Here is a 72,089-nt window from a genome sequence, read left to right as displayed (position 1 = left end):
AACTCAATGGGAAGATCTTTTACCGATTAACATAATATTTAAACTAGTACTTCCACCCGTGTGCGAGGCACGGTTTAAATATTTTTTAAATAAAAAATTTTATTTTACATATATTTATAATTTACAAATTTTACTTATAGTTAGATTACTATTGTATAGATAAAATGTCATTGTTATTAATACATAAAAAAATTTATTTAACTATTTTTTTTTTTAAATTATAAAATAATTTGTGCATTTCTAATTTATTAATAATTGGTGTAAGTTTTAACCAAAATTAACATGTTAAATAATTGTATCAATATTTGACTTTTTCCCACTTATAAAAATATTTGTAAATTATTTCCGTTTATAAAAATAATTGTATCATTAGTTGACTTTTCCCGTTTATAAAAATATTTATAACTTATTACAGTTTATAATAATAATTGTATCAATAGTGAATTTTTTAATGTTTATAAAAATATTTGTAACATATTTTCGTTTATATAAATGAATTAATTAATTAATATTTTAAATGTCTCCCATAAAATTAAATATAAGTATCATCAATTAAATAATAATTAAAACTATAGTATAAATCTTTAAATTATATAAAAGAGTTTAATAAATAATATATTGATATTGGAAAAACTTGTAGAAGAAGGAAATCAAAAGATAAACAAACATCAAATTTATTTGGAGGACGGCGGGTCGCGCAATGTTATTATAAATAGTAAAATAATTATGTTAAAATAATGATTAAAAAATATAGATAAAAATATACTATTAAAAATAATAAATACAAATATGTCAATTCGTACTTGTGATCTAAATATATATATTAATTGTATAATGTAGAATTATTTTATTAATTTTTAAAGAAAAACTGTGTTAATTCTATAAAATTAGATATAGAAATTAAGTGGTCTCGGCCCCTTGTATTATCTATTTTAGTAGAAAAAATAAATTAAATAATAATTATGGAAGAAGAGATTATAAACTAATATATTATTTAAAGGTAAATCATATTAATTATTGAATGATATATTACAAAATAATATATAAAATATATTATTTTCTATTTATAGTAAATATACTATAAATATTAAATTTGAGGTAAAAAATAATTTCAATTACTATACTTAAAAAATAGGTAGCTATGAAAATTTTAAGAGCATAATTAAGAAAAAGTTCCAGGAAATCATGTTATTCTATATATAAAACATATACTTATAATAAATCTATACAATTATGAAAATATATAATTATTGATTTTATTTTATTAATTAAATCATATAATATTTATAAAATAAATATTAAAGTTATTAGCATTATTATCAAATATTGAATATTAGGATTTCGAAGGCAAGTTTGACAGTCTTGAGAAGTTAAAAAACAGCATGTGTGCAAATTAAATTGCAACCATAGAGTAGGAAATACTCCTTCTAATTATTTATGAACTACTCTAATTATTTTTCTCTTCTCTTTAGCCTTCTCTTTCTCCATCTTTTTTGGTTACAATCACTACGTAAAGTAAAACCCATTTGAAAAAAATTACTAAAAACCCTAAAATTAAACAAAATTCATTAACGACAATTTTGGGCTGCAAATTGCCATGGAAATGTACGAAATACCCTTTCTAATTATTCTGCTCCTTCTCTATACCCTTCTCTTTCTCCATCTTTTTCGATTACAATCAATACCTAACATAAAACCTATAATTAAATAAAATTCATTTCTGAACTGCTTTGCTTTTGTTTTTGTTCCTGAAACCTAAAGTTTTGTCTTCAACAAACTTCTGCTTCGACATTAAACCATATAAAGAAGTGGAATTCATGATCAAGTTAGGAGATGAATGAGTAATAGGAACCGAAGATTTATAGGAGGACTGAATGAGAATCATGAATAATTTAACTTCCAGAAGCTAATATGATTTCTCCATCCCTTCACATGCGCGAGGTGTGGGTGTGAGATGTTTGCAACTTCCAGAAGCTAATATGATTTCTCCATCCCTCATGACCCCTCCTCCCTTTCACATGCGTGAGGTGTGGATGTGAGATCTTGCTCTTTTTTATTTATATGTTTATTAGTATTATAAGATGCAAAGTATCTTTTGTTAAAAAAAAAAAAAGAAAGATGCAAAGTATCTAATTTTATTAGTATTATAAGATGTAAAGTATTTGATTAATAATTAATGAAGATTTGAATAATGTTTCACCAATTGTCCAAAATAATAATAAAATTATAAAGTTAATATATATTATTAATTATTAATTATTAACTTTCTTATTATTATAGTAGATTCATAAATATAAAAATTTTAATTATATTAAATGATTAAATTAATTAAAATAATTGATAAATATTATTAATTTGAATAATTGAGCCAAGAGAGAAATAAATAGTTCACATAAAAATCCAAATGACTTTTCATTTTTCAATGTGATTTGCATAATTTAAAAAAAAAAAATTGCGAAGAAAAAATGCAAAAAAACTGTGTGGTCACAATATATCATCTCTAAAGTATTTTAAAAATAAATAGTAAATTAATAAGGATTGATATTAATAGAAACATTACTTAATATAGTAATAATTAAAAATAACACCTAGTCTAATATGTTGACATTTGGCAAACTTGCCAAAATACTAATTTTTCTTTTTTCTATTATATGATATGATGATATAGTGATGATTATCCTTAAAAGAAAATTCATGAGAGAGTGATGATATGGAGCAAAGATCTTCTCAATATCTCAAAAGAAATGTAGATGTCCATTACTATAGTTTTAATGTATAAATATATAATTAATGTCACAACTTTTAGAAATACGTGCAAATATATCTTTTATTTACACTAAAACTATAGTAATGGACACCTCCATTTCTTTTGAGAAATGAAGAGGATCCTTACTCGATGATATGATATGATGATACAGTGATGATTAGACATTAAAAGAAAATTTCCTTATATTGCATAAATCAAAATAGAAGAAAGCATGAGAGAGTGACAAGTGGCAAACTTGCCAAAGTACTCATCTTACTTTTTTCTCAGGTTGACATGTGGCTAGGGTTGCCATCATGACAACCTTGCATTTATATATAAGATATGATTTGAAGAATTAATTTAGGAAAAGCTAACATTTGTCTCAAAGACACAAATCAATAAGTGATTTATAGAAATGTTTTTTTGAAACACGTGTATTTAATATGTTTAAACTTTAAATATGATTTTATTATATTTAATTATATTTAATTTTTTTTAATTATAGTATATTTAACATGTGCCCTATCATGTTAGCATGATCCATTAATTTATACAGTTGCACATTGCAAGAAGCTAGTTTATTAAAAAAAATATTAGTATATTTTTACAAAAACTATTATGTTTTTAGTAAATTTAATTAATTACTTTTATCTATACTCATGACGCAACTGCTCAAGTACTCTTTGTTAAGAAAATAGAAATTAAAAGAAACCTTGTATTTAAACCAATCTTTTAAAAATCGGACCGAACCGGACGATTAGATTGATTAGATCGGGAACTGGTTGAGTTATCGGACTAGTCTAATTGCTGGACCAGATATGCTATTGAATCGGTGAGAACTAGTCAAAACCGGAAAAAACGGTGAACCGGCAGTTTTAAAAAACCGGTGATTCAAATGCATACTCTTTTTTCTCTCGCACAAAACGACGTCATTTTCATTTTTTTTATAAAAAATATAATTCAAACATAATTAAGCTTTATTTCAACCTTATTTGGAATAACTTTTCCCCTGTTTGCAATTAGACTTGGTTTTAAATTTATTTAAATTTATATTTTGTATTATTTTGTTGTGAGTGATGATTATATTTAGAATTTGAATGTAAAAAATAAACATGTGATATTATGATATTTTAAAATTGTAAAATTTTAGGTGTTATGATATTTTTTAGAGACTAAGTCCTCTGATTCCACCAATTTAATAAATATATAGTATTGCAATAGACACCGATTTATTCAACCGAATTATCCGATTTAATCCAATTTAATCATGTGGTTCGACTAGTGACCCAGTACTCTCACCGGTTTGATGACCGGTCCGATTTTTAAAACATTCGTTTAAACAATAAATAAAGGAAAATGTAAATTGGACATTCTTTAAGACATTAAAAAAATAATTTAAAAAAAGTGTATTTAATGTATTAAAAACAGAAATAATTAAATTTTTCAACTATAATATATATTAAAAGAATTCCAAAATTTGACATATTATTAAAATTTTGCCACATCATTAATATATTGTCATATCACTTTAAAGTCTGAATTGGCAATCTCACTTAGAAATCTCTAACCACTACTATTCTTAATTTCTTCTTGCATTTTCATTACACAACCATAACATATAGTATTCGTTAATCATATTTAACACCCCATATTTTTTTAATTTTAATTTAATCAAAAATTAAATTATTATTTAAAATTATTTAGTATTTTCGTTGAACTAATTGGAGGAATTATGGAATATCGGTCTTTGGGCCAAGTATGATATTTAGTAATGAGGGGGTGTTAAGTTGTTGAGCCCATTACTAAATTATGTTATGTTTTCATAAAACAAGGAAATAAGAGGAAATTGAAAAATATAGGAGGAAAACCTAAGAGAGAGAGAGAAGAAGAACTCATGGACAAAACTCATTTTCGTATTCATAGGGCAGCCCTCACAAAATGAGTCATAACTTTCTGCTCGTAGCTCCAAATCAGGTAACTCTTGAAGATTCAGATTCTACACAAAATTTCCTTTGATTTGATATATTAATTCGTATCAGGAAAATTCTTGATGAGGTAGATAAGCAAGTTTGAAGATTGGAGATTCTTGCTGAATTTGAAGAAAAAGGGCTTACGGGTTTGATGGAGAAGAAGGGGAAAATTCCAGATTTTTGGCTAAGGTAAGGAGGACTCTTCCGGTTAATTTATATTATGTGATTATAGGCAATAGAATATATTGTTATATGATTCGATTCAATTGAGTATATTGGGATTGGAATTGTTAGGTTAGGAATGTTATAATTGATGAAATTGCATGAATTGTTGGTTAATAATGTGTTGTATTGATGTATGATGATGTATGACGATGTAATTGATGATTATATGTCTGTAATTGGTGTTTGGAATCGATTTTAGGTTGACCATAAAACTTATTCAAGTACTTCTCTATCTCATTGTCAACTTCTCAGAGAAATCATAGTAGTACTTCCTCCGGCCTTATGTCTTCTAAATTGTTATGCCTAAAATATAATGTCAACAAATTTATGGACATTTAATGTTTGTATTTCAAAATTATCCTTACTTTAATTATCTCTCTTACATGAAATTAATAAACTTAAATGCATTCTACTGTCTTTTTTAATAACCGTAAAATACGTTTTTTTACTTATAAATCAGATGTGGGGAGATTAAATTTATACCTTTGATAAGCTAAGGATTTTGCGTCAATAATAAAGAAAAGTGAGGGCGCTCATCGCACTGGTCACTTAAGAGGTGGCGCCTCGCCACCGCATATGCATGAATCTATGTTTCCAATCCTCATAAGAGTCCGCATATGATTTCAGCAAATGTCTAGCTGGCCGGGAACACAAAGTTATCCTTCCATATTAGGGAGAATTTATGTGCTAAAGAAAGAGAAGAAAACCCAAACAGTGAGGGGGAAGGTTACAATAGATTATCTGGAGAGCCCTAAGGATACTCCATACGTTGGGAGTGATCTGGTAAAGAGTGACACTAACATTCGTAAAAAAATTTAAGAACCCTCAACTTGTGGATGAAGGACAAGTAAAACTACAAAAATAAGGAGCACATGGCTCGTCAGCAGTGTTCATTTTGGCTCTCTCAAGTTCTGAACAAGGTTCCAGGATCACGTCCTTTTCGCGCTCTATACTGGAAAATCTAATACCCTGACACAACATACTAATCATGTCAGAATTAGAGTATAAGAACACAATGTCTCGAACATAAACACACTTGATTTTATTCATAGCTATTAGCTTCCTGCGAAGGGAGGAGGTGGAGATATATAAGCGTGTATGTCCTTAGGGAAGAAATGAATATCATAACCATTTTCTATTCCTTCTCAAAAGATTTCATAAGGCTATATATTTTTAGTGAGGAAGTATAAATGAAGATTCCAAAAGAAAAAGAAAGATAAAAATATTTCATAGGAAATGTGTGAAATTCTTTCGTATAAGTCCAATAGCACAAGCAATGTATCTACTTAATAAAGTAATTATTGCAATGAGTGGAAAAGGTCTCACGCATTGAGGACACATGTAAGAAAAAGAGTTTGATTGGTTTCCCCCATAAAAACCATCATGAGTTGCATTAAATTCTACCCACCCTCCTCTTCCATTAAGGATTCAAGCTTTCATAATTGACGTACGTTTTGATGTCTCTAGGATCAATCAAGTTAGGCTTGACATCTCCCACTAACGCCTTGGCTACCTAAGAGACATCTGGAAAATAGGTGATGAGTCACCTCCAACTAAGGGGTTCACTTCCAATTAAAGGAGTCATCTTCAGCCTAGGGACTAACCCTAAGCAAAGGTACTTACCTCTCAGTAAAGGAGTCGCCTTCAGCTGAGGGTCGTGCCCCCTGAAGAGGGACTCATCCCCAACTGAGATACTCGCCACTGACCACAAAGCTCAACTTAAGGGAAGTTCGAAAATACTTCTCGCTTTACAGATCCTCGATTTTGAGGAACTGTGTAATGATACATTTGTGAGAGCCCCAAATAAGGACGATACACAGGTCTCCGCCTCATGAAATATCACATGAACTACCCTGTATTACCACAATAAACACCACAAAACAGGATTTTTCACCACCATAAGCAAGTCATAATCACTTTTAACTACAAAGGCCTCTGGTTATCCTTACACGCATAAAGATACCACACACTCTTGTACTTTTTTACAAGTGTGTGTGTGTGTGTGTGTATATATATATATATATATATATATATATATATATATATATATATATATATGTGTGTGTGTGTGTGTGTGTGTGTGTGTGTGTGTGTGAGAGAGAGAGAGAGTTTCTGTGGTGAAGTTGTAAACATAACAGTTTTGAAAAACTCATTTGGGGACCGATCTAGTGTTATATGAGGATGTGCAATTCTTATTCTTTCGATTAATGTAACGGTGAGCTTATTACTTTTATTTTATTTATAATAAATTTTTTATTAATCATCATCTTCAACCTTTAGCCGGGTCCTTCAACCCAGTTTCAAACCTGCAATAGTCATTATGACTTTGACTTAAACCTTGCCAAGATAAGTGTGTTCATCATCTTCAATTGCATCTCATGAACAAAAAAAATCCAAAAAATCACCAAATTAACGAATCAAATCACAAATTATGTACCGTTATAACCGGAATTTCACCATGATTTCAAATATGTATTCAAAATTGCAAAACAAATTGTGAATTTGACATATCGAAGCAAAAAAATGGCGTGAAACTCGAACACAAATATTCTCGGTCCAACTTGGTTAAGAGGTTTTATGAAAACTAATTATAGAATTGTGCTCCTGGTGAAATTCCGCTTCTAATGATATATTCACTTGCTTAAAACAATTAAGAATCATGATTTTGTCATTTTTATGTTCTTGAGTTTATGTGAGTTCTTAACAAAAAAAATCACCAAATCAATGAATTAATGCACAAGTTATATACCGCTGAAACTGGAATTTCACCGCGGTTCCAAGATTTTATGAAAAAGTAATTATAAAATCGTGCTCGTGGTGAAATTTCACTTCTAATTAGGGGTGACAATTGGATCCATTAAGCTAAAATCCATCAAATTCATCCACCACATAAAAAATAAGGTAATGGATGGATTAAATCCATCCACTTATATACATGGATGGATCCAATCCATCCAACACATTTTGATAATCTAATAGATTATTTTTATTTTATACTTTAAATTCATTAAATTATTGTTTAAAACATAATAAAAATAGTTTTTAAAAAAATAATAAAATTTGAAAATACAAAAAATTGAGTTTTTTTTCGAAAAAACGAAAAAATCGAGTTTTTTCGGGAATACAAAAAAATTGAGTTTTTTCTGAAAAACGAAAAAAGTCGAGTTTTTTTCTTCAGAAAAACGAAAAAGTCGAGTATTTTTGGAAAAAGGAAAAAATCGAGTTTTTTTTCGGAAAAACGAAAAAAGTCGATTTTTTTCGGGAAAACGAAAAGTCGAGTTTTTTTTTTGGAAAAATGAAAAAGCGAGGTTTTTTGAAAAAAGAAAAAATCGAGTTTTTTCAGAAAAACGAAAAAGTCGAGTTTTATCCGGAAAAAAGAAAAAGCGAGGTTTTTCAAAAAAAAAATGAAAAAAAATCGAGTTTTTTCAGAAAAACGAAAAAGTCGACTTTTTTCTGAAAAATGAAAAAATCGAGTTTTTCGAAAAAAACGAAGAATCTAGGTTTTTTGAAAAAACAATTTTTTCCGGAAAAACAAAATAATCAAGGTTTTTAGGAAAAACCCAAATGTCGAGTGTTTTTTCTTCAGGAAAACAAAATATCGAGTTTTTTTGGGAAAAATGCCAAGTCGAGTTTTTTTTTTCTTCAGAAAAACGAAAAATCGAGTTTTATCGAAAAAAAAGAAAAGATCGACTTTTTTTTCTAGAAAAACAAAAATTCGAGTTTTTTCGGGAAAACGAAAAAATATTTTAGAATATTTAATTTTTTTTATGAAATTTAAAAAATATTTTAGAATTTTTTTATTATTTTTTGGATAGATATCCATCCATTAGAAATATGTTAATGGATGAATTGTATGAATTTTATTCTTTAATTGATGAATTGAATTTTCATTAAGAGAGTTTAGTTGATTGATAATGAATTAAAGGATTGGTTTGGTCCATCCATTAATCATTTGCTTGGAATAACTAATAATAAGAATTTTGCCATTTGTGTGTTCTTGAATTCATAAAAGTTTATCTAAATTTTGATGTAAAAGATGAATATTAAATATTTTGATTTATGAGTTACATACTCCCTCCGACTCATAATAAGTGTCTCATTTGTACTTTTTCTTTGTCTCAAAATAAATGTCTCTTTAGAATACCAATGCAACATTTATTATTTTTTCCACTACAATACCCATATATATTAACTTTCATGTTTTTCAACAACCCACTACGTATAATAAATAAGGGTACTTTAGTAAATGATAATAACTTTTTCATTAAAATCAACATATATAATCATTTTTTTAAAAACCGCGTAAAGCTCAAATAAGACACTTATTATGAGACGGAGGGAGTAGAAGATACACAAAGGGTCATGCTAACATGTGCCCTAAGGGCACATGTTAAGAATACTATAATTAGAAAAGGTTAAATAGAATTAAATGTAATAAAGTCATATTTAAAGTTTTGAAGCATTGAATGCACATGTTTCAATAAAATATTTCTATAAATAGTCTATTAACTTGTGCCCTTGGGGCACATGTTAGCTTTTCCCTTACTCAAAATAGCATACATATTACTCAAAATAGTATAAATATACTCAGAACAATGAATATATTACTCAAAATAGTTAAAATTCAATATTATCCATAATGGTGTAAATATTACTCAGAATAGTGTACTAATTACTCACAATTAATAATTACTCTTAATTAATAGATGTGTACAAATAATACATATATTATTCATGAATTATAATATTATTACTCATTTCAGACTTATACACCGTGCATAAGAATATACCTTATGCACATCAGCACAACCCCACAATAAGAATGTATACCATATAATATAATCTCATGTGACATTAACTAATTAAACGCGGGAAGATTTTAAGTCAAACGCTACTACTATTTTCTGATTCATCAAATTTATGATTTTACCAAAAAAAGTTAAATTAGGGACTTCACGTTAAAATAAAATTCATAAAATTTGTACATTATTCAGAATTAAAATAAAATTCATAAAATCTGCCGATAATAAAAAGCAATTAAAATTGAAAACAGCTAGAAATGAAAACAACAAGAAACTGACGTGAGACCACCAACAGTGAAAACAACGATAAAACATTTGAAAAGCAAATCGCCAACAACAAAGGAAACTAAAAATAAAACTTCAATAGACATAAAACTTCTTCGGTCTTCAGATGCCAGGAACTGTAGGCATGCACCTGATAGTAGTGACTCGATTTTCTGCCATAGCTGTCCGGTGAAGTTTCACCAATTCTCGTACTGTTGTACTATCCGCCTTTGAAATGCACTCACAAAAGTGAGCATATCCAATGTCTCCTCCTTTTTCCAGCTCTAACACAACAGCAAATAGAGTTGGAAATCTCGAAACATCAAGATAGAAAAGTTCAGAAACTAAACACATATGATTGAAATATTGAGGATAAGTGTAAGATGCAATAGCTTTAATGAGCTCTTCCAAATTTTCCACCTCTGCAACAACCCGTAAGTCGGAAAAGACTGGGGATTTAGTCTTAACTAGCCTCTCATTCATGACAGTGAAAACGCGCATATCTCCTGACCAAGATAAAACATAGCTCAAGTAATGACACAGACTACAGATTTGTGGATCGGAATGACTGAAATTATTCATGAGGAAGTTAATAACAGAATTGCGAAGAGCGTGAGTTCCAAGCAGAGTCCTAATTGCATTTTCTGTCTGTGGTTTAAATGGTATACCAGACAGATAGTTGCGATGGCATCCAACTTTTGTCCGCAGTTCATCAATCCTGTTTGTGTGGGAGCTGTTGGTCACAGATGTGCCCCGACCAAATATCTCACTGTCCATCTTGAAAAGAATAAGAACACAATAGCCAAAAACAACCAGAATGGAAGACCAGTCAGATTCAGGAACCTCAGCCTTCGGTATGGTTTTTCGATGTTCCTGAGCCTGCGATGGTAAACTCACAAAACAAGGCCTTATGTCGGATCCATTTAGTGCTGCTTCCACAGAGTTTCGGAAAGCAGGGACCACGGAGCATAGCATAGATCCCACACAAGTGCATAGGTTCTTATGATCTCCAAATCCATAATTCCTAGCAGCATAATATGCAGCACGGAAAGACAAACCAGTGCTGTCGCCTGTTACATCAGGTACATAAAAATTATAATCAGTCATGTTTCCCATCATATTGATTTGAAACTGAGTATTTGGAAGATTGGTTGGTGCATGTTTCGGAATTCTTGAACTGTTGAGAAGGTTACTTGCAAGAGTATGAGATGAGGGGACAATTCTTTGGTTCAATGCATTTGATGATTCTTCTTGGTTACCACTAGCGTTTCTCATTTTGTGCTAGAGTTTTTCTTTTGGTTTGTAGACTTTGAAAAATAACGCACTATATATAGTGGTTTAACTTTAAGGTGTGGTAATGAATAATGATAGTGTTATTTGAAAGTGGATAATATAGAGTCCATCGAATAGTATTGGGAAGGAAGATACAAGATCCTAATAAAAGAGCACTACGAAATATTAAATGATTATTACAATAAATCTTTTATTACTGGTCTATCTTTATATATTCTTCCAATTTTCATTCTTTGACCCTTTAATATAGAAGGTCACTAACGAAAATAAAAAGATTACCATAAATGTTTCTATAAAGATATTAGTAGTTTTTTTGCAAGAGCAAAAGGATAAATATATAACTATTGCACCTGATATATTGGCAAAACACAATATATTGTCACATAGCAATAATAATAAACGTATAATTGAAAAACAAAAAATACAACGTTGAAATGAGTATTGGAAAAAGATGCAAGTGAGAGAGCAATGCCATCAGAATGAAAGTGTTTCACCATCATCATATATCTACCATCAAAGAAAGGAAAAGAATTGAGAATCTAACCTGAGAAAATCCAGAGCAGAGGGAAACTCGAGGGGGAGAGAGAGAGTAGAGACTGTGTTTTCTGTGTTTGTGTAACCCTAATTTTATTCAAATTCTTTGGGCATAACGTTAGGAAAATCCAAAACAATCATTTGGAGTTTCCCTTAAATAATTAACTTTATTTTACTTTAAGAATTCACCTTACTTTAATATATTTCCCTAATTTGGAAGTTGGAACATCCTTTCCCGTTTGTGATCATACAATACAACATTCAGAAATTCGTATTTTGAAAAAATAAGAGACTTTATAACATTAATTACTTTATTTAGAAATCAAATCAACTTAGACCTAAAAGAACTCAATGGGAAGATCTTTTACCGATTAACATAATATTTAAACTAGTACTTCCACCCGGTTGCACGGGTTAAATATTTTTTAAATAAAAAATTTCATTTTACATACATTTATAATTTACAAATTTTACTTATAGTTAAATTACTATTGTATAGATAAAATGTCATTGTTATTAATACATAAAAAAATTTATTTAACTAATTTTTTTTGTAAATTATAAAATAATTTGTGCATTTCTAATTTATTAATAATTGGTGTAAGTTTTAATCAAAATTAACACGTTAAATAATTGTATCAATATTTGACTTTTTCCCACTTATAAAAATATTTGTAAATTATTTCCGTTTATAAAAATAATTGTATCATTAGTTGACTTTTTCCCGTTTATAAAAATATTTATAACTTATTACAGTTTATAATAATAATTGTATCAATAGTGAACTTTTTAATGTTTATAAAAATATTTGTAACATATTTCCGTTTATATAAATGAATTAATTAATTAATATTTTAAATGTCTCCCATAAAATTAAATATAAGTATCATCAATTAAATAATAATTAAAACTATAGTATAAATCTTTAAATTATATAAAAGAGTTTAATAAATAATATATTGATATTGGAAAAACTTGTAGAAGAAGGAAATCAAAAGATAAACAAACATCAAATTTATTTGGAGGACGGCGGGTCGCGCAACGTTATTATAAATAGTAAATAATTATGTTAAAATAATGATTAAAAAATATAGATAAAAATATACTATTAAAAATAATAAATACAAACATGTCAACTCGTACTTGTGATCTAAATATATATTAATTGTATAATGTAGAATTATTTTATTAATTTTTAAAGAAAAAATGTGTTAATTCTATACAATTAGATATAGAAATTAAGTGGTCTCGGCCCTTTGTATTATCTATTTTAGTAGAAAAAAATAAATTAAATAATAATTATGGAAGAAGAGATTATAAACTAATATATTATTTAAAGGTAAATCATATTAATTATTGAATGATATATTACAAAATAATATATAAAATATATTATTTTCTATTTATAGTAAATATACTATAAATATTAAATTTGAGGTAAAAAATAATTTCAATTACTATACTTAAAAAATAGGTAGCTATGAAAATTTTAAGAGAAAAGTTCCAGGAAATCATGTTATTCTATATATAAAACATATACTTATAATAAATCTATACAATTATGAAAATATATAATTATTGATTTTATTTTATTAATTAAATCATATAATATTTATAAAATAAATATTAAAGTTATTAGCATTACTATCAAATATTGAATATTAGGATTTCGAAAGCAAGTTTGACAGTCTTGAGAAGTTAAAAAACAGCATGTGTGCAAATTAAATTGCAACCATTGAGTATGAAATACTCCTTCTAATTATATATGAACTACTCTTTCTAATTATTTTGCGCCTTCTCTTTCTCCATCTTTTTCGGTTACAATCACTACGTAAAGTAAAACCCATTTGAAAAAAATTACTAAAAACCCTAAAATTAAACAAAATTCATTAACGACAATTTTGGGCTGCAAATTGCCATGGAAATGTACGAAATACCCTTTCTAATTATTCTGCTCCTTCTCTATGCCCTTCTCTTTCTCCATTTTTTCGATTACAATCAATACCTAACATAAACCCTATAATTAAATAAAATCCATTTATGAACTGCTTTGCTTTTGTTTTTGTTCTTGAAACCTAAAGTTTTGTCTTCAACAAACTTCTGCTTCGACATTAAACCATATAAAGAAGTGGAATTCATGATCAAGTTAGGAGATGAATGAGTAAGAGGAACCGAAGATTTATAGGAGGACTGAATGAGAATCATGATAATTTAACTTCCAGAAGCTAATATGATTTCTCCATCCCTTCACATGCGTGAGGTGTGGGTGTGAGATGTTTGCAACTTTCAGAAGCTAATATGATTTCTCCATCCCCTCATGACCCCTCCCTTTCACATGCGTGAGGTGTGGATGTGAGCTCTTTTTTATTTATAATTGTTTGGAATACCTAAAGTGAGAATAATGATAGCTGCAAATTCAAATAACATGTTTATTAGTATTATAAGATGCAAAGTATCTTTTGTTAAAAAAAAATGCAAAGTATCTAATTTTATTAGTATTATAAGATGCAAAGTATTTGATTAATAATTAATGAAGATTTGAATAATGTTTCACCAATTGTCCAAAATAATAATAAAAGGGTTTTTCTAACCTATGCAACCTTGCATAGGATAAGAGACAATTAATATACCACTTTTTTAAATATAAATTACCATATATATTATTATTTATGTTGATCCATTAATTGGATAGGAGAGAGAAAATATAAAAGATTACTTTTCAAAAGAAAAATAATTAATATGATAATTTATATGGAAATAAATAATGTATTAATTGCCCTTATCCTATGCAAGGTTGCATAGGTTAGAAAAACCCATAATAAAATTATAAAGTTAATATATATTATTAATTATTAATTATTAACTTTCTTATTATTATAGTAGATTCATAAATATAAAAAGTTTCATTTCAAAAAAAAAATATAAAAAGTTTAATTATATTAAATGATTAAATTAATTAAAATAATTGATAAATATTATTAATTTGAATAATTGAGCCAAGAGAGAAATAAATAGTTCACATAAAAATCCAAATGACTTTTCATTTTCCAATGTGATTTGCAGAATTTAAAAAAAAAATTGCGAAGAAAAAATGCAAAGAAAACTGTGTGGTCACAATATATCATCTCTAAAGTATTTTAAAAATAAATAGTAAATTAATAAGGATTGATATCAATAAAAACATTACTTAATATAGTAATAATTAAAAATAACACCAAGTCTAATATGTTGACATTTGGCAAATTTGCCAAAATACTAATTTTTCTTTTTTCTATTATATGATATGATGATATAGTGATGATTATCCTTAAAAGAAAATTAATGAGAGAGTGATGATATGGAGCAAATATCTTCTCAATTTCTCAAAAGAAATGTAGATGTCCATTACTATAGTTTTAATGTATAAATATATAATTAATGTCACAACTTTTAGAAATACGTACAAATATATCTTTTATTTACACTAAAACCAGTGTTTTAAAAACCGGAACGGACATCAAATCGATAAGGATACTGGGTCACTGGTTTATTGGTCGAACCACTGGGTCACTGGTCGAACCGCATGACTAAACCGAGTTAAACCGGATAACTCGGTTGAATAGACCGGTCGTTATAACAATATTATATTGATACAAAATCTGTCGAACCAGATGATTCAGTCCCTACAAAATATAACTAGTACTTAAATTTTTTGAAAACATCAATTATAAAAAAATTCATAAGTTCATAATTTAAATTCAAATTTTACGCATAGGTATCACACTCTCACACACAATCAAATAGCACATAATTATAAAATATAAACAAAACTTTAATCGCAACAGAATTTAATTGAATAATTTATAACAAAATAATTCAATTGTCTACTAAATTTAATTTTAATAATTTTTTTTTCAATGTTGGGATCTCCTTCTTCAATATCAAAATCATCTATAATAAAATCAACCGCATCTACAACCATTTTTTTATTTTTTATTTTAATTTTTAATTAAAATAGTCAAAATGACATTGTTTTGATTTTTTAAAATAAAAAAATTAAAAAAATTAAAAATTGCATTTAAACCACAGGTTCACAAAAACCGCCGGTTTTCCCGGTTTTAGCGGTTTACACCGGTTTTGACCGGTTCACACCGGTTCAATGACATTTTCGATCCAGCTATTGAACCAGACCGGTTACCTAGCCGATTCCCGGTTCGACCGGTCTGACCGGCCGGTCCGGTCATGTTTTTAAAACGCTGACTAAAACTATAGTAATGGACACCTCCATTTCTTTTGAGAAATGGAGAGGATTCTTACTCGATGATATGATATGATGATATAATGATGATTAGACATTAAATGAAAATTTCCTTATATTGCATAAATCAAAATAGAAGAAAGCATGAGAGAGTGACAAGTGGCAAACTTGCCAAAGTACTCATCTTACTTTTTTCTATTGTATGACTTGAAGAATTAATTTAGGAAAAGCTAACATTTGTCTCAAAGACACAAATTAATAAGTTATTTATAGAAATGTTTTTTTTGAAACACGTGTATTTAATATGTTTAAACTTTAAATATGATTTTATTATATTTAATTATATTTAATTTTTTTTTAATTATAGTATATTTAACATGTGCCCTATCATGTTAGCATGATCCATTAATTTATATAGTTGCACATTGCAAGAAGCTAGTTTATTAAAAAAAAATATTAATATATTTTTACAAAAACTATTATGTTTTTAGTAAATTTAATTAATTACTTTTATCTATACTCATGACGCAACTGCTCAAGTACTCTTTGTTAAGAAAATAGAAATTAAAAGAAACCTTGTATTTAAACCAATCTTTTAAAAATCGGACTGTACCGAACGATTAGATTGATTAGATCGGGAACTGGTTGGGTTATCGGTCTGATCTGATTGCTGGACCAGATATGCTATTGAATCGGTGAGAACTAGTCAAAACCGGAAAAAACGGTGAACCGGCGGTTTTAAAAAACCGGTGATTCAAATGCATACTCTTTTTTTCTCTCGCACAAAACGACATCATTTTCATTTTTTTTTATAAAAAATATAATTCAAACATAATTAAGCTTTATTTCAATCTTATTTGGAATAACTTTTTCCCTGTTTGCAATTAGACTTGGTTTAAAATTTATTTAAATTTATATTTTGTATTATTTTATTGTGAGTGATGATTATATTTAGAATTTGGATGTAAAAAATAAACATGTGATATTATGATATTTAAAAATTGTAAAATTTTGTAGGTGTTATGATATTTTTTAGAGACTAAGTCCTCTGATTCGACCAATTTAATAAATATATAGTATTGCAATAGACACCGATTTATTCAACCGAATTATCCGATTTAATCCAATTTAATCATGTGCTTCGACTAGTGACCCAGTACTCTCACCGGTTTGATGACCGGTCCGATTTTTAAAACATTGGTTTAAACAATAAATAAAGGAAAATGTAAATTGGACATTCTTTAAGACATTAAAAAAATAATTTAAAAAAAGTGTATTTAATGTATTAAAAACAGAAATAATTAAATTTTTCATCTATAATATATATTAAAAGAATTCCAAAATTTGACATATTATTAAAATTTTGCCACATCATTAATATATTGTCATATCACTTTAAAGTCTGAATTGGCAATCTCACTTAAAAATCTCTAACCACTACTATTCTTAATTTCTTCTTGCATTTTCATTACACAACCATAACATATAGTATTCATTAATCATATTTAACACCCCATATTTTTTAATTTTAATTTAATCGGAAATTAAATTATTATTTAAAATTATTTAGTATTTTCGTTGAACTAATTGGAGGAATTATGGAATATTGGTCTTTGGGCCAAGTATGATATTTAGTAATGAGGGGGTGTTAAGTTGTTGAGCCCATTACTAAATTATGTTATGTTTTCATAAAACAAGGAAATAAGAGGAAATTGAAAAATATAGGAGGAAAACCTAAGAGAGAGAGAGAGAGAGAGAGAGAGAGAGAGAGAGAGAGAGAGAGAGAGAGAGAGAGAGAGAGAGAGAGAGAGAGAGAGAGAGAGAGAGAGAGAGAGAGAGAGAGAGAGAGAGAGAGAGAGAAGAAGAACTCATGGACAAAACTCATTTTCGTATTCATAGTGTAGCCCTCACAAAATGAGTCATAACTTTCTGCTCGTAGCTCCAAATCAGGTAACTCTTGAAGATTCAGATTCTACACAAAATTTCCTTTGATTTGATATATTAATTCGTATCAGGAAAACTCTTGATGAGGCAGATAAGCGAGTTTGAAGATTGGAGATTCTTGCTGAATTTGAAGAAAAAGGGCTTACGGGTTTGATGGAGAAGAAGGGGAAAATTCCAGATTTTTGGCTAAGGTAAGGGGGACTCTTCCGGTTAATTTCTATTATGTGATTATAGGCAATAGAATAGATTGGTATATGATTCGATTCAATTGGGTATATTGGGATTGGAATTGTTAGGTTAGGAATGTTATAATTGATGAAATTGCATGAATTGTTGGTTAATAATGTGTTGTATTGATGTATGATGATGTATGACGATGTAATTGATGATTATATGTCTGTAATTGGTGTTTGGAATCGATTTTAGGTTGACCATAAAACTTATTCAAGTACTTCTCTATCTCATTGTCAACTTCTCAGAGAAATCATAGTAGTACTTCCTCCGGCTTTATGTCTTCTAAATTGTTATGCCTAAAATATCCTTACTTAAAGATTTTATGGACATTTAAGAGCTAAGGATTTTGCGTCAATAATAAAGAAAAGTGAGGGCGCTCATCGCACTGGTCACTTAAGAGGTGGCGCCTCGCCACCGCATATGCACGAATCTATGTTTCCAATCCTCATAAGAGTCCGCATATGATTTCAGCAAATGTCTAGCTGGCCGGGAACACAAAGTTATCCTTCCATACTAGGGAGAATTAATGTGCTAAAGAAAGAGAAGAAAACCCAAACAGTGAGGGGGGAGGTTACAATAGATTATCTGGAGAGCCCTAAGGATACTCCATACGTTGGGAGTGATCTGGTAAAGAGTGGCACTAACATTCATAAAAAAATTTAAGAACCCTTAACTTGTGGATGAAGGACAAGTAAAACTACAAAAATAAGGAGCACATGGCTCGTCAGCAGTGTTCATTTTGGCTCTCTCAAGTTCTGAACAGGGTTCCAGGATCACGTCCTTTTCGCGCTCTATACTGGAAAATCTAATACCCTGACACAACATACTAATCATGTCAGAATTAGAGTATAAGAACACAATGTCTCGAACATAAACACACTTGATTTTATTCATAGCTATTAGCTTCATGCGAAGGGAGGAGGTGGAGAAATATAAGCGTGTATGTCCTTAGGGAAGAAATGAATATCATAACCATTTTCTATTCCTTCTCAAAAGATTTCATAAGGCTATATATTTTTAGTGAGGAAGTATAAATGAAGATTCCAAAAGAAAAAGAAAGATAAAAATATTTCATAGGAAATGTGTGAAATTCTTTCGTATAAGTCCAATAGCACAAGCAATGTATCTACTTAATAGAGTAATTATTGCAATGAGTGGAAAAGGTCTCACGCATTGAGGACACATGTAAGAAAATGAGTTTGATTGGTTTCCCCCATAAAAACCATCATGAGTTGCATTAAATTCTACCCACCCTCCTCTTCCATTAAGGATTCAAGCTTTCATAATTGACGTACGTTTTGATGTCTCTAGGATCAATCAAGTTAGGCTTGACATCTCCCACTAACGCCTTGGCTACCTAAGAGACATCTGGAAAATAGGTGATGAGTCACCCCCAACTAAGGGGTTCACTTCCAATTAAAGGAGTCATCTTCAGCCTAGGGACTAACCCTAAGCAAAGGTACTTACCTCTCATTAAATGAGTCGCCTTTAGCTGAGGGTCGTGCCCCTTGAAGAGGGACTCATCCCCAACTGAGATACTCGCCACTGACCACAAAGCTCAACTTAAGGGAAGTTCGAAAATACTTCTCGCTTTACAGATCCTCGATTTTGAGGAACTGTGTAATGATACATTTGTGAGAGCCCCAAATAAGGACGATACACAGGTCTCCGCCTCATGAAATATCACATGAACTACCCTGTATTACTACAATAAACACCACAAAACAGGGTTTTTCACCACCATAAGCAAGTCATAATCACTTTTAACTACAAAGGCCTCTGGTTATCCTTACACGCATAAAGATACCACACACTCTTGTACTTTTTTACAAGTGTGTGTGTGTGTGTGTGTGTGTGTGTGCGTGTGTGTGTGTGTGTGTGTCTGTGTGTATATATATATGTGAGAGTTTCTGTGGTGAAGTTGTAAACATAACAGTTTTGAAAAACTCATTTGGAGACCGATCTAGTGTTATATGAGGATGTGCAATTCTTATTCTTTCGATTAATGTAACGGTGAGCTTATTACTTTTATTTTATTTATAATAAATTTTTTATTAATCATCATCTTCAACCTTTAGCCGGGTCCTTCAACCCAGTTTCAAACCTGCAATAGTCATTATGACTTTGACTTAAACCTTGCCAAGATAAGTGTGTTCATCATCTTCAATTGCATCTCATGAACAAAAAAAAAAATCCAAAAAATCACCAAATTAACGAATCAAATCACAAATTATGTACCGTTATAATCGGAATTTCACCATGATTTCAAATATGTATTCAAAATTGTAAAACAAATTGTGAATTTGACATATCGAAGCAAAAAAATGGCGTGAAACTCGAACACAAATATTCTCGGTCCAACTTGGTTAAGAGGTTTTATGAAAACTAATTATAGAATTGTGCTCCTGGTGAAACTTTGCTTCTAATGATGTATTCATTTGCTAGAAACAGTTAAAAATCATGATTTTGCCATTTTTGTGTTCTTGAGTTCATGTGAGTTCTTAACAAAAAAATATGAAGAATCACCAAATCAAAGAATTAATTCACAAATGATATAGCGTTGCAACAAAAATTTCACCACGATTCAAAAGATGTATTCAAAATTGCAAAACAAACTGTGAATTTGACAAATCGAAATAAAAAGTGGTGTGAAACTCGAACACAAACACGTAAGAACCGGCTTGGTTAGAAGTTTTATGAAAAATTAATTACAAAATTGTGCTCCTGGTGAAATTCCGCTTCTAATGATATATTCACTTGCTTAAAACAATTAAGAATCATGATTTTGTCATTTTTATGTTCTTGAGTTTATGTGAGTTCTTAACAAAAAAAAATCACCAAATCAATGAATTAATGCACAAGTTATATACCGCTGAAACTGGAATTTCACCGCGGTTCCAAATATGGCTTGGTTATAAGATTTTATGAAAAAGTAATTATAAAATCGTGCTCGTGGTGAAATTTCACTTCTAATTAGGGGTGACAATTGGATCCATTAAGCTAAAATTCATCAAATTCATCCACCACATAAAAAATAAGTTAATGGATGGATTAAATCCATCCACTTATATACATGGATGGATCCAATCCATCCACTTATATACATGGATGGATCCAATCCATCCAACACATTTTGATAGTCCAATAGATTATTTTTATTTTATACTTTAAATTCATTAAATTATTGTTTAAAACATAATAAAAATAGTTTTTAAAAAAATAATAAAATTTGAAAATACAAAAATTGAGTTTTTTTCGGAAAAACGAAAAAAAGCGAGGTTTTTCGAAAAAACGAAAAAATCGAGTTTTTTCGAGAATACGAAAAAATTGAGTTTTTTCTGAAAAACGAAAAAGTCGAGTTTTTTGGAAAAAGGAAAAAATCGAGTTTTTTTCGGAAAAACGAAAAAAGTCGATTTTTTTCGGGAAAACGAAAAGTCGAGTTTTTTTTTTTGGAAAAATGAAAAAGCGAGGTTTTTTGAAAAAAGAAAAAATCGAGTTTTTTTAGAAAAATGAAAAAGTCGAGTTTTTATCGGAAAAACGAAAAAGTCGAGTTTTATCCGGAAAAAAGAAAAGCGAGGTTTTTCAAAAAAAACGAAAAAAAATCGAGTTTTTTCAGAAAAACGAAAAAGTCGACTTTTTTCGAAAAAATGAAAAAATCGAGTTTTTTCGAAAAAAACGAAGAATCTAGGTTTTTCGGAAAAAAACGATTTTTCCGGAAAAACAAAATAATCAAGGTTTTTAGAAACAACAGAAAATCGAGTTTTTTCAGAATAACCAAAAAATCGAGTTTTTTCTAAAAAACGAAAAAGTCGAGTTTTTTTCGAAAAAATCGAGATTTTTTTGGAAAAACGAATCATTGCGTTTTTTTGGAAAACTAAAATATCGAGTTTTTTTGGAAAAACGAAGAATCTAGGTTTTACAAGAAATTGAGTTTTTTCGGAAAAACGAAAAAAATCGAGGTTTTTTCGAAAAAACAAAAAATCGAGTTTTTAGGAAAAACCCAAATGTCGAGTTTTTTTTCAGGTAAACAAAAAATCGAGTTTTTTTGGGAAAAATGCCAAGTCGAGTTTTTTTTTTCCAGAAAAATGAAAAATCGAGTTTTATCGAAAAAATGAAAAGATCGACTTTTTTTTCTAGAAAAACAAAAATTCGAGTTTTTTCGGGAAAAGGAAAAAATATTTTAGAATATTTAATTTTTTTTATGAAATTTAAAAAATATTTTAGATTTTTTTAATTATTTTTTGGATGGATATCCATCCATTAGAAATATGTTAATGGATGAATTGTGTGAATTTTATTCTTTAATGGATGAATTGAATTTTTATTAAGAGAGTTTAGTTGATTGATAATGAATTAATGGATTGGTTTGGTCCATCCATTAATCATTTGCTTGGAATAGCTAATAATAAGAATTTTGCCATTTGTGTGTTCTTGAATTCATAAAAGTTTATCTAAATTTTGATGTAAAAGATGAATATTAAATATTTTGATTTATGAGTTACATACTCCCTCCGGCTCATAATAAGTGTCTCATTTGTACTTTTTCTTTGTCTCAAAATAAATGTCTATTTAGAATACTAATGCAACATTTATTATTTTTTCCACTACAATACCCCTATATATTAACTTTCATGTTTTTCAATAACCCACTACCTATAATAAATAAGGGTACTTTAGTAAATGATAATAACTTTTTCATTAAAATCAACACATCTAATCATTTTCTTAAAAACCGCGTAAAGCTCAAATAAGACACTTATTATGAGACGCAGGAAGTAGAAGATACACAATAATGGGGTGCAGTTACCGTGGATAGATAAAAAACTATGCACCGTGCATAGATTACTCAAAATAGCATACATATTACTCAAAATAGTATAAATATTACTCCGAACAATGAATATATTACTCAAAATAGTTAAAATTCGATATTACTCAGAATGGTGTAAATATTACTCAGAATAGTGTACTCATTACTCACAATTAATAATTACTCAAAATTAATAGATGTGTACAAATAATATATTCATGAATTATAATATTATTACTCATTTCAGACTTATACACCGTGTATAAGAATATACCTTATGCACATCAGCACAACCCCACAATAAGAATGTATACCATATAATCTCATGTGACATTAACTAAGTAAACACGGGAAGATTTTAAGTCAAACGCTACTACTACTTTCTGATTCATCAAATTTATGATTTTACCAAAAAAAGTTAAATTAGGGACTTCACTTTAAAATAAAATTCATAAAATTTGTACATTATTCAGAATTAAAATAAAATTCATAAAATCTGCCGATAATAAAAAGCAATTAAAATTGAAAACAGCTAGAAATGAAAACAACAAGAAACTGACGTGAGACCACCAACAGTGAAAACAACGATAAAACATTTGAAAAGCAAATCGCCAACAACAAAGGAAACTAAAAATAAAACTTCAATAGACATAAAACTTCTTCGGCCTTCAGATGCCAGGAACTGTAGGCATGCACCTGATAGTAGTGATTCGATTTTCTGCCATAGCTGTCCGGTGAAGTTTCACCAATTCTCGTACTGTTGTACTATCCGCCTTTGAAATGCCCTCACAAAAGTGAGCATATCCAATGTCTCCTCCTTTTTCCAGCTCTAACACAACAGCAAATAGAGTTGGAAATCTCGAAACATCAAGATAGAAAAGTTCAGAAACTAAACACAGATGATTGAAATACTGAGGATAAGTGTAAGATGCAATAGCTTTAATGAGCTCTTCCAAGTTTTCCACCTCTGCAACAACCCGTAAGTCGGATAAGACTGGGGATTTTGTCTTAACTAGCCTCTCATTCATGACAGTGAAAACGCGCATATCACCTGACCAAGATAATACATAGCTCAAGTAATGACACAGACTACAGATTTGTGGATCGGAATGATTGAAATTATTCATGAGGAAGTTAATAACAGAATTGCGAAGAGCGTGAGTTCCAAGCACAGTCCTAATTGCATTTTCTGTCTGTGGTTTAAACGGTATACCAGACAGATAGTTGCGATGGCATCCAACTTTTGTCCGCAGTTCATCAATCCTGTTTGTGTGGGGGCTGTTGGTCACAGATGTGCCCCGACCAAATATCTCACTGTCTATCTTGAAAAGAATGAGAACACAATAGCCAAAAACAACCAGAATGGAAGACCAATCAGATTCGGGAACCTCAGCAATCGGTATGGTTTTTCGATGTTCCTGAGCCTGCGATGGTAAACTCACAAAACGAAGACTTATGCCGGATCCATTCAATGCTGCTTCCACGGAGTTCCGGAAAGCAGGGACCATGGAGCATAGCATAGATCCCACACAAGTGCATAGGTTCTTATGATCTCCAAACCCATAATTCCTAGCAGCATAATATGCAGCACGGAAAGACAAACCAGTACTGTCGCCTGTTTCATCGGGTACATAAAAATTATAATCAGTCATGTTTCCCATCATATTGATTTGAAACTGAGTATTTGGAAGATTGGTTGGTGCATGTTTTGGAACTCTTGAACGGTTGAGACGGTTATTTGCAAGAGTATGAGATGAGGGGACAATTCTTTGGTTCAATGCATTTGATGATTCTTCTGGGTTACTGCTAGTGTTTCTCATTTTGTACGTGAGTTTTTCTTTTGGTTGGTAGACTTTGAAAAATAACGCACTATATATAGTGGTTTAACTTTAAGGTGTGGTAATGAATAAATGATAGTGCTATTTGAAAGTGGATAATATAGAGTCCATCCAATAGTATTGGGAAGGAAGATACAAGATCCTAATAAAAGAGCACTACGAAATATTAAATGATTATTCCAATAAATTTTTTATTACTAGTCTATCTTTATATATTCTTCCAATTTTCATTCTTTGACAGCAATGGTCAATCATTTTATATTCTTCCATTTTTCATTCAAAGAACATTCAAATACCTTTAATTCAAAGACCATTCATTTTATGAAATCCTAGTGTGCTGGATCAGAAATTCTGTCCAGAAATGGGAGTGATTATGGGTGTTTTAAAATATGCTATTAGGTGTAATAAGAGTTCATTTTGTGCTGTCTTTGTTATTCATTTCGCATGCTCTGACTTGCAGCTGAAGTAGAAAGGTCCATGGGCCTTTCCCTATGGACCTAGACCAATTAGTTTTTTTGTTTAACTTTTGATTCATATCAGTTTAGTTATTCTTGTCACTCTAATTATTATTTGAAATAGTGGTTTTTTTAAGAGGCAAGGTTATTATTAAATATGGGTCATGCTAATATGTGTCCTTAGGGCACATGTTAATAATACTATAATTAGAAAAAATAATTGCAATAAAGTCAAATTTAAATTTTCAAAACATTGAATGCACAAATTTCAAGAAAATATTTCTACATATAATGTATTAACTTGTGTCTTTAGGGCACACGTTAGCTTTTCCCATTAAAAATATTAAACATACACAGACATAAGTTTTAAATTGCGGTCTGGATGCGATTGCAGTTGCAGGTGTTGCGATTGCGGTCATTGTGGTTGCTGTGATGCGTAATACGGCCGTTGCGGCGTGAATTTTGATTAGGAGATATTTGAAATACAGAATTAAAAAACTCTTATTATTAATATTTTACATTACAAATCACATGCAAATTTATGTTTTGGATTCTCAAATGTTGAGTTATGAATTTATGATGAAAATATGCAAAGAAACATGGTTGAAGGGGTTTTATATGAATTCTATTGTTGTTGGATGCGTGATTACAAATCACACCGCAATTGCAGCCTGATGCGGATGCAGAGGCTACTGCATCAACAATATTGCAGGCGCAGTTGTAGTTGTGGACCGCAATTTAAAACAATGATCAGAAGGTTTAAGTTTTAATGAAAAAAAAAGTTTTAATGACAGACACATTACAAGGTGACAAGCCTAAAACCAGAACTGACATAACAAAAAAACCACCACAACTACTCCACAAAGAATACAACCTATGAAAGATTGCAAAGTAGAAGATGTACCAATGCATTTTATAGACTCAAAGAAAACACTTGAGAAAGCAAGTCTCCCCGCAAGTCGCAACCCATCAACCTGCAAAACAACCATGGATTAAAAAAATTGCAAGTATAATCTTTTTTTAATGATAAGATATATTAATAATAATAAAGATGAAATCTGCATATTAGAGTTTGACCTAACTAATTTTTACAAAACCGGTTGGTAAGTGAGGAGTGTCCATCTATACATACTTTTTCAATGCTCTATCTCTAATTGAGAGAAAAGTGTTGTGCACCATCATTTCAATATTTCATTATCTCGTGTATATTTTGTTAGAAATATCGGAGAGATCGAATGGATCCAGACTGAATCGCGAACGGAATCACTTTCCTTAAAAGTATTTCAAGTACACTCTCGATTGTCTTAGAGTTGGAACGACCTGAATACCCAGGATAATTCAGCCTTACTCGAGTCTGCACAAGACCGGTGAAGAAACTCGAATGCAAGGAAGCTGTCTGGAAAATATATCAGAGGATAATGATTTTGTGTGTTGATTCCGAAATAACAAACTTGTATTTATAGCCCATGCAAATGTCTGTTTCATAAGTTGCAACTCTCCATGAAACAATATTATTTAAAATATATATTTGCAATGGTACATAAAAATACAATGCACCACTTCATGAAATGTTATGTATTTCGAATTCAAATTCAAAAATCAAACTTTAGGCAATAATTAAAACATATTCGCAGTATGCCGGCCGAAGGCCGGGCCGCCCGCCGGAGGTGGCCGGAGCGCCACCGGCGCCGCCTCATTAACGTCGCGAATAGCCCGATCGCTCCGATGCGACATGCCTAAGTGCCGTCTACAAGCTGTCACTAGCGCCTCTACGCCCACGCCTTCGGACCCGGTCCCGGAGCCGGAGCCAGTGTCGCCGGTGGCGACACCGGCGAGGGTGTTTTTGGTAGAGACAAGTGGCATAAGGCTTGGGACCACCACATATGACTATGTGGCACTTTATCCTCTTTGACTCTTTTTGGAATGTACATTGTTCTAAGTACTTTATAAATGCTTTTAAAGTTTGCTCCACTTTCTATGTGGGACTATTTATGAAGCATTTATTGCCATTCTCACATTTGTCATTTTGGAACATAACTTGATGAAATTAATGCTCATAATTTCCAACAATCCCCCACTTGTTCTAATAATGACAAATCTATTAATTCCAGAAATTTAATATAAAGAATGTTAATACAGTTAGGTATCTTTCGATTTAAAACTTAACCTTAGTGAGGACAACACAAAGTTTAATCGGAATATTAGGTAGCAAAGCTTTTAAACCATGAATCCATATGATTAGACCGGTGTCGCCTCACACACACCCTTTAAAGTTTCTTCCTCTGCATAACTCGCTTAGCACTTATTTATGGCCATGTGTTATCCTGTTTCATGAATTTTTCATGAGAGAAACTCCAACTCTCACTTTAAGACGGCACCATCTCGAAATTCACATAGGTGAAGTTCATATTGTGTCCTTTTCCACAAGACACGTACCCTTGGTATTGAACTTCATTAAGAGTTTTTAAAGTAATACTCAACCCTCGTTTTAAAGTCAACATTATCACGAAATGTTCGACAATTATCCAAATCAACGACTTGTTGTTACCCATTGAAAATCTTGAAGTTAATGTTCTGTTAACATAAGATTGGGTTGTCGCCGTTGTCGGAACTCTTACTCAAAGAGTTTCAACCCCATGCCTCTCGAGGTTGTTTTTACTAAGTCTCTGGCCAGTGGCTTAGTAAACGGATCAGCCAAATTATAGATTGTTCATATATACGTGAGTGAAATGATTCCATCCTTAATCAATTTTCTCACGAACGAATGTCTAAGTCCTATATTCCTAGACTTTCCATTATACACTTCGCTGAATGCTCTTGCTAGAGTGGCTTGGCTATCGCAGTGTATCATAACCTTTGAAACATTATCCTTAGCCAATGGAACTTCCAAAAGGATATCCCTCAACCATTATGCTTCTTGACCAGCGGAAGCGAGAGCCACAAACTCTGATTCCATGGTCGAAAGAGTAATGCATGTTTGTTTCTTGCTCCTCCAAGAAATTGCTCCTCCAGCTAGTGTAAATATCCAACCAGTTGTAGATTTATGATCTCCAACATTTGATATCCAACTTGCATCGGTATATCCTTCTAATATGGCAGGAAACTTACCATAATGAAGGCCAAGATTTTTGGTTTTCAGTAAATAGCCAAAAATTCTCGTGATTGCCTTCCAATGTTCATTACTCGGGTTGCTAGTAAATCTACTCATTTTACTAACTGCAAAAGATATGTCAGGTCTGGTACATTGCATTAAGTACATAAGACATCCGATTGCACTTGCATATTCTAGTTGAGCCACTGCTCTTCCATCATTCTTTTCAAGCTTGACTACATGATCAAATGGAGTGGTTACTTCCTTGAATTTTAAGTGTTTGAACTTATCAAGCATTTTATCAATATAGTGTGTTTGATTAAGTTCATAACCCCCACTATTTCGCTTGACTTTTATTCCTAAAATTGTGTCAACAAGTCCAAGATCTTTCATCTTGAAAGTGGAAGTTAGAAACTTCTTTGTTTCTAAAATTCCATTCATTTTGTTGCTAATTATTAGCATGCCATCAACATAGAGACACAAAAATATTACCGTGTTGTTGTGCACTTTTGTATATAAGCACTTGTCGCAAGAATTAGTAATAAATCCATTTGACAATATTGTAGAATCAAAATTTTGATGCCATTGTTTTGGTGCTTGTTTTAATCCATATAAATATTTGACAAGTTTGCACACCTTTAGTTCATTTCTAGGAAGTACGTAGCCTTCTGGTTGTTCCATATAGATTTCCTCATCAAGATCTCCGTTTAGGAACGCTGTTTTAACATCCATTTGATGAACTATAAGATCATTCAAAGAGGCTAAGGCAAACAACAATCGAATTGTGGTTGTCCTTGCTACTGGTGCATAGGTGTCAAAATAATCTATACCTTCCTTTTGCCTGAATCCCTTTGCCACTAATCTTGCTTTATAAGTGTTTAAAGTACCACCACTATGATATTTTCTTTTAAACACCCACTTGCATCCAATGGGCTTTGATCCCTTTCGTAAGTCGACAAGTTCCCAAGTGTGGTTGGACATAATTGAATCCATTTCATCTTTGATAGCATCCTTCCAAAAAGAGGAGTCCCTGGAAGTTATTGCTTCCTTATAAGTTTTAGGATCATCCCCTACTTGAAGTATGACCGGAATACTTTGAACGAATTTTGTACTATTTCCTTTGACCAGATAAAACGAAATGGATTGAGAATCAATTTCGTCTGGTCCTAAGTTCTTTATTTTCCGGACTTTTTTGCTTATCCTAGGTTCAGGTTGTGATTCAATGATCCGAGGAGTGCCTTCAGGTTGTATTTCTACAATCCGAGAAGAATCTTCTTCACAAGATTCTTTATTTGTGGCCGACTTCGATTCTTTATCCTTAGTGATAAGATTTTCAAAGAATTCTACATCCCGGGATTCAACAATGATATTAGACTCTAAATTTAAAAGTCTATATGCTTTACTATTTTGTGCGTATCCAACAAATGCACATCTTATCCCTCGAGGACCCAAATTGGTTCTCTTAGGATCCATATTTTTGTAGTAAGCGACACACCCCCACACTTTGAAATAACCAATATTTGGTGCCATGTTTTTCCATACCTCATATGGAGAAATACCAGTTTTCTTCAATGGAATTCTATTTATTATGTGACAAGCGGATAGTAAAGCTTCGCCCCATAAATTGAAAGGTAATTCAGAATGCATTAACATGGCATTCATCATCTCTTGATATATTCGATTCTTTCTTTCGGCTATGCCGTTTTGTTGCGGTGTTCTAGGCGCCGAACATTCATGTATTATGCCATGTTCTTCACAAAATGCATCAAATTCAGTAGAGAAGTATTCACCGCCCCTGTCACTCCTAAGGACTTTTATACTTCTACTTAATTAATTTTCTACTTCTGCTTTATAAATCTTAAAGGCATTAAAAGGTTCATCTTTATGCTTTAAGAGATCAACATATGTGTATCTAGAAGCATCATCAATGAATGTGATGAAATATTTGTTTCCCCAACGGGTTAACATGCCATTAAATTCGCACAAATCTGAATGTATAAGATCAAGTAGATTTGTCTTTCTTTCAACACTTTTGAAAGGTTTTTTAATCATCTTTGATTTAACGCATAATTCACATTTGTTGAAATCATTGATGTTACATGATATCATTCCAGATTTAATTAGTCTCTTCATTGAACTAATACCAGTATGTGCTAATCTATTATGCCATAAAGAAACAGAATCAAGCATGTAAGCAGAATTAGAAATTTCATTAATCATATTGTTGGTAATACATAGTTTGATCATTCCCTCAGCGGAATATCCTTTTCCAACAAATACACCACTACAGGTCAATATAAGTTTTCCCGATTCATAAACAGATTTAATACCAGGTTTTCCCAATAAATCCCCACTAACAAGATTCCTATTCATGTCGGGGACATGAAGCACATTGACAAGAGTAATTTTCTTTCCGGAAGTAAAGTTGAGTTCAACCGATCCAGTTCCAACAACCTTAGACCGTACTTCATTTCCCATTTGTACCTCTTGTCCATCATTTGTCTCAGAATAGGTTTTGAATGCAGCTCTGTCATAGGAGACATGCACCGTGGCACATGTATCGTACCACCAACCTTGTACTTTTCCCTTGATTGCCATAATTTCGCTCACAGTAGCGATTATGTCATCATTTGAATGAACAACATTGATCTCATTCTTTGATTTGTTGTGCTTGCAATCTCGAGCGTAGTGTCCAGGTTTTCCACAAACAAAGCATCCGGTCTTTGGACCCTTTTGACCCCCAGAATTCTTGAACTTGTTGTGTTCCTTTTTTGGTCCTAGATGAAGCTTGTTGCCATCATGCTTCTTTCTTTCTTTGTTGGTCACAGCATTGGCTTTGGAAAGACCTGCAGATTCTGATTTTTCCCTTGCCTTCGATTCCTCCTCGATTCGAAGATGTTTCTGGATTTTCTCCAAGGAAAAATCCTCGGAACTGTGCAGAAGTTTCTTTCTTTAGCCTTTCCACGAAAGTGGCAATTTTGCAATGATTGCACCAACTTGAAAGGTTTCTGGGATGTCTATTTTCACTGCTTTGATTTTGTTCACCAGGACTTGCAATTCGTGCACTTGGGGAAGAATTGGTTCGCCGTCTATAAATTTAAAATCAAAGTATTTAGAAATTAAAAACTTTTTCGTACCTTCTTCTTCAACCTTGAACTTAAACTCGAGGGCTTTCCATATCTCAACCGCGGAGGGATTTTCCGTATAGAGGTCGTAGAGACGATCAGATAATGTATTTAGGATATGTCCACGACACAATAATTCGTCCTCCTTACGTTTCTTGCGTTCCTTTTTGACTTCGTCAGAATCATCATCTCTGGGTTCTAGAATTGGCGGTAAGTCAGGATCTAAGACATATTGAATCTTCAGGGAAGTTAGAAGGAATGTCATCTTGTCTTGCCATCTGGTGTAATTTGTTCCATCAAAGCGATCCAATTTTACAAGATCCTGGTTCATAACTTTGATGCTTGAAACTGCAGCGTCGGAAGCCATTGAAGAACAAATACTTTTAAGATTGTTAGAAATATCGGAGAGATCGAATGGATCCAGGCTGAATCGTGAACATAATCACTTTCCTTAAAAGTATTTCAAGCACACTCTCGATTATCTTAGAGTTGGAACGGCCTGAATACCCAGGATAATTCAGCCTTACTCGAGTCTGCACAAGACCGGTGAAGAAACTCGAATGCAAGGAAGTTGTCTGGAAAATATATCAGAGGATAATGATTTTGTGTGTTGATTCCGAAATAACAAAATTGTATTTATAGCCCATGCAAATGTCTGTTTCATAAGTTGCAACTCTTCATGAAACAATATTATTTAAAATATATATTTGCAATGGTTCATAAAAATACAATGCACCACTTCATGAAATGTTATGTATTTCGAATTCAAATTCAAAAATAAAACTTTAGGCAATAGTTAAAACATATTCGCAGTATGCCGGCCGAAGGCCGGGCCGCCCGCCGGAGGCGGCCGGAGCGCCATCGGCGCCGCCTCATTAACGACGCGAATAGCTCAATCGCTCCGATGCGACGTGCCTAAGTTCCGTCTACAAGCCGCCACTAGCGCCTCTACGCCCTCGAACCCGGTCCCGGAGCCGGTGTCGCCGGTGGCGACACCGGCGAGGGTGTTTTTGGTAGAGATAAGTGGCATAAGGCTTGGGACCACCACATATGACTATGTGGCACTTTATCCTCTTTGGCTCTTTTTGGAATGTACATTGTTCCAAGTACTTTATAAATGCTTTTAAAGTTTGTTCCACTTTCTATGTGGGACTATTTATGAAGCATTTATTGCCATTCTCACATTTGTCATTTTGTAACATAACTTGATGAAATTAATGCTCATAATTTCCAACATATTTTATGTAACCCAACTTTGAGCTTGCTCCTTAAGTCCTGAAAGGCTGCACTAGGAAAAGGCTTGATCATAATGTCGGCTAATTGTGCAGAGGTTGGAACATGTTGAGTTTGGAGCTTGTTTGCCATAACTCTCTCACTCTCTCTCTCTCTCTCTAACAAAGTGAAGATCCATCTCTATATGTTTAGTTTTGGGATGTAGTATGGGATTATGTGACAACAATACAACACTAAGGTTGTCACAAAGGAGAATAAGAGAAAGACATTTGACTGTCAATTCAGCCAAAAGAGATTGCAACCATAGAATCTCAGTGGGTGTATGTGCTGAGGCTCTGTATTCTGCCTCGACACTTGATCTGACCACAAGAGTTTGTTTCTTTGAGCTCTAAGAAATCAAGTTTGGACCTATGAAAATACAACTTCCAGAAGATAAAGAATTGGAATGCATAATTTTAATGGAATTAGAATTGAAAATTGGATTGAGAGTTTGAGAGAAGGGAAAAAGAAGTTTGAGAGAGAGAACTGTTAAAAGTTGAATTTTTTCTGCGATTTTGTGTTTCTAGGGCTGCGATTTCTTGACTCAAAAACTCATTTTTACCAAAATTTTAACACCAAAATAGTTCTCTATTCTACACAAATTGGACATAAACATTGCCCCATCATCATTCTTATCAATTTCACAACAAATTCATCAAATTACAAAGGATTCACACATCATTCATCATCAACATCATAACAACACATACACACAAAAATTCAATTTCACAAAAAACATGAACACAAAATTATGAGTCTTGTCTCTACCATAATCCATCATCATATAATCTCTTATAGTGTTAGAACCCCATCCTCACCTTACTGTTCTTGGTTCTCTATGAAATCTCCTCGCCCCTAACCTTCGTGTTCTCCCTTTTTCCTCGTTCTTCCTTTTTTTCGTTTCACAATCGATACAATTGTGTTCCCTCTCTTGTTTTCCCAATATAAGCCCTTAGACCCCTAATATTATAATCCCAAATCGTCCTTTCTTATTCTTTTTATTATTTAATTAAATCTAATTTATTTATTTTCTCACCATATTATTATTACTATTAAAATAATAACAACAACAATAATACTACTAATATTCTAATATTTACACACCCACATCTATTCTCAATTTATTATCACAACTACCTTATTCTAAGGTTTCTACCCCACAATATACATCATAACACACACATCATATCACATCACTTATTTTTAAATATAAAATAAATGCGATAAAAACGAGACGTTACACAAACGGCTACCTTAAAAGCCATAACTCTAAATCTAAGATATAAACTTTTGAATGAACTTTCCTCTAACACAAATTTGGTAATACTTCCTTTCTCTATGACTATTCAATTATGGTGAACCTTCAGCTCAACTACCCCTATATTTTATGAATAAAACATGAGCTAATTTTGAGAACTGAGTGTAAAAGGGCAATGTCACACAAACAGGGTCACCTTGCTATGAAATAATTCTCCATTCGATTTCTAATTAAAAATTGCTAAAAGCATCATCACTGCCTAGTTATCCAAGAAGAAGAAGAAGAAACATAAGCTGTGGTGAAAACAAAAACAAAAGTAGAAGATTATGATCAGGAAATAATCGAGACAGAGAAAAGAGAATGTGAGTGTGTTCGTGTGTGGTGAGTTGTTTGAAAATTTTCACTAAGGAACATCGGCGAGGCTCACAAAAGGTTTTACGTTATCTCTTATTGCTCTCATTACTAAAGTCAAGAATCCCCTATCTTTGAACGAGTATCGTCCGATTTGTTTAGTAGGAAGTTTGTACAAGATCATTGCTAAAATCTTGGCGGGAAGGTTGAGAGGCATTATAGGGAAGTTGGTTTCGCCTAATCAAACAAATTTCGTTCCCGGTAGAAACATTTTGGACGGAGTCTTGGTAGTGAATGGAGTCTTGGATTTAGCCCCTAGAGAAAAGAGAAGTTGTGTGGTGTTAAAAATTGATTTTGAAAAAGCTTATGATCGAGTGAGTTGGAATTTTTAAAGATTTGTTCTAGCTAGAATGGGGTTTGGCGCTAAATGGTTGTCGTGGATGGAGGGATGCATATTCTCTAGTTAGATGTCTGTAATTATCAACGGTAGAATAACTTAGGATTTTAAGGTTGAGAAAGGTCTTCGACAAGGCGACCCTTTGTCCCGTTTTTTGTTTGTGTTGGTTTCGGAGGTTCTAACGGTGTTAATGAAAAAGACTATTGCAAATGGTGATTTTGGGGGCTTCAAGATTAACGAGGATGAGAATGTGAATATTTTACAATTTGCGGATGATACTGTCATGGTAGCGGAAGGAGACACCACGAATTTGTGGACCATGAAGGTTATTCTAAGGGCCTATGAGATAATGTCGGGGTTGCAGGTAAATTTCAATAAAAGTAACATTTATGGTGTTAATGTGTGAGAAGGTTTCCTTGAAGTGGCTTCCTCTTTTCTCGCTTGTAAAGTTGACATGCTTCCTTTTAAGTACCTAGGTGTTAAAGTGGGTGGTAACCCGAGGAAGCTTGCAATATGGAAAGACTTGATCATTATGTTAAGACAAAGATTGGATGTTTGGAAAGGTATTGATCTCAACATAGCGAGGCGCCTGTGTTTAATCAAATCTGTGTTAAACGTCATCCCCGTTTAATCCCTTTCATTTTACAAAGCGCCCAAAAAAATCATTAAAGAAATGCGTGCTATCCAATCTAATTTCCTTTGGAATGGTAGCGAGTTTAAAAGGACTGTTCATTGGGTGAGTTGGGACACCGTGTGCAAAACTCGGGAAAAAGGAGGCTTGGGAATCAAGAATATGAAGGTTATGAATATGGCATTGTTGAGTAAATGGAAGTGGAGGATTTTGATAGAAGATGAAGCGGTGTGGCGGGGCATTCTTGTTTCTAGATACAGAAACATTAAAAATAAGGTTTTTGTTCGTGACGTTTCCGTGATATCAAAGAGAGACTCTCTATGGTGGAGGGATATCCTATTATTTGAAAATTATGTTTCTCTGTTGAATCACAATTTTCCAGGTGTTGTTTCATCCAAGGTTGGTAACGGTTCAGACATTCCTTTTTGGTACGGGACCTAGGCCGGAAATTAGCCATTGGCGCAAGAGTTCACGGAGTTGTTAGTGCTGGCTCATGACGATACCATTATGGTAGCTCAGGCTGGGAATTTTAGCGCGGTAGGTTGGGTCTGGAATAGTGTTGCCTCCTTCTGTGTTAGGGGCAGCAATTCTGAGTTTTTGTGGCAGGAACTGAGTGATAATATTCAGCATATCGTCCCTTTGGCTAATGTTGTGGATGCCTTTGCATGGAACTGCAACGCGGAAGGCGTGTTCATAGTTAAGTCCTGTTATGACTGGTTTAAACCAGAGCTGTCTGACCCTACAATTAGCGCCATTATCGCCAAAGCTGCTGCATTTTTATGGAAGATTAAAGCTCCTCCAAAAATACTTTTCTTCGGGTGGAAGGTGATTCATAATATACTCGCAACTAAGGATCAATTAATAAATAGTGGAATGTTTTTAGACCCTTGTGATCATCTTTGTGTCTTTTGTTTGATGGAGGTTGAATGCTTACCGCATATATTAGGGGGCTGCAGTGTTGTTTCTAACATTTGGAGGAAAGTTTATGAGTTGATTGGTTCGTTTGATGATTTAACTTTGGAGGAGTTTGAGGGGTTTTTTAGTATTGCGGAGAAGCTGAAGAATAAAGAAAAGAATATTGTGGTCTCGGTCATTTGGTTGGCAACAGCGTGGTGTATTTGGAATAGAAGGAACACAATCATTTTTATTAATGACTCTTTAAGTTTCAGAGAATGCATGTCAGAGGTTATTTTTAGTTCTTGGTCGTGGCTTCTCTCTTATTATAAGTTAAGGGATCTTTGTAACTTCCACACCTGAAATATTCCACCCCTCTCTTGTTTTGAGATGTAGGAGTTTTCCTCGTTGTAATAGGTTGGAGTACCTCTTATACTCCTTTTATAATCTCATTGCCTATTAAAAAAATAAAAGTAATAGAGATTTGATTATTTTAATATTTTTAATTTAAACTCGTTTTTTAAATATATAGTGTATTTATACTAAAAATAACATATCTATAATATAAGAAAGTTCTATCTTTTTGAACTTTCTATGTGGTTCTGCCAAGTAACTTCATGTGAGAAGAGAATTTTATACTTTGGAGCCTCCACATCGCTGCTTATTTCTCAACTTCTCTCCCTCCACCTTCCACCAATTACTGATATTTACTTCCCTCAACCTTCCACTTTCCAGCAATTACACATGCAACAGTTACACAAATGAAAAGTTAACTATTATGTACCCATTAATATTTCAACCATCCAATTCATCATGACTCTAATATTTATAACCCTTCATATGTGTCTCTCTATATCATTTTCTTTCGCACAAAATACTCAAACATGCCAAACCTGTGGTCTGTTTAAAAAATTAGGTATAATTTTTATAATCAGACGAAAGTGCAATTTTTGTAATTTGTTATTGTTTTGATTTTGATGAGTTTTTTTTTTATTATTTTGGTCTTATGTTGTTTAGATACGATGGTGGAAAGAGATCAAGCATCATCCGAACTGACGTCTTGGTTTAATTTTCTACATTTATGTATTTTGTTAGGATTTTCATCAAAACTCATCAAAACTCATTTGAACAAGGAAAAAACTGCCATCAGCGTTTTCAAATCATTATTTTTATTTGATTTCTGTCATTTTTGTAAGTACAATGGTAGGGTATGTAAGAAATAGAGTTAATACAGATGTAATTACAATTTTTGTAATCAAAGTGCAATTAATTTTTGTAATAGGCTGAAAAGAGAATAGATAAATTATACAGTGATTGTATGTGGTTCATTGACGTGGTTTGTTTGTTACTGTTTTGGTTTTAATGAGTTTTCATTTTCATTTTTTAAGTACCTTAGAAATGATTCCAGTATTATAAATCTGGTCTTTCAAACTTTACTTTTGAATGGTTCTTCCGTTATTTTGTAATTAAAAGTCCCATCTTTCCAACTTTACTGTTGAACGGTTCTTCCGTTCTTCGGGAATTATAAGTCCGTCTTTTCAACTCACTCTATTTTTTATCGGTTCTTCCCGTTCTTCTAGAATTGCAGTGTGTTGATCGGTTCTTCCTGTTCTTCTGGAATTGTAGTGATATTGGATCTCAGTTGTTGTTGATATATTTTTTTAATAGAATTTAAAGAAGAAAAAAAAAGAATAAGACTAAAACAAAGAATAAATAAATTTTAATCCATTATATCTAATGAATTTTTATTTGTTTTATTATTTCTATATATGTTACACATGCATAATCACGATTTGATCATTAATAAACTATATATTTAGTTAATTATAAATTATTTATTTATAATTTTTTTAACCTAAATAAATTATATTGTACTTTAAATAAATAAAATAAAAAATATTCTCCACAAAATCTAAATAAAAAAAAGTGAAAATAAGAAAAATAAACGGAAAAAAAAGGTATTGCTTTTATGTTATTATTCAAGTAATTTAAATTATAATAAGATAGACATAAAATATAATTTTTTGTTTCAATTGTTGAGTTGATAATTCTATTTGTAAAATTATTATTATTGCTACATTAAACTCTAAAATGGTTAAATATTTATAAATTTGATTTTTCAAAAATATTTAGGGAGACACAACATGATTTTATGAGTGAATGGAGATAAGATTGCAAATAACTTGCTACTATGTGTTATATTTGATAAACAACTAATTATAAATTTTAATTTTTTATGCGTATTATTTAATAGTGATAAGATTTATTTTTATACTAAAAAATAATTTTTTTAATATAATTATCCATATAGGTCTATTAATTTGTCTATATTTAATATTTTGTTAATGTAATAGTGTTATTAGACAGCAAAATCGACGAAACAATAATATAATATGCATTTGATTTGTTTCCTTTTTTATTTTTTATTTATTTTTAAATGATAATAAATTTGTTATTTTTAAAATTTTCTAATATCTACGATATATTTCATTTTTCTATTATAAAAATATTAAATGCTACATTCAAATAAAAATAAATTATCAAAAATTATATAAAAAATTATTTTATATAAAAAATAAAATATAGACAATGTTATTTTTACAAATGGGGAACAAATGTTTTTATAAAAATAGTGATTCAGATATTATTTAAATACAAAAAAAAAAATTATAGGCGCGTGTTTTGTTATTCAGCTAACCTTTCAACTTCTATATAATGCTTATTTATATATACTCTAATTTTTTTAAAAATAACCATATTAGTTATAAAATAAAAAATTACCATATTAGTTATAAAATAAAAAATTACCATATTGGTTATAAAATAAAAATTTACCATATTAGTTATAAAATAAAAAATTACTTACAATCATTTAAATTAATTATCATAAATATTACTCTAATTTTTAATTTATATTTTTTAATATTTATTTATATTGTATTATTTAAATTATATAAATATGTTATGTTAAGAGTCATAAATACTTATTTATTTAATTTTCCTTGCCTTTTTTAGACTTAACACCGACTTTTTACTCTCACTTAATTTTTTTTCAATGAAAATCAAGTTTAAAAGTCATCAAGTTATACCTCATATTTTTTAATAAATATTTCATTTTGAGGAAAGAAAAAGTCAATCATATTAATTTTAATCAATCATTGTTTTACATAATTAATTCTAATCAATCATATTACATAATTTTTTAAGGAAAAATTTATCAATTATTAACATTAAATTATAGAATTGAATATATTTGTAATCTTTTAAATATAAAAATTGAATTAATATTATCTTCAATTTTCAAAAATATTAAATTACTCAATTAATTTTAAACAATTATAGTAAATAGTTATTTTTAATAAATAATTATTTCTCGACAATACTACTCAACTCATACACAACTTATCTTTATATTTTTTAATTTCTCTTAAAAAGAAGGTTAAGTTTTTTTATTAGTGTTGTTTAGTGACGAGTATAAAGTATATAATTGTTTTGTTTTGTTTAGTTTTTGATATGATTATAAAGTATAGTATTGTGATCTATAATAAATACATAAATAATTTATGAATCAAATAATATCAAAATTATTTGATAATATGAAATATTATTAATTATTTTATTATCACTAGTCATTGAATATTAAGGACAACATAACGTTACTTATAAAGATACTAGATAACATTTTGACATTGACACATAACATTATATTTTCAAATGTTTAACCTATATTGACGGAAAAATATATATTTCTTTAAAAAATAATAAACTCTTTTGTTTATATAATTTTGTTTTTATTTCTATGTAAATAGTAAATACTAATAGAATAAGACATAAAATAAGATGGGTGAAATGCATTAAAAATTTAAGATTACGAAAGATAATGTATTATATTATAGGAAAATATAATACTTACCACATGTATTTTTAAATTATTAGATTTGAGAAAATATTGTACTTTTATATCTTACAAAATTATACTGTTTTTACAATATTGTATGACATAAAAGCCTTTTTAACGACCCATACGTTAGAATCATTACGTTGAGGATAATTTAATTGATATAGAATCAATACATTAAAATCATATCAATTACTTACCAATATATAAAATAAATACTTTGCATATATGAATAAATAATAATAGAATGAATCATAAGTAATGTATGAATAAATAGTAATAGAATGAAACATAAGTAATATATGAATAAATAATATCAAAATTGTATGATATTTTTTATTAATCATATTGTTTGTTATTTAAAAAATTTAAAATTTAAACTGGACAAGTTCATCAATAATCAATATATATTTATCTATATATAATATAATATAATTGAAATATTACTATTAAAACCTTAATGGGTCAATTCTATCCAAATAGAAAATAATATATTACGGGTACACACGAGTAATTATATGGTACGAGCGTATGATACTGATATTAACACATTTAATTAAATGTTGAATAATAACGAGAATAAGTTTACAATTGATTTAAATAGTTTTATAAATAATTCTAAAACAAAAATATTGATGAAAACATGAAGTTACTGATCGAAATATTAAATATTAACGGGAAAATAATATTTATTGATCAAAATATTTAATATTATAACAAATGAGTGTACCACACTGGTCCCAGTGCGAAGGAACATGTATCCCGTTAATAATCAAAATATTGAATATTAACTAGAGCATAGAGTTATTGATTAAAATATTGAACATTAACGGGAGCACGAAGTTACTGATCAAAATTTTGAATATTATCGGAAACATTAAGTTACTGATCAAAATTTTGAATATTAACGGGAACACGAAGTTACTAATCAAAATAATAAATATTAACGGAAATACGGGGTTATTAACAAAATATTGAATATTAACGAGAACACGAAGTTATTGATAATTTTTTTGAATATCAACAGAAACATTAACTTACTGATAAATTTTTTCAATATTAACGGGAACACGGAATTAATGATCAAAATAATGAATATTAACGGTAACATGCGTTACTAATAAAAATATTGAATTTTAACGGGAACAAATTTGAAATACGTTGAAAGTAAATGTGACTAAGGTTATTGCATTGTACAAACGACATTGTGTATTCTTTATTAGAAACATTAAGTTACTGATCCAATTCTTGAATATTAACGGAAACACAAAGTTATTGATCAAAATAATGAATATTAACGGAAAAACGGAGTTACTGATCAAAATAAAGAATATTAACGGGAACATGAAGTTACTGATAAAAATATTGAATATTAACGGGAACAAGTTTGGAATATTAACGGAATACGAAGTTACTGATCATAATAATGAATATTAGCGGGAACATGAAGATACTAATCAAAATATTGAATATTAACGGGAAGATGAAGTTACCGAATAAAATATTCAATATTAACGAGAACATGAATTATTGATAAACATATTAAATATTTACGGAAACATAAAGTTACTGATCAAAATATTGAATATTAACGAGAAAATAATTTTTATCGATGAAAATATCTCAAACTTTATCCCAACCTATTAAAAAGAAATTTCTATATTTTACACATCTGATTTTATGACATTTAACTCTAGAACAATATATATTGAACAAAATAACACGGTCACAACGGATACCCTTGCGGACGCACGGGTATCACGCTAGTTTTTTACAAAATTGTTACCGTGTCTCTTATTTATACACTTTTTTAGTATATAAGATGTAAATTTTAAAATTATATAGTTCTTTTTGCACTAATGATAAAACAATTGTAACCAATTATAATTTTCTTCTTCTTCTCTCTTATCTCTCTTGAAAAACCGAGTTCTTCTGTTTGTTCGAAAAAGCTAAATTTTTCTTATAGTTTTGATTTGTTCTTGAGAGCTTATAATAGTTGTTGTCGTGAATAGTGGTTGTCGTGATTGCTTGATTTAATATCTTTGATGGGAGTTTGGCAAAGTCCAATCAAATGTTAAATAATCATTCTGCTTTATTTTGGTTGAGTCGCTGAAGAATGATAATTTGAGTATATTTGGGGTCTAGTTTATGTGGCAGGTTTAGAATTTGAGCATAAACAAGTTGATTTTGTGGCAATCTACCAGTTTAAAGATATTGACTTTTCTATATCTCATTATAGTGTATGTATTGAAATTAATTTTTGGGTGGTTGTCTTATACAAAGGCTCTTTGTTTGTCACAATTCCATTTTTGTTTTTTAGTCTGATTTTGGGATGTACAACAAAAGGCCTCTTTGTTTTAAGCCATGATTTTAAATTGCGGTTGCGGGTGTTGCGATTGCAGTCGTTACGGCGTGAATTTAAATTAAGAAATATTTAAACTACACCATAAAAAAATACTTAATGTTAATATTTTCTATTACAAATCACATGTAAATCGAGTTTATGAGTTTTCAAATGTTGAATTATGATGAAAATATGTGAAGAAACATGGGTGAAGGTGTTTTATGCGAATTTCAGTGTTGTTGGACGTGTGACTGTAAATCAACCGCAATTGCGGCCCTATGCGGATGCAGAGGCTAATGCATCAGCAATATTACAGCTGCAATTGGGATTGCGGACCGCAATTAAAAACCATGTTTCAAGCAGTTCATTTTATGTTTTTAAGCAGTGCAATTATAGAATTGCTTTTGTTGAAATATCTTTTGTTTTATTGTTTTTCTTATTTTACATTTGTGCTTAGATTAGATTGAGATACATAATATCATAAAAGGTATTAGACCTTACTAACGAATTACATAAAAGGTTGCTTAAGCCATTAATATTGAAATACATAAAAGACGATCATCAACAAAACAACGATAGAAGCAAGAACAAAGAAACCATAGTAAAACTACTGAAATGAAGAAAACAATAACAGAAACCATAATAAAACTACTGAAATGAAGAAAAACAACAGATCAACAACTGAACATAAAAATACTAATGGCAGGAATGAGCTTGACGGAAGATAATCAGTTTTGTTCCAAAGCTGTACGGTGAAGCTTCAATAACCATAGCACGGTATTTCTATTCGCCCCAGAACTGACTTTATGGTCGTAAACATCATTCTTTCCATTCTCCAAAAACCTCGCGACAGTGTATAGAGTCGGAAATCGAGAAACATCCAAATATAAAAGTTCCGAAGTTAAACACATATGATTAAAAAACTGAGGATAAGTGTGAGATGTAACTGCTTTTTTCAACACTACAAAATTTTCTACCTCAGCAATAACCCGAGAGTCAGTGAGTACAGGAGAGTTAGTCTTAACCAGCCTATCATTGATTAAAGTGTACACACGCATATCACCTGACCATGATAATATGCTGATCAGGTATTGGCACAAGCTCGAAATCTGTGAATCGGAATTATCAGAATTGCTGACAAGGAAGTTGATAAGAGAAGTGCGAAGAGGACGAGTACCAAGCATAGTCCGAATTACATTCTCTTTCTGTTGGTTCAATGGTATAGGGTAAAGAGAAGTGTTTGGATTGCATCCAACTTTTGTTTGCAGTTCATAAAGCCTACGCTCATTGGGGCTTCGGGCCTCAGCCTCACACATTATTTCAAAGATGTCATCGGGAAGGTCTTCAGAAGCGTTGGCAAGTTCCACCAAACCAAAGTCTCCACTATCTACCTTGAAAATAACAAGTATGCAATAACCAAACACAGAAAGAATGGAAGACCAGTCCAATTGATCGAGCTTAGAATCGACAATACTGTGTGCCTGAGCCTGGGATGGTAAACTGACAAATCGAGGCCTGATGCCTGATCCATTGAGAGCTGCCTCCACCGAGTTTTTGAAAGTAGGAACTACGGCACATAGCATAGATCCCACATGAGCGCATAACTTCTCTTCGTTGCCGCCACAACCACTGAATGCAGCGCGGAAAGCCATAGCAGTGTTGTCTCCTGTTGCATCTGGGATATAAAAATTACAGTCTTTCATGTTTCCCATCCTATTGATTTGAAACTGCATATTTGGCTGATTCGATTCCTCCCTGTTGGCTCCTGCGTTTCTCATTTTGCTATAAATCAAGAATAGAAGCTGAAGATTAAATGGTTGTATCCACTAAAACTAAATAGCGCACTATATATAATGAGGGCATGTGGTATTTGTGGTAATGAATGAAGTGTATTGGAAAGTAGATATATTGAGTCCATCAAACATTGGGAATGACTGAGAATATAATAAGTGTATTACTTCGCATTTATAGTTGTTAATTCAATTTTTCAATACTTAGCCCTTTATTACTATCGAGAAGATCAATGGAACACGTGCCTAGCTAGTTGCAATATATTAGGATTTATGAGGTTAAAAATTAAAAGTACATTTTTAATATTTAATAGAAACGGTAAACAGTTGTCGTAAATTAAATGGACAACAAATGTTTTAAAGAGAATCATTGAGCTTTGAAGTAGTTTTCGATGTTCTAATTACACTAGTTATTATCTAGTAAAAACAAAAATATAAAGTGTAATGTTTTTTATATTCCAGGGGGTTGTTGCTACAACATCCACAACAATATAACCACCTACTATTTTTTTATGTGAAAAAAATATTTAAAAAATTCCAATGGACAATGCAAAATCCTAATTCCATAATCCTAGATTTTGGCGCCAAATTTCTTGTAATATTTTTCAATACATCATGAACTCTACAAAATTTTTTTAGAAAGCAAGTTATATTGATTGAACCAAAATAGTATTTTTGTCAAATACGATCAAGATTAGAAGAAAGGATTAAGACCACAAGAGAAAATTATCCACCAATTAGAATCTAACTTAAGTAAAACAACGGATTTTCGTCAAACTCATAAAAGTTACAATTGGCAATAGCAATATTCCCAATAAAAAGACCTTCTACATATCAACGTTTTACCAACTCCAAACAACATCCCGAAAAATCCACATCATCTCCTTGAAAATAATACCGTTCCTCATCAACCAAATACTCCAAATGATAGTCAACCACACACAACCCACCTTGAACTTTACCTTTGGAATCGTTTTTGAAGGTGAGAAAAAAATGAGAGTTTAATTTGTGTTTAGGATTAAGGGCTTTTGAACTGTGTTGAAAATAAAAAATAAGTTTAAACACCAATGAAGGAAGTATAGAGATAAGGCGGAGAGAAATTAAGACACATAAAATTTATCTTAGTTCGCCCGACAATCTAGTAGGAGCGAGTAAGACATATATATATATATATATATATATATATATATATATATATATATATATATATATATATATATATATATATATTTCCGGGATAGGGATTCTTACAAGGGCCGCGACCTGTCAAGGAGTACTTCCCAGAAGATAGCCCGGAATATCTATAGAACCTATCCGAATCCTCAAGCCAGAGGAGACACTCGAGGGAGTCATTCCGAGTTGTGCATAACCATATGCTGGGAAACCTCAAAGTAGTACTCGGCCAGGGTACATGGGATGGACATGTATCAAAGGAATACGTAGAGGCATGATGCAACTCGGATGTAACGCCCCACAATTACGTACAAGTCGGACGTAACTGCTGGGTAAATATGCTATCAATGAACTTCGTATTCAATGATTGGCAACGCCTGTAACGATGGAAGGCCAAATGTTGCTTCTTAAATGAGGCATTAAAGGCCACAACAGCTATAAAAAGGGGCTCCCGACAGAGGGATAAGCAAGACACTCATCTTGGAATTCAGTGACCAGCTCACTACTTCCAAATCCCCTATAATATACCCAAACACCATCGTGTTCAGCAGCTTCCCTCCACTTCGAGGGTAAGCTCTTTTATTTTAAGTTTTTTACACAAGAACATTGGCACCGTTTGTGGGAACTCGGTAAAAAAATTTATCTCAAACCACGCTTATAAGGAATCATGTCAGAAACACCCCCTGATATGACTTAGCTTTTGGCACTGATTGACAGGCTACGTCAGAGCAACGACACGTTACATGACAGCGTTCAGCAGCTGCAATCTCAGGCTGAACCTCCGGCTGAGGACGAGCCTGTTGAAACTCTGCCTCTTTCGCAAGAAATCTGGGAGGACACAGTGCCAGAGAATTTCTGGCCACCGTCTCTCGCTACATATGACAGGAAGTCGGATCCTCAAGAGCACGTGATAGCCATAAATAATTAAATGGTAGTAATTGTCCCTACATAGTCCCTAAAGTGCAAGCTTATGGCTGGCACACTCAAAGATGTAGCTTTGAGGTGGTATATGAGCCTTCCCCAAGAATCCATCTCTAGCTACCAGGATCTCACCAAGAAGCTGGTCCAACATTTATCGGCCGTTAGACGTTGGAAGGTGTCCACCACCACGTTGTTCACGGTCCGACAGGGTCATTCTGAATCCCTCAGAGAATACCTCACTCGGTTTAACAAAGAAATTGCCAAGGTATCTCATCCCAATCAAGAGCTGTTCGTAGGGGCTTTCCAGCATGGGCTTAGGGCCGGACAGTTCAACGAGTCACTAGTCTAGAAGCCGACATCCAACTTGGATGAAATCATAACCCGAGCCGAGTGCTATATTAAAGGAGAGAGCAATAATCGTGAAAAGAGGATCCGCGATTTCCTTAGAGAAGCTGCGGCCCCAAGTAGGAGATCCCAGGAAATGAACGGCTCCCCGAGAAAGGCTGGATGAAAGACCTTCCCAAAAGCCACTTTAGTGACACTAGCATTGTGAGGAGGCTGATACTGCTCTTAACACCTCACTAGGAGACATCTTCTGGGAGGTGGCCCATTTAAATATCATCCCAGATCTCCCGAAGCCTAAAAGAGCCAATGCGGTGCTCGGAAATAACATTGAGGCATGGTGCAGTTATCACCGACTAAGAGGGTATACGACCGATGACTCCAAGCAACTGAAGAGGGAAATAAAAAATCTTATCCAAAGGGGGCATATCTCTGCCTATATAAAGGATGATCGGAAAAGGCCACCTGAGAAAAGAGACCTGGAGTCTGAAGGGCCCTCGAGGCATAAAAAGGGGAAGTAGGCCGAAGTGACCAACGAGGTCATGACCGTTCATCATACCCTCAAAACTATCGCAGGAGGATTCGCTGGTGGAGGAGAAACCAACTCCTCAGGAAAGAAACACGCTCGATCCGTAATGCATATCTCTGAGACAATGGTGCCTGAGACGGAGCAGGAATTAGATCCCGTCGGCTTTTCCGAACGAGATGCTATGGGTGTCATACCCCATGAGGACGACCCAATAGTCATTAAAATCCAGATCAGGGATTAGACCGTGAAACGTGTCTTAGTAGACCCGGGAAGCTCTGCGACGTTCTCTATTGGGAAGCTTTCTGGGGATTGGAGTTTGACATAGCCGAGTTACTTTCCTTCTGGGGCACCTTAGTGGGTTTTGCTGGTGAACAAGTGCAAATAATGGGGCATTTGCCCATTCTAACCACCTTCGGAAGCAGCAAAAATGCAAATACCATCAAGGTCCGATACCTGGTGGTCAATTCATCGTCACCCTACAACGCCATCATGGGAAGACCATCATTCAACGCTTTGGGGGCAGCCATGTCAACATTATACCTCACCATGAAGTACCCTCTAAGAGATGGTCGGGTTGGCACTATCAAGGGTGACCAAGGTCTGGCAAGGAAATGTTAAAAGAACAACTTAAAACTAAATAAGAAGGCTCAGCCGCAGGACTAGAAAAAGAAATCAGCAGATGCAGTAAACCTGGTCGATATGGATCCCCGGGCCGACCCGCCTGAAGACAGTCTATCCTCGTATGAAGGGACCAAGAAGGTTTAGATCGGGAGCAGTCCCACGCAGGTCACGTATATGGGAGTCAACCTGGAACCCGTTGACCTCTTCGCTTGGAAGCCTTCAGACATGCCCGACATCGATCTCAACATCATGTGCCACCATCTGGCACTTGATCCCGGGAAGAAGCCTGTGTCCCAGAGAAAGCGAAAGGGCGACGACGAGAAGAGAAAGCTTGTGACCGAGGAGGTCAGTAAGTTGCTGGATGCGAACTTCATTAAAGAAATCAAATATCCGACATGGCTCTCCAATGTCCTGATGGTAAATAAGAAGACCGGTAAGTGGAGGATGTGTGTCGACTTCATTGATTTGAATAAAGCATGCCCGAAGGATCCATACCGTCTGCCCCCAATCGATCATCTAATCGATGAATCTTTCGGTTACCGGCTCCTCAGCTTCATGGACGCCTACTCCGGGTATAATTAGATCTGCATGAACCCGACAGGCTCCGGCTTCACCGCTTTCATGACCGACCGAAGTAACTACTACTATGAGGTAATTCCCTTTGGTCTCAAAAATGTAGGGGCTACTTATCAGAGGCTGATGGACAAGGTTTTCGCCTCTCAAATCGGCAGAAACCTTGAGGTGTACGTGGATGACATGGTGGTTAAGACTTTGGCCTTAAAGCGCCACATCAAGGACTTAGTCGAGACTTTCAAGTCTGTCAGGAATTTTGATATGAGACTGAACCCGGAGAAGTGTACTTTTGGGGTACAAGCCGGGAAATTCCTCGGATTTATATTGACAAGCCGGGGCATCAAAGCGAATCTAGACAAGTGTCAGGCCGTACTAGACATGAGAAGTCCCACTTCCAAAACCGAAGTCCAATAGTTAACGGGAAGGTTAGCAGCTTTGTCTTAATTCTTATCTTGTGCAGGCGACAAAGCCATTCACTTCTTTACAACGATTCGAAAGGACAAAGAGTTCGAGGTGATGCCGGCTTGTGAGGAGGAATTCCTCACTGTCAAGGAATTCTTGTCATTTCCATCAATCCTGACCAAACCCAAGGAGAATTCACCCTTGGCGCTATATCTCGCGGTGACCGACAATGCCATGAGCCCGGTCCTAGTACAAGATGGTGCAGAGGGGAAAAGACCATTTTATTACGTCAGTAAAGTTTTAAAGGGTGTGGAACTGAGGTATCAAAAAATCGATAAATTGGCTCTTGCTCTAGTGATTACGGCCAGGAAGCTAAGGCATTATTTCTAGGGTCACCAAGTCACAGTCAAGACTAATTATCCCATAAAGCAGATCCTTATGAAGCCAGACCTGGTCGGAAGAATGGTGACTTGGGCAGTCGAATTATCAGAGTACGATATCCAATTCACACCGAGAACCAGTATCAAGTCTCAGGCTCTAGCTGATTTCGTGGTCGAGTTGAGTACTTTGTGTTTGGAAGAAGACATTCCCGGTTGGACCCTCCACGTTGACGGTTCGTCAAACCTCAAAGGCAGTGGAGTCGGTATAGTACTTGAAGGACCCGGTGGCTTCACCTTGGAGTATTCATTGTGTTTCAATTTTAAAGCCTGTAATAATCAGGCAGAATATGAAGCCCTTATTGCCGGGATGAAACTTGCCGAAGAAATAGGGGTCACACGCCTAACCGTAAAGACGAACTTTCAACAGGTATCCTCACAGTTAAAAGGAGAATACCAAGCTAAAGACGATTCACTGCAGAAGTACCTAGCAAAGACCCACGAGTTGACACAAAAATTCTCCTAGTACACAATTATTCATATTCCTCGGAAGAGAACGTCCGGGCAGATCTGCTAGCCTGACTCGGCAACACCAAAGGACCCGGCTTGAACAAATCCGTAATTCATGAAACAATCGACAAGCCGAGTATCGAACTGAATAAAGTCATGCCCGTAGAGCAACAGGAAAGTTGGATGTCTCCCATCATTCAATACATAATTTCTGGTAGCCTACCCGAGGACTCCAACAAGGCACAAAGGATTACGAAGATTCTTGTCAGGTACATTATGGTTAACGAAAAACTCTACTGTTAGACGATAGGGATGGTCTAGAGGGGGGTGAATGGATCACCTTTTCCGACTTAAGGAAATTTTAGATTTTGAAACGTGATTCCCCGGAATCAACTTTATCGTCTTTGAACGATCGAGTTATCGGGGGCCGGATATGTGCAATAACCGAATCAGATGAAAATGGTAAATTTGAGTTACTCGTTTCAACGAAATTATCAATTAACTAGCATACACACTTAAGTGAATCTTACTCACAATGAACCGCTTCACCAAAATTGACCAAAAATTGAATGTGTAATTTTATCGAACACTTGGTGAGCGATTTTCACCAAACGTCAATTTTTGCTCAACTATGGATTTTTACCGAAAACGAACTTTGAAAAGATAAAACTAAGAACGATAAAGAACACGATATTTGTTAAGGCAGTTCCTCTATCGTCCTCGTAGGAGTACGTCTGCCCCTAATTTCAAATGAAATTAGGAAAATTTTATTTGATTGCAAAATGTTTAACAAGGAAAGAGTTTACCAATCACCAACTACACATGTTAGAATAAGAAATGTTCTGATCAATATTCTATGTTTTGATGATAACATTAAGTATGAATTTTGCATAAGAAAATTGGTACTCTAATCCTTTAAGTTTTCCATTTCATGAAATATATATAGAGTATGCACAAAGCAGCGCTCAGAAGCATTGTCTCAGAAGGTTCTGGATGGCTTCATCAGAACATGCTCTCGCAAGACATCAGAAGATGGTCAAGCAGAATATGAACTGGAAAGCATCAGAAGAATGAAATTCAAAAGTACAAGCTCTAAAGCTCTGATGGTATCACGCTCAAAGCTCTTCAAAGTCAGAAGACAGAAGATGCTCTGCACCAAAGCTGTTTGACTCTAATATTCAAACGTTGTTATCTACAAATCTGAGTCCAGAAGAAAGTACAAGATGAAAGGCTAAACGTCAAATCTCTGACTGACAAAAGAAACGTTAGAAGCTACAAAAGGCAAAGTCAGTAAAAGCAGTAAAAGCATGGCTCGAGGTAGTTGACAAAAGTGTGAAACATTAAATACAGCGTTGTACTATTCACGCAAAGCATTAAATGCTCCCAACAGTCATTTCCTCTCAAGCGCCTATAAATAGAAGTTCTGAACAGAAGCTACATACAACACTTGCGCAAATTTTATAGAAACGCTGTCAAAACCAAAAGCTAAAGAACTTCATCTTCAACCTCACAAACTCTGATATATTTTAGTGAGTGTTAAGAATAGAACTTAAGAGAAATATCACAGTTGTGATTACAGCTTTATTAGAAGAATTCAAACTCTTGTAAACTTTATTTTACATTGATTGTAAAAGGATTCCTAGAGTGATCAAGTTGTGATCTGTAGACTCTAGAAGACTTAGAGGTTATCTAAGTGGAAAACCATTATAATCAGTTGGATTAGTGGATTAAATCCTCAGTTGAGGTAAATCACTTTGTCAGGGGTGGACTGGAGTAGTTTCGTTAACAACGAACCAGGATAAAAATATTTGTGTTGATTTTTTTATCTTCCAAGTTTTTGAGTTACACTTATTCAATCCCCCCTTTCTAAGTGTTTTTCACTCCTTCAATTGATATCAGAGCGTCGGTTCTAGGTTCAAGCACTTAACCGTGTTAGACAAAAGATTCAGGGAGAAAAACACAAAATGGTTGAAACAACATCTACATCTGTTCCTACTGAGCACAACAACAATGGTAACAATGGAAGCAGTAGCTTCAATGGTTACAATAGACCACCTGTCTTTGATGGGGAAAATTTTAAGTATTGGAAGGATAAACTCGAAAATTACTTTCTTTGTCAAGATGGTGACTTTTGGGATCTAGTCTTGGATGGTTACACACATCCTGTAAATGCCCGTGGAGTAAAGATTTCCAGACAAGAAATGAGTGATGACCAAAAGAAAGAATTCAAGAATCATCACAAGTCAAGGACTATTCTGCTGAATGATATTTCTCATGCTGAATATGAGAAAATAACAAACAGAGAAACTGCTCATGACATCTTTGAATCTTTAAAGATGACTCATGAAGGTAATGCCCAAGTCAAGGAGACAAAGGCTCTTGCTTTAATCCAAAAGTATGAAGCATTCAAGATGGAGGACGATAAGAACATTGAAGCAATGTTTTCAAGATTCCAGACTTTGACTGCTGGATTAAGAGTGCTTGACAAGGGATACACAAAAGCTGATCAAGTCAAGAAGATCATCAGAAGCTTGCCTAGAAGATGGAGCCCAATGGTGACTGCATTCAAGATTGCTAAGAATCTAAATGAAGTATCTCTTAAGGAGCTGATTAGTGCCTTGAGAAGCCATGAGATAGTGCTGGATGCAAATGAGCCTCAAAATAAAGGTAAGCTTATGGACCCAAGTTTTGATACATAAACATGATATGGGGCTCATTAGAAGCATAAAAGTCCACACTTTCATATTATATTTTTATTTTGTATTTTTATTGAATTTTTATTCATTAAAAATTCAATTTAAATCAAAAAATAAGAAAATATGAGAAGATTTGGTTGGGAATTGTTTTCCAATCAATTCCATTAATAAAAATACTCCATATTTGATGCAAATTTCGTGCCATAGGAGATTGGAAAGAGAATATAAAAATTGGACCAAAATAGAAATATTTTTGTCATATTTTTATCAAATTTTTACCAAATCTCATCGACTTGATTTCCAAGAAAACTTGTACCCTAATTCTCACTATTATAAATATTCAAGGCATTAGAATACAAGGGGAGAACGAAATTTAGAGGAGAGGAGAAGGTTTCTAAATTTCCAACTTTTGCAAGAATAGTGCTATTTTAGATTTCTCAATTTTAGCCATTATCAAAGCCAAACAACTCTTCCATTCCCCTCCTAAAGTAATATAAGGTAAATATATATGGTTTATAACATGTGAAAGTACCCATAATTCATATCTCATGTTCAACATATTCATGGTGCATTCTTGAATTTCGTTTTCCATACATCTCTATGATTTAATGTGTTTTGATGGATTTGTTGAGTTTATGACATGTGCTAAGGAAGATTAGGACCTTCGTTTGAGAGTTTTCACGCTTAAACCATAAGATACCATGGCTAGGGAACGCAAGCACAAAGCTTTAGTTTTTGTATTTGCAGGAGTTTTCAAGGCAAAGAGATGGCACCATTGAACTCGCAAGGCTTGGATTAGGGGATCTGGGCATCCTTTGCATTTGTTCTGATCGTATTTTATAAAGTTGTTTGCTACGGAAACTATCGTAGTTAAACGGTAGCCAAATCATAGGGATTTCCTAGCTAATTCTCTAGGTTTTTTTTAAACGGCGGGGACGATGAACGGTTGCAGGTGGCGCTCGTGTCACAACATTCTATTATAATTCGTTCTCTCCATCCACTAACACCAAAAGCACGTTGGCATAACTGGGGGCATACAAGCGTCAATTACCTTCCCAACACGGGTTCGACCCTCAGGTTTGTCCTTTATATTTGTCAATTTTTCCTTCTTTCTTCTTTCTTTACACTTTTCTTTAATTAACCAATTAACATTTAACTACATAATTAAAATCAACCCATAACTAATTAGGACTAGGATTAGGATTTAGACTACTAATTATTTTTTCTTTTACCTTTTTGTTTAATTAATTTAATTTTAGTAATTAGGTTGTTTAATTCATTTAATTCCCATGAAGTCATAAAATCACAAAAATATTTAGTTTTAATAGTTAATTTGATTTAATTGTCTTAACATTTATTTTAATTAACTACTAGTGTCTAACCCGTGCGTTCGCACGGGTATCCGTCGTTTTCGCACATTATAATTGAGAAAAACAAAAGATATTAGTAAAAGATTAAGTTTTGGGTAAAATTGAAAAAGTTGTAAAAATAGTAATATTTTATTTGACAAATTATAATGAAGAAAAAGTTTTAAAATCGGAAATTCACAAATTATAATGAAGAAATATTCAATCAAATTATATAATTCAATTAGTGATAACTATTTAATATAACTGATTAAACTACAAACTATTAGCCCAATCTCAAACTCTCAGCTAAGGAGAATCGATTATTTTTTACTAGCTAAGCAGAAAGTTAATTATTTTGGCTAAATTATAACTACAAACTATCAACTCAATCTCAAACTATCAACTCTCTCTTGTAGGCCAATGAGAAACTACTACAAACTCCATTTATAATAATGATTCATTCAAAATACATAATTAATAGAAAAATACTTTGACCAGTTACTTCATGTTCCCGTTAATATTCATTATTTTAATAAGTAACTTCGTATTCCCGTTAATATTTCAAATTTCTTCCCGTTAATTTTCAATATTTTGATCAATAACTTCATGTTCTTGTTAATATTCATTATTTTGATCAGTAACTTCTTGTTCCTGTTAATATTCATTATTTTGATCAATAAGTTCGTGTTTCCGTTAATATTCCAAATTCGTTTCCGTTAATATTCAAAAAAATTATCAGTAACTTAATGTTTCTGTTAATATTCAAAAATTTATCAGTAACTTCGTGTTCCTGTAAATATTCAATATTTTGTCAATAACTCCGTGTTCCCGTCAACATTTATTATTTTGATTAGTAACTCCGTGTTCCCGTTAATATTCAAAATTAGTTCCCGTTAATTTTTAAATTTTGGATCAGTAACTTAATGTTTCCGATAATATTCAAAATTTTGATCATTAACTTTGTGCTCCCGTTAATATTCAATATTTTAATCAATAACTTCGTACTCCCGTTAATATTCAATATTTTGATCAGTAACTCAGTTTTCCCAGTAATATTCAATATTTTGATCAATAAACTTCATTTCCCATTAATATTCAATATTTTGACCAGTAACTTCATGTTCCACTTAATATTAAATATTTTGATCAGTAACTTCGTGTTCTCGTTGATATTCAATATTCTGTTCAGTAACTTCATGTTCCCGTTAAAATTCAATATTTTAATCAATAACTTCTTGTTCCCGTTAATATTCATTATTTTGATCACTAACTTCGTGTTTCCGTTAATATTCCAAAATTGTTCCTGATAATATTCAATAGTTTGATTAATAACGCCATGTTTCCGTTATTATTCAATATCTTTAGCAGTAACTCCATGTTCTCGTTAATATTATATACTTTGCTCTGTAATTTAATACTCACGTTAATATTCAATATTTTGATTACTAACTTCATGTCCCCGTTAATATTCAATATTTTGATTAATAACTTCATGTTCCCGTTAATATTCAATATAGTTTGATCAATAGCTTTGTTTTCCCGTTAATATTTAATAGTTTGATCAATAACTTCGTGTTCTCGTTAATATTCAATATTTTGATCAGTAACTTTATGCTCTCGTTAACATGCAATTTTTTATCAGTAACTTCATGTTTCCGTTAATATTCAATACATTGATCAGTAACTTTATGCTCTCGTTAACATGCCATTTTTTATCAGTAACTTTATGTTTCCGTTAATATTCAATACATTTAATATTTTGATCAGTAATTTAATATTGCCTTTAATATTCAATATTTTGATTAGTAAATTTATGTACCCATTAATATTAAAAAAAAATCTATTAATATTCAATATTTTGATTAATAACTACATGTTCCCGTTAATATTCAATTTTTTTATCAGTAACTTCATGTTTCTATTAATATTCAATATTTTGATGATATTTTTAAAACAAAAATAAATTAATTTTAACATTGTTAAAAAATATTTGATGATAATTAAAATATTTTATAATAACAAAAATCTTAAATTGACAAATTATAATGAAGAAATATTCTATCAAATTATATAATACAATTAATAATAAATATTTAATATAATTGATTAAACTCAATTTACAAATCAAATATATTATTCCATATATAAAAATATTTGAATCAATAGTTAATTATTCCTATATATAAATATTTTTGTTTTGGAATTATTTATAAAACTATTTAAATCAATTGTAAATTTATTCTCGTTATTATTCAACATTTAATTAAATGTGTTAATATCAGTACCATATGCGCGTACCATATAAATACCCGTGTGTATCCGTAATATATTATTTTGTATTTGGATAGAATTGACCCATTAAAGTTTTAATGGTAATATTTCAATTATATTATATTATATATAGATAAATATATATTGATTATTGATGAACTTGTCCAGTTAAAATTTTAAATTTTATAAATGGCCAACAAATTGTATGATTAATAAAAAATATCTTACAATTTTGATATTATTTATTCATATATTACTTATGTTTCATTCTATTAATATTTATTCATACATTACTTATGTTTCATTTTATTACTATTTATTCATACAGTACTTATGTTTCATTCGATTACTTATGCTTATTAACACCCATAGTTATTTTTAAATATGTTTTTTTAAAAAATAGTCAATAGATCTAATATATTTATTTTATTTAATAATCTCTAAAAAAATTTTATTAATGTATTGATTCTATATCAATTAAATTGTTCCCAACGTAATGATTTTAACGTATGGGTAGTTAAAAAGGCTTATATATATTACAAAATTAGATAGGTAAATCATACAATATTGTAAAACCAATATGATTTTGTAAGATATAAAAGTACAATATTTTCTCAAATCTAATAATTTAAAAATATATATTGTACGTAGTAAAAGAATAAGAAATCAAAAGTTGCAATCACATGCATTAAATCATAAATTAAAAGTTGCAATCAATCAATCAATGATTACTAAAGGTAATTATGATATTTAACTTTTTTAGGTAAATGATTTATGTCTTTTCATTCTAAACTCTTTACTTATCTAAAAAAATGTACTGTTTTTTTCTTTATTCTTTGATTGTATTTTCTTATACATTTCAAAATTATGTATATATTTTTAATTTGTAATATTTTATTATATTCTATCTTTATTTTTTTGTTTGACCTTACAATAAATAAAAATCAATAATATTTTATAAAACTAACTTTATGAATTTTATATATATATATATATATATATATATATATATATATATATATATATATATATATATATATATATATATTGATAAACTTAATTTTTTAATTTGACCTAACTAAAATATTCTTTAGTTCTATGAATTAATATACAACATTATGTTATTTATATATTATAATATCTATAATTTTTATAAGTACTAAGATTTAATATAAATATCACTCAAACATAAAATCAATTAATCAATGAAATTTATTTATTAAAATTTGCAATAATATACCAATTATTTTCATATCAAGAAAATAGGTGTGCTGTTTCATTATTTCAACAAACTATTCTTTAAAATCACGTTGAAATCGACCATAATGCTTGGACTATTATGGATAAGAAGTTAAAAATTGCAATCACATTAAATCAAAAATAAAAATAATAAATCAAAAGTTGCAATCAGATTAAATCAAAAATTAAAGTTGCAATCAATTAAAGACGATTATGATATTTAATTTTTTACAGGTAAATGATTTATGTCTTTTCATTTCAAAACTCTTTATTTACCTAAAAAATATACTGTTTTTTTCTTTATTCTTTGATTCTATTTTCTTATACATTTCAAAATTATGTATACATTTTTAATTTGTACTATTTTATTATATTATATCTTTATTTTTTGTTTTGTTCGACCTTACAATAAATAAATATCAATAATATTTTATAAAACTAACTTTATATATATATTGATAAACTTAATTTCTTAATTTGACCTAACTAAAATATTCTTTAGTTCTATGAATTAATATAAAACATTATCTTATTTACATATTAAAATCAATCAATTAGTCTATGAGATTTATTTATTAACATTTGCACTTAAAATATAAAAAATTAAACTTCATTATATGAATGAATATAAAATATCATGTTATTTACCTATTATAATATCTACAATTTCGACAAAACTTGCACAAGCATAACCCAGTAATTTCAATCAGATTCTCCATTGTATATTGACACCAACCTACTTGATTTCTACTTTCAAGGCAGTCAAAGAAGAATATTTATTTCAAACGAATCGTATAGACGATGTTTACTACCGTCTGCACCAGAAAAAAATCCAAAACACATGGATTAGGACAATATTTAAATTGTTACTAAAAGAATAGAAAATAGGGATTGGAAACAACCCATGTAAAAAACAAACCATATACTATGGAGTGACGCCAATTGGTACTTCAGAATGATACACTACAAATTCAACCTACAAATAACATGAAACGCTAATTGGTACTTCAGAATGATACACTACAAATTCAACCTGCAAATAACATGAAAGATGTTTTCTATCCAGAAAAGAAAGGAACAAATGTTAAATACAGGTCTGTCCATGAATAGTAGTGGGAATGGCTGAAATTGCAAAAATAGTATAAACCGAAATTTCCACAATTAGGTTTGATGAACATGATAAAGATTGTGAAAGTATGATCGATTATATATAGTAATGATAAAACCGTTTTGGAATGTTGAAGGTGGAGGGTTTGGAAGGCAGAAGGGTTGGAAGTTATGGATCGAATAATAGAAGGTTGAGGCTGCTGATGTGGAATATTGTGGAGACAGCAGCTGATGTGGACAGTCCCAATGATCAAGAAAAGGGAGAATTTTCTTATATGATAGATAATTAGGATTAGATTAGATTTTTTAATTAATACTAACTTTCAATTTAAAATTTAATTAGATTAGATTAAATTAGATTTAGTAATTAGAATATTTTTTAAAATAATTAGATTTAAGTTTTATTGATTTCATTTTTAACACAATTTTGATTGATTTAGTAACTACGATTTGATTAGATTTTTAGATTTAATAATTAAAATCAATTAGAGGTTTAATTAGATTAGATTTAATTTGTACATAATTAGATAATTAGATTTATTTTCATTAATTAATTAGATTTAAGTTTATTTTCATAAATCATTTAGATTCAGATTTTAATTAACATTAAATCCTTTCTAATTCTCTTCTTTTCATCCCTACTTCTCGATCCTCCGATTTTATTCATATTTAATTATTATTATTATTATGTATTTGTTTCGAGGTTGTAATAGTAATTAGGATTTTTATTTCCGTATTTTATTTTTTGTAGTTTTATTATTATGTAACTGCTAAGGGTTGTAATAGTTGTTCTGGACCGGCCCAATCTAGTCAAATTGGGCCATTTCTGCCTTCGGCCCAATACGCGTCGGATCACATATGGCAGTTTCCGCCCGGCCAGACCGGGCAAACTTGCCAAGCAATCGACCACGAGGACCCCTCGTGCTCGGCAAACAATCAGTCCACGCGTCTCCTAAATATCCGCCCCAGAAGGAGGAGTCTAATCCGCATAAAAACATCATATAAATAGCCCTCTACATACAGAGGGCAATGTAATCTTTTCTTACCCCAAAAATCTCTCACTTTGTTGTACCTTGTGGAATACATACTTACTTTGGCATCGGAGTGCCTTGCAGGTACAACCCCTTTTATCCTCACATCCATCATCCCGAACTTCAAGCCTTCATTGTTGCTGACCATCTGATATGCACAGCGTCCTGTGGGCCTATCGCACCACCCCACACTCCACCACCGGGGAGACCCCCTTCCGACTGACGTACGGAACGGAAGCCGTGATCCCCATCGAAATACATGTGCCCTCGAGACGCATCGAAGAGCCACTCGAGACAGAGGGCAACATCGTGGCAATCAGGGAAGAGCTCGACCTGGTCGAGGAAATTCGCACCGGGGCCGCTCTACGCGAAGCTTCACTCAAGCAAAAAATCGCCCTAAGGCATGACGCGAAGGTCATTAAACGAGAATTTAAAGTAGACAACTTAGTGCTAAAAAGAAACCACAAAGATTTCAGAGAAGGCAAACTGGCCGCGAATTGGGAAGGCCCCTATCGCGTCCGAGCAAGGACAGAAAACGAGGCCTACTACCTAGAGAATTTGCAAGGAGAAGAACTCGCTCGATCTTGGAATGCTGAAAAACTTAAACAATACTACAGTTAAAACCGCAGGTGCGGCCTGATACGCGCCGAGCACCTATAAATGTAACAAAACGACAAAAGCCTGCTCTATTAATCGAACAGACTCCTTATCCTTCGGGGGGCCCGAATACCGAGCATTCCCGTCGTAATCATGTACTATGAAGGCAGAACGCCCCGCTCGCGAGGGGACCGTTCACGCCATGAGCCCCGGAGCTCAGCACAACAAAATCTGAGACTCACCCAACGCCAGGCACATGTCTCGGGCAATCGACCACAGTTCCACACACTGGGCGATCAATACATTATAAGTCGAGCAAATCTTCATAAAATGTAAAATAAACACACAAAAGAACATCAACATTATTTTTATTCATCGTTCATGAAAATTACAAAACAAACACCAATTGAAAAGAAAACGCTTCACTCCTCCCGATTGGAAAATTCCTCCGAGTGAATATACTGATACCAATCTTCATCCCACTCGGTCTCAGAACCATTAGCGTCAACCAAGACTCTCACACCAGTCGCCCGGGCACGAGCATCTGAACTAAGAGAGCCATGAGAACGAGAAGCAGAGCCGGTCGAAGCCTGCTTCTTCTCCTTCACCTTTTTCACTCCACGGGAACACGAGGTTGAGGATACCTTCTTCTTGTTAGCTCCACCCATCCCCGCGAGAAATGAAGAAAGAGAGGTCCATAAGACCTCCTTTTATATAGGAAGAAGGGGAACAACAACATCGGGAAGCAAACAAAGCCTTTAAAGAGAAAATACGTTGGGAACCAATAACACATTTCCCAAAAACGTATAACACATGCGCACAATGTAACACCCTTCTAATACCCCGCATAAATAATAAACAATAATCAGAGTAAACATGAAAAGGGCATTACAACTTCCAAATAATTAAACAATAATATTCATGTCATGCCATAAAAGAGAACGTCAACCAAATTTATTCAGATCATCATGTTTAACACAGCGGAATTATCTTTAACATCTGAATAACAAACAGCCAAGGCACAGACTTAAAACACCAACATAGGAAATCCACCCAAAATAGAAAGAGTTTAACAAGTAACTCTAAACGACGCCCCCAGTGTTACACGACCAGAGCATGACACGGACCCAACTGACACTAACGAACTACTTGATGAGCTAATCCTCACCAAGTACGAGAGCTACTCCTCAATCTGAAAAAAATAACAACAGTAAGGGTGAGTCTCATTCACATTTAACTAATGTTATAAGATATAGATAATAAAATATCATTTCACATGCCATTCACCCAATCACAGTTATGATCAGATTCAAACCATACAATCAGTAAGCAAACAACCAAATTAACACATATTATAACATTGGACAATCTTCCATTCATGTTATAATAGTAAAACAGCCTAATGCAATGCAACTACATGCATGTGGTACCAAAATCTGGGATAACCCAACTCACCGACCCACCATCGTCAAGGATACGGTAACACCCACTCACTAATTCCACGCAATGGGAATTAGCTACCACTGATCCACCATCGTCAAGGACCAGCCACATAATGATTATGAATGCATGCATCAACCATAACATGCTCATCACCCACATAAATCGATCAATGTCATAATCATCAATAAAACACATATTTCATACCAACAATACATGTATAATAAACACCAGTTATAACCACAACATCATACAGGTAAGACATTCATTAGTGAACCTATAAGCATATCCCACCATAAACAAATAAGATCGGGTGCTTTAAAAATAATTCAAGCCACAACTCATAACACCATTTGATTATATAAATTATTTGATTAGCTTCACTGTACTCGAAACGACACCAAAATCCGGTTTACGGTTTAAAAGTTACACATTTTTAAACTTTTCAAAACGGCCTATCGCCAACAGCACGCGGCGCCACACACAGTTCGCGGCGCGGAACGAATAGGAACTACGCCTTCGCGGCGCAAACAAGGGTTCGCGGCGCGTACTGAACACAACACAACTTCCTTGCTTTCTGCCAAGCAGTTCGCGGCGCCAACTCCTGGACGCGGCGCGAACTGGCGATTTCCAGAACTTCGAATCGCAGAAAACAGCCTGCGATTTTGCCCTTCCTTCACCAATTCATTACCAAACCAATCCCATTCCAACCAGATTTGCATACAGTGAAACAAACACATATTATAACACATTTATAATACATTCAACCATCCAATTAACACCATACATGGTCAATACAATCATTATGCATCAATCCTCCCAAAACCTAACACTTCTATAACCTAAGCACAACCCAATTGATACGAATAACACGATCAAATTCTATCATACTACCTATAATCCCATAATAGAAGATAAACGGAAGAGTCCCCCCTTACCTGAAGGTTGCTTCTTCGCTCTTCCTCGTGTCGCACTTCTCCGCTCCTCTTCTCTTTTCACGTTCAGACTCTTCTCTTCTCCTTAGTTCTATCCCTCTTTCCCCCAATTCCTCTATTTTGTGGAAAATAAAATAAAACTATTTTAGTTAGTAATAGGGCCTACCAATACACCCCCCCTCTTTACTAAAAGCGACACTGGCCCATTAGTCTCATTTTTCTCATTTTTCTCAGTTAACTCAAATAATTCTAATATTTAATCCAAAAATTAATTAAATTAAATAAAGAATTTTATGGGGTGTTACAACTCTCCCCCACTAGAAAAGTTTTCGTCCTCGAAAACTTACCTTAGGCAAAGAGTTCCGGGTAGGAGTCCTTCATCTGGCGGTCCTCCCCAAGCTACTCTGACTAATGCTATCTCCTTGCCACGCAATTGTTTCACCTTCCGATCTTCAATCCTCATAGGCAAAGTTTCAACTGTCAGATTATCCTTTACCTGTACATCATCGACTTGGATCACATGAGATGGATCAGCAATGTATTTCCTCAACTGCGATACATGGAACACATCATGCAGATTCGCAAGTGTCGGTGGCAACACAATACGATACGCCACTTCTCCAACCCTCTCCGTAATTTGAAACGGACCAATAAAACGCGGAGTCAACTTCCTTGACTTCAGTGCTCTACCAACACCAGTTGTAGGAGTCACCCTCAAGAACACATGATCTCCTTCTTGAAATTCAAGTGTCCTTCTTCTTTTATCATGATAACTCTTCTGACGACTCTGAGAAGTCTTCATCTTCTCCTGAATCATCTTAATCCTTTCTGTTGTCTCCTGAACAATTTCCGGCCCAATCACAGCACCTTCGCCAGATTCATACCAACATAAAGGCGTTCTACACCTCCGACCATACAAAGCTTCAAACGGAGCCATACCAATACTCGAGTGAAAACTATTATTGTAAGTAAATTCGATCAAGGGTAGATAACTATCCCAAGCACCACCCTTTTCCAACACACAAGCATGCAACAAATCTTCTAGGGATTGAATAGTTCTTTCTGTCTGTCCATCCGTCTGTGGATGATAAGCAGAACTCAATCTCAGCTTAGTACCCAAAGCCTTCTGCAAACCTTCCTAGAATCTGGATGTAAACCTTGGATCTCTATCTGACACGATACTCGAAGGAATACCATGTAAACTCACTATCCTTTCAATATACAATTGAGCCAGCTTCTCCATTAGGTAATCCATTCTCATTGGTATAAAGTGAGCAGACTTTGTCAACCTGTCCACAATAACCCAAATAGCTTCACAATTCTTCACCGTCCTTGGCAAACCTGAAACAAAATCCATAGATATACTATCCCACTTTCATTCCGGAATAAATAACGGTTGCATAGCTCCATACGGTTTCTGATGCTCAATCTTCGACTTCTGGCAAGTCAAACAAGCATATACGAATTCAGCTATTTCCTTTTTCATTCCAGGCCACCAAAACAGCTTCTTTAGGTCATGATACATCTTGGTAGCACCAGGATGAATACTCAATACGCTACAATGTCCTTCTTCAAGAATACTCTTCCTCAATTCGGCAATGTCAGGAACACAAACACGATTACCAAACCTCATTATACCATTCTCGTCGATTCTGAATTCACCTCCTTTATCTTGGTTAATCAGAGTCAACTTATCAACTAACTCTACATCAGTCTTCTGACCCTCTCGGATTTCCTCAAGAATACCACTAGTCAGCTTCAGCATACCCAATTTAACTCTGGTAGGAGTGTCTTCACATACTAAACTCAAATCTCGGAATTGCTCAATTAAATCCAATTCTCTCACCATAAGCATAGACATATGCAGGGACTTCCTACTAAATGCATCGGCAACAACATTTGCTTTACCCGGATGATAATTCAGTTCAAAATCATAATCCTTGAGAAATTCTAACCATCTTCTTTGTCTCATATTCAGCTCTTTTTGGTCAAAGAGATACTTTAAACTCTTGTGATCACTAAATACTTCAAACCTTGAACCATATAGGTAATGCCTCCACAATTTCAACACAAATACCACTGCTGCCAACTCTAAGTCATGAGTCTGATAGTTTCTCTCATGCACTTTGAGTTGTCTCGACGCATAAGCGACTACCTATTGATTCTGCATTAGTACACCTCCTAATCCCGACAACGAAGCATCACAATAAACAACAAAAGATTCCGCCGGATTCGGCAAAATCAAGATCGGCGCACTAGTCAACCTCTTCTTCAACTCTTGGAATCCTTCTTCACATTTCGAATCCTAGACGAAAGATTGACCCTTCCTAGTCAACTTAGTTAACGACAACGCTAACTTTAAAAAACCTTCAATGAACTTTCTATAGTAACCCGCAAGACCAAGGAAACTACAGATTTCGGAAACTGACTCCGGAGCTTCCCACTAAGACACTGCTTCTACTTTCGTTGGGTCAACGGCAATACCATCCTTGGAAATTACATGCCCAAGAAAGCTCACTTCATTTAACCAGAACTCACACTTTGACAATTTTGCATAAAGTTTCTTTTCCTTCAATAGTTCCAATACCACTCTAAGATGATCCGCATGCTCTTCTTCATTCTTAGAATATATTAAAATATCATCAATAAATACTACTACGAACTGATCCAGATAAGGATGGAAGATCCTATTCATATACTCCATGAAAACCCCCGGCGCATTGGATACTCCAAATGGCATCACTGTATATTCGTAATGACCATACCTCGTTCTAAATGCCGTTTTCTGAATATCGTCCGTCTTCACCCGAATCTGATGATATCCCGACCTCAAGTCAATTTTGCTGAACACACACGCTCCAACCAGTTGATCCATCAAATCATCAATCCTCGGCAAGGGATACCGATTCTTGATAGTAACCTTGTTCAGTTGTCTGTAATCCACACACAACTTCATTGAACCTTCTTTCTTCTTCACTAGTGACACCGGTGCACCCCACGGTGAGACACTAGGACGAATAAATTTCTTCTCAAGTAACTCTTCCAATTGACTCTTCAACTCAGTCAATTCCGATGCCGACATACGATAAGGTGCCATCGACACAGGACTAGTTCCAGGAATTAATTCAATAGCAAAATCCACCTGCCTCTCTAGCGGTAATTCTCTTACATCTTCTGGGAAAACTTCCGGAAATTCACATACTACCGGTAAGTCACTACTCGCCGCTTTCTTTTTCACTTCCATGGATGCAATCAACATAAACACGGCAGCCCCGACCAGATTTTTGGCTAAGGTAAGGAGGACTCTTCCGGTTAATTTATATTATGTGATTATAGGCAATAGAATATATTTTTATATGATTCGATTCAATTGGGTATATTGGGATTGGAATTGTTAGGTTAGGAATGTTATAATTGATGAAATTGCATGAATTGTTGGTTAATAATGTGTTGTATTGATGTATGATGATGCATGACGATGTAATTGATGATTATATGTCTGTAATTGGTGTTTGGAATCGATTTTAGGTTGACCATAAAACTTATTCAAGTACTTCTCTATCTCATTGTCAACTTCTCAGAGAAATCATAGTAGTACTTCCTCCGGCCTTATGTCTTCTAAATTGTTATGCCTAAAATATAATGTCAACAAATTTATGGACATTTAATGTTTGTATTTCAAAATTATCCTTACTTTAATTATCTCTATTACATGAAATTAATAAACTTAAATGCATTCTACTGTCTTTTTTAATAACCGTAAAATACGTTTTTTTACTTATAAATCAGATGTGGGGAGATTAAATTTATACCTTTGATAAGCTAAGGATTTTGCGTCAATAATAAAGAAAAGTGAGGGCGCTCATCGCACTGGTCACTTAAGAGGTGGCGCCTCGCCACCGCATATGCACGAATCTATGTTTCCAATCCTCATAAGAGTCCGCATATGATTTCAGCAAATGTCTAGCTGGCCGGGAACACAAAGTTATCCTTCCATATTAGGGAGAATTTATGTGCTAAAGAAAGAGAAGAAAACCCAAACAGTGAGGGGGAAGGTTACAATAGATTATCTGGAGAGCCCTAAGGATACTCCATACGTTGGGAGTGATCTGGTAAAGAGTGACACTAACATTCGTAAAAAAATTTAAGAACCCTCAACTTGTGGATGAAGGACAAGTAAAACTACAAAAATAAGGAGCACATGGCTCGTCAGCAGTGTTCATTTTGGCTCTCTCAAATTCTGAACAAGGTTCCAGGATCACGTCCTTTTCGCGCTCTATACTGGAAAATCTAATACCCTGACACAACATACTAATCATGTCAGAATTACAGTATAAGAACACAATGTCTCGAACATAAACACACTTGATTTTATTCATAGCTATTAGCTTCCTGCGAAGGGAGGAGGTGGAGATATATAAGCGTGTATGTCCTTAGGGAAGAAATGAATATCATAACCATTTTCTATTCCTTCTCAAAAGATTTCATAAGGCTATATATTTTTAGTGAGGAAGTATAAATGAAGATTCCAAAAGAAAAAGAAAGATAAAAATATTTCATAGGAAATGTGTGAAATTCTTTCGTATAAGTCCAATAGCACAAGCAATGTATCTACTTAATAAAGTAATTATTGCAATGAGTGGAAAAGGTCTCACGCATTGAGGACACATGTAAGAAAAAGAGTTTGATTGGTTTCCCCCATAAAAACCATCATGAGTTGCATTAAATTCTACCCACCCTCCTCTTCCATTAAGGATTCAAGCTTTCATAATTGACGTACGTTTTGATGTCTCTAGGATCAATTAAGTTAGGCTTGACATCTCCCACTAACGCCTTGGCTACCTAAGAGACATCTGGAAAATAGGTGATGAGTCACCTCCAACTAAGGGGTTCACTTCCAATTAAAGGAGTCATCTTCAGCCTAGGGACTAACCCTAAGCAAAGGTACTTACCTCTCATTAAAGGAGTCGCCTTCAGCTGAGGGTCGTGCCCCCTGAAGAGGGACTCATCCCCAACTGAGATACTCGCCACTGACCACAAAGCTCAACTTAAGGGAAGTTCGAAAATACTTCTCGCTTTACAGATCCTCGATTTTGAGGAACTGTGTAATGATACATTTGTGAGAGCCCCAAATAAGGACGATACACAGGTCTCCGCCTCATGAAATATCACATGAACTACCCTGTATTACCACAATAAACACCACAAAACAGGATTTTTCACCACCATAAGCAAGTCATAATCACTTTTAACTACAAAGGCCTCTGGTTATCCTTACACGCATAAAGATACCACACACTCTTGTACTTTTTTACAAGTGTGTGTGTGTGTGTGTATATATATATATATATATATATATATATATATATATGTGTGTGTGTGTGTGTGTGTGTGTGTGTGTGTGTGTGTGTGTGTGTGTGTGAGAGTTTCTGTGGTGAAGTTGTAAACATAACAGTTTTGAAAAACTCATTTGGGGACCGATCTAGTGTTATATGAGGATGTGCAATTCTTATTCTTTCGATTAATGTAACGGTGAGCTTATTACTTTTATTTTATTTATAATAAATTTTTTATTAATCATCATCTTCAACCTTTAGCCGGGTCCTTCAACCCAGTTTCAAACCTGCAATAGTCATTATGACTTTGACTTAAACCTTGCCAAGATAAGTGTGTTCATCATCTTCAATTGCATCTCATGAACAAAAAAAATCCAAAAAATCACCAAATTAACGAATCAAATCACAAATTATGTACCGTTATAACCGGAATTTCACCATGATTTCAAATATGTATTCAAAATTGCAAAACAAATTGTGAATTTGACATATCGAAGCAAAAAAATGGCGTGAAACTCGAACACAAATATTCTCGGTCCAACTTGGTTAAGAGGTTTTATGAAAACTAATTATAGAATTGTGCTCCTGGTAAAATTCCGCTTCTAATGATATATTCACTTGCTTAAAACAATTAAGAATCATGATTTTGTCATTTTTATGTTCTTGAGTTTATGTGAGTTCTTAACAAAAAAAAATCACCAAATCAATGAATTAATGCACAAGTTATATACCGCTGAAACTGGAATTTCACCGCGGTTCCAAATATGGCTTGGTTATAAGATTTTATGAAAAAGTAATTATAAAATCGTGCTCGTGGTGAAATTTCACTTCTAATTAGGGGTGACAATTGGATCCATTAAGCTAAAATCCATCAAATTCATCCACCACATAAAAAATAAGGTAATGGATGGATTAAATCCATCCACTTATATACATGGATGGATCCAATCCATCCAACACATTTTGATAATCCAATAGATTATTTTTATTTTATACTTTAAATTCATTAAATTATTGTTTAAAACATAATAAAAATAGTTTTTAAAAAAATAATAAAATTTGAAAATACAAAAAATTGAGTTTTTTTTCGGAAAAACGAAAAAATCGAGTTTTTTCGGGAATACAAAAAAATTGAGTTTTTTCTGAAAAACGAAAAAAGTCGAGTTTTTTTTCAGAAAATCGAAAAAGTCGAGTTTTTTTGGAAAAAGGAAAAAATCGAGTTTTTTTTCGGAAAAACGAAAAAAGTCGATTTTTTTCGGGAAAACGAAAAGTCGAGTTTTTTTTTTGGAAAAATGAAAAAGCGAGGTTTTTTGAAAAAAGAAAAAATCGAGTTTTTTCAGAAAAACGAAAAAGTCGAGTTTTATCCGGAAAAAAGAAAAAGCGAGGTTTTTCAAAAAAAAATGAAAAAAAATCGAGTTTTTTCAGAAAAACGAAAAAGTTGACTTTTTTCTGAAAAATGAAAAAATCGAGTTTTTCGAAAAAAACAAAGAATCTAGGTTTTTCGAAAAAAACAATTTTTTCCGGAAAAACAAAATAATCAAGGTTTTTAGGAAAAACCCAAATGTCGAGTTTTTTTTCTTCAGGAAAACAAAATATCGAGTTTTTTTGGGAAAAATGCCAAGTCGAGTTTTTTTTTCTTCAGAAAAACGAAAAAAATCGAGTTTTATCGAAAAAAATGAAAAGATCGACTTTTTTTTGTAGAAAAACAAAAATTCGAGTTTTTTCGGGAAAACGAAAAAATATTTTAGAATATTTAATTTTTTTTATGAAATTTAAAAAATATTTTAGAATTTTTTTATTATTTTTTGGATGGATATCCATCCATTAGAAATATGTTAATGGATGAATTGTATGAATTTTATTCTTTAATTGATGAATTGAATTTTTATTAAGAGAGTTTAGTTGATTGATAATGAATTAAAGGATTGGTTTGGTCCATCCATTAATCATTTGCTTGGAATAACTAATAATAAGAATTTTGCCATTTGTGTGTTCTTGAATTCATAAAAGTTTATCTAAATTTTGATGTAAAAGATGAATATTAAATATTTTGATTTATGAGTTACATACTCCATCCGACTCATAATAAGTGTCTCATTTGTACTTTTTCTTTGTCTCAAAATAAATGTCTCTTTAGAATACCAATGCAACATTTATTATTTTTTCCACTATAATACCCATATATATTAACTTTCATGTTTTTCAACAACCCACTACGTATAATAAATAAGGGTACTTTAGTAAATGATAATAACTTTTTCATTAAAATCAACATATATAATCATTTTCTTAAAAACCGCGTAAAGCTCAAATAAGACACTTATTATGAGACGGAGGGAGTATAAGATACACAATAAGGGGTGCAGTTACCGCGGATAGATAAAAATCTATGCACAGTGCATATATTACTCAAAGGGTCATGCTAACATGTGCCCTAAGGGCACATGTTAAGAATACTATAATTAGAAAATGTTAAATAGAATTAAATGTAATAAAGTCATATTTAAAGTTTTGAAGCATTGAATGCACATGTTTCAATAAAATATTTCTATAAATAGTCTATTAACTTGTGCCCTTGGGGCACATGTTAGCTTTTCCCTTACTCAAAATAGCATACATATTACTCAAAATAGTATAAATATACTCAGAACAATGAATATATTACTCAAAATAATTAAAATTCGATATTATCCAGAATGGTGTAAATATTACTCAGAATAGTGTACTAATTACTTACAATTAATAATTACTCTTAATTAATAGATGTGTACAAATAATACACATATTATTCATAAATTATAATATTATTACTCATTTCAGACTTATACACCGTGCATAAGGATATACCTTATGCACATCGGCACAACCCCACAATAAGAATGTATACCATATAATTTCATGTGACATTAACTAAGTAAAGACGGGAAGATTTTAAGTGAAACGCTACTACTACTTTCTGATTCATCAAATTTATGATTTTACCAAAAAAAAAAGTTAAATTAGGGACTTCACCTTAAAATAAAATTCATAAAATTTGTACATTATTCAGAATTAAAATAAAATTCATAAAATCTGCCGATAATAAAAAGCAATTAAAATTGAAAACAGCTAGAAATGAAAACAACAAGAAACTGACGTGAGACCACCAACAGTGAAAACAACGATAAAACATTTGAAAAGCAAATCGCCAACAACAAAGGAAACTAAAAATAAAACTTCAATAAACATAAAACTTCTTCGGTTTTCAGATGCCAGGAACTGTAGGCATGCACCTGATAGTAGTGACTCGATTTTCTGTCATAGCTGTCCGGTGAAGTTTCACCAATTCTCGTACTGTTGAACTATCCGCCTTTGAAATGCCCTCACAAAAGTGAGCATATCCAATGTCTCCTCCTTTCTCCAGCTCTAACACAACAGCAAATAGAGTTGGAAATCTCGAAACATCAAGATAGAAAAGTTCAGAAACCAAACACATATGATTGAAATACTGAGGATAAGTGTAAGATGCAATAGCTTTAATGAGCTCTTCCAAATTTTCCACCTCTGCAACAACCCGTAAGTCGGATAAGACTGGGGATTTAGTCTTAACTAGCCTCTCATTCATGACAGTAAAAACGCGCATATCTCCTGACCAAGATAAAACATAGCTCAAGTAATGACACAAACTACAGATTTGTGGACCCGAATGATTGAAATTATTCATGAGGAAGTTAATAACAGAATTGCGAAGAGCTTGAGTTCCAAGCACAGTCCTAATCGCATTTTCTGTCTGTGGTTTAAACGGTATACCAGACAAAAAGTTGCGATGGCATCCAACTTTTGTCCGCAGTTCATCAATCCTGTTTGTGTGGGGGCTGTTGGTCACAGATGTGCCCCGACCAAATATCTCACTGTCTATCTTGAAAAGAATAAGAACACAATAGCCAAAAACAACCAGAATGGAAGACCAATCAGATTCGGGAACCTCAGCAATCGGTATGGTTTTTCGATGTTCCTGAGCCTGCGATGGTAAACTCACAAAACTAGGCCTTATGCCGGATCCATTTAGTGCTGCTTCCACAGAGTTTCGGAAAGCAGGGACCACAGAGCATAGCATAGATCCCACACAAGTGCATAGGTTCTTATGATCTCCAAATCCATAATTCCTAGCAGCATAATATGCAGCACGGAAAGACAATCCAGTGCTGTCGCCTGTTTCATCGGGTACATAAAAATTATAATCAGTCATGTTTCCCAT

The 72,089-nt window shown here is 32.6% G+C and overlaps 2 protein-coding genes across 2 annotated transcripts; both read left to right on the top strand.

Moving 5' to 3' along the window:
• The first annotated feature begins 35,036 nt into the window (after positions 1-35,036).
• Positions 35,037-35,961, top strand: LOC131597953 (uncharacterized). The gene is made up of 4 exons (XM_058870610.1): positions 35,037-35,210; positions 35,316-35,437; positions 35,558-35,753; positions 35,860-35,961. Exons 1-4 carry the CDS (start codon positions 35,037-35,039, stop codon positions 35,959-35,961), a joined length of 594 nt encoding a protein of 197 aa, XP_058726593.1.
• Positions 35,962-35,984: 23 nt separating this feature from the next.
• On the top strand, positions 35,985-36,734 carry LOC131597952 (uncharacterized). The gene has a single exon (XM_058870609.1). It carries the CDS (start codon positions 35,985-35,987, stop codon positions 36,732-36,734), a length of 750 nt encoding a protein of 249 aa, XP_058726592.1.
• Positions 36,735-72,089: the final 35,355 nt, after the last annotated feature.

Source organism: Vicia villosa, linkage group LG4 (assembly GCF_029867415.1).
Source record: "Vicia villosa cultivar HV-30 ecotype Madison, WI linkage group LG4, Vvil1.0, whole genome shotgun sequence".
NCBI lineage: Eukaryota > Viridiplantae > Streptophyta > Magnoliopsida > Fabales > Fabaceae > Vicia > Vicia villosa.
The sequence above is the reverse complement of the archived record's forward strand: the minus strand, read 5'-3'. Positions and strand labels throughout refer to the sequence as shown.

What these genes read in the sequence shown, in the direction of transcription:
- LOC131597952 (XM_058870609.1), top strand. Translation starts at nt 35,985, where the DNA reads ATGGTAGCTCAGGCTGGGAATTTTAGCGCGGTAGGTTGGGTCTGGAAT.
- LOC131597953 (XM_058870610.1), top strand. Translation starts at nt 35,037, where the DNA reads ATGAAAAAGACTATTGCAAATGGTGATTTTGGGGGCTTCAAGATTAAC. An exon ending in AGATAATGTCGGGGTTGCAG is followed by an intron (nt 35,211 to 35,315) that starts GTAAATTTCAAT and finishes CTTCCTTTTAAG; the next exon opens with TACCTAGGTGTTAAAGTGGG. An exon ending in CTCAACATAGCGAGGCGCCT is followed by an intron (nt 35,438 to 35,557) that starts GTGTTTAATCAA and finishes TTGGAATGGTAG; the next exon opens with CGAGTTTAAAAGGACTGTTC.